The sequence below is a fragment of the Atractosteus spatula genome, chromosome 5 (genome assembly GCF_055471065.1).
Source record: "Atractosteus spatula isolate fAtrSpa1 chromosome 5, fAtrSpa1.hap1, whole genome shotgun sequence".
Taxonomy (NCBI): Eukaryota; Metazoa; Chordata; class Actinopteri; order Semionotiformes; family Lepisosteidae; genus Atractosteus; species Atractosteus spatula.
In genome coordinates, this window is record NC_142710.1 from 4,317,758 (window position 1) to 4,381,656 (window position 63,899).

Sequence of the window (63,899 nt, forward strand, 5' to 3'; positions counted from 1 at the left end):
GCCAATCAGAGGAGAGCTCTATCTCTTTGAGAGACAACATTCACTCAATAATAATAATAATAATTGCTTACACTTATATAGCGCTTTTCTGGACACTCCACTCAAAGCGCTTTACAGGTAATGGGGACTCCCCTCCACCACCACCAATGTGCATCCCCACCTGGATGATGCGACGGCAGCCATAGTGCGCCAGAATGCTCAACACACATCAGCTCTCAGTGGGGAGGAGAGCAGAGTAATGAAGCCAATTCTTGTTGTGATGATCTCAAGAATCACATGAAACCTGGAATGGGGGGGTGGTACAGCTGTCCAAAAATCAATTTTCTAATATGAGATTGTAGTTTTTTTACGCAAACAGAAGGAACACGACTCTGAAGACCGCATGAAACCAGTGACATTAGACAATGTTTTTTTCCTGTAAAACTATTTATTAGAAAAGGATATATTACACTGACATGTACAGAGAATAAAAGTAAAACATGTAATGTAATAGCGTCCAGTCTCTGAGGGTCAGGGTCCTGCAGATTTTGAAGTGTTGTTCATCTGATTATGACCTAAAAAAAACCTCAGGTGATCTGACTTATTCAGGAATGTGCTGTGTTGAGTAATTCAGATCGGGGCTGGAATGAAATTGCCCAGTCCAGCAGCGGATGGTCTGTCACAGTACATTAAAGATGCACACCCCTTCCTTCCTGTCTGCAGTTTCTCCATCTGCATCTCCATCTCCGCTCTTGAAGCTTCTAGAATGTTCTCGGAGGCCTGAAGGCTGAAGGTCCTAGAATGGCCTCAGAGGCCTGAAGCTTCTAGAACCTTCCCAGAGACCTGAAGCTCCCAGAACGTTTCTCAGGGGCTCAATTTAAAACTCCTGGCACCCATTATCCTGGCACATTACCCCTCGAAACTCCAGGTCCATTTTTATATTACTCCTTTTTTAGGACAGAAAACTGTAGCCCAGTGAAACAAAAGTGAACAGTGGGATTCCTTACATGCAGAGCCAGTAACACTGCTGCGGAAAATAACCCGATTCTGCTGTCGGCTACACCCGAAAAACATCTGGATGGGAAAAAAGGAAGTTGTCATAGAATTCCAAGGAAAGAGAGGAGAAGAAGTGAAGGCTGCAGAAGGAACCGTCGAACCAGCGGGACAGTAATTAGGGATGTCAGGCTAATCCTTATGATCCTACAAAATGTGACGAGGCTCCGGGATCAATCCATTGACTTGTTGCAGACCAGCGTAGCAGGAAAGATGAGGAGAGAGTCCTCCTTTCCTCTCTCTCCTGTTTGTTTGCCTCTCGTTTTCGTAGCCAAGAAAATGGCGGATCCAAAGTGGGCAGAAGATGGTGAGGATAGGGGAGCTCAGATGGCCTTCGTTTCCTGCGGTGGACGCACACAGGCCTAGAGGTCCGGAATCGGAAAAGAGGCGAAAGCCCGGCAGTCCAGCGACTATCCCAACAGGAAGAACACAGGACCGAGGAACTCCCGGAAGCTCAGATGGGATCGACGATGGACTGCAGCTCTTCCCGGATGGCGTTGAGTTCGATCAGGCCGGAGTGCAGCTGTCCGGTGGCCTCGCGGACCTTGGCGGCATACTCTGACTTATCTCCATGCTTCAGGTCCCACTTATCTTTGGCCACGAAGTAGACATCCATGCCCACGAAGAGGCTGGCCAAGAGGCTGGTGGCCACAGTGGCAATCTGCACGGCTCGGGTCGCGCTGCCCGCGGCGTCGGCCATCTGGGCGGCCTGCGTGACGTGCGCCGCGTGGCTCGGAAAGATCTCGCTGGCTCTGCCGCTGCCCTCACAGGGGTTGTGCAGCCCGGGGACACGGCGGTTGTAGGAAGAGGATGTGAATTTCATGATGTCGTACTTCTGTAGATTCCCGATGCCTTGGTGGATGAACTTCAGGCTGTGGCTGAGGTCCACCATCTTCTGCTGGTAGTCCTCCACGATCTTCTCCGCCTTCTTGCGGTCCTGGGAGTTGTGGACTGTGTCCGAGATGGTGGCCGTGGTGCTGGCTATTCCTCCCGCTGCGACCACGCCCAGCCCCACTGCGGTGACCACCAGGGAGGTGCCCAGGGTCAGCGGCGCCAGCACCAGCCCGGTGATGGTGGCCACCCCGCCCACCGCGCTGGTGGTGCCCCCCGTGATGGCCGCGATCTTGGCCTTCTTGTGGAACTTGTCGATGTCGTCTGCGAGGGCGTTGAGATCGGAGATGTGCTGCCACAGGCCCTCGGCGCGCTCGATGAACAGCTTGTTGAAGAGGCGGATGCCCTTCTGCACCTTCACTGTGGTGTTGGCCAACGCCCTGGCAAACAGAGGAAGCAGGAGGGGAGAGCGGAGAGCAGGTCATTGAGACTTTAAGGTCTAAAAACAACATTCACAAACTCTAACCAAACAGGCTATCCATTCATCCAGTTTTTAAAGCACTTTATCCAGTACAGGGTCCCGGGGGGTGACGGAGCCTATCCCGGTGGGCAATGGGTGCAAAGCAGGGTACACCCTTGACAGGATCCCAGTCCATCACAGGACACACACAGTCACACACTCTTGCATTGCTAATAAATTGTGAGAGGCTAGTTCTTAACAAGATGGTGACCCCCTTTTAATATGGTTTATGTCTCATATAGCAGGCTCCAAATTTATTTTATTGCACTTACTGTACAAATGTACAGGAAAGGGCATCACTGGACCTATAAACCTAGAGTAACAGACATCACTCTGCATCACAAACATATAGATCTACAGAAATGGATGTCCACCACTGTTTCCATCACTAGACCTACAGACATACGGAAACGGACATCACTGTTTTTGTCACTAGACCTACAGACCTGCGGAAACGGACATCACTGTTTCTGTCACTAGACCTACAGACCTGCGGGAACGGACATCCCTGTTTCCATCACTAGACCTACAGACCTACAGGAACGGACATCGGTGCTCCCATCTTTGCACATATACTTTAGATCTATGGTACAAGGTAACTATAGTCCTTGAGACTAGATTCCTGCTGAACGTAAAATGAAATTAGCAACTGATAAAGAAAAAAAAACAGGTCATCTGACATCTTTTTCAAATCAGATGCTGAAGCAAATAAGAGGAAATGAGGCACAAAACTGTGAGATCAATATGGGTTCTTATCATCCCTGATCCACAGGTTCCTCTGTGAAATGATGTTTTTGGCTTTCCCTAGCCTGAAACTGTGAACCTTACATTGCCTCTCCTTCTTCTGTGAGTGTTTCCTCGTCATCCGGGATCTCGTCCCATTCTGCAAGGGAAGATGATGGAACAGCTATTAAAGACTGAGCTTACTGGACAGCAGGGTGTCTCAGCCTCCAGCACTTCCAACCCACTCTGCTGCAGAACATTACTCCAGCCACCTCCATAACTGCCTTAGTGATAATTAGTAGAATTGACTCAACGTGTCATGTGCTGGTTGGTGGGGAGCAGCTGGTCAGGAATCATAAATGGGCCTGTTTACTGCATTTAACTTGGACATGAAGTGACAGATAGTACAGTCAGGTGTGACAGGTGTGTGTTCTGGTGAGTTTAGGGTGAGCGTGAGAGGAGAGGGACAGCAGTGACACTAGTAGTGTCTACAGTACAGTCAGGTGTTACAGTGTGTGCGTGCCAGTGAGTTCAGGGTGAGTGTGACATGTGATAATCACTTGTAGGGTGCTAATTAAAATAAAATGAAGACCACATTAAAGAAGCTACTTACGTTCCACTGTGCTCCACCACTCCATTAGGCTATCTGTGTCCTGGAGGACAAAGATTTCATACCGTAAGGAAGTAGTCTACCTACTGATAGTTCCCAGCCAGGACCTGGAGTCTGGAAACCTTCTGCTTAATGCAAACATGTCATTGATATACACATGTACACTAATATACAAGGACTCTCCCCCTCAAATGAACAGGCTCTGTAAGAAGCCCTGTTTTGTCAGTGTGGAGGGAGTAGCGGCACGCTCTCACCCCTTCATCCTCCGCCTCTTCCTCCTCCTCCTCATCCAGCTTGCAGGCCCCTTGCAGCTCCTTGTCGAACCCACAGAGTTGGCTGTCGTCCGCCTGGGCGCCGCAACTCTCCACCTGAGACAGAGAGAGACAGACGGAGACCGAGCCCAGTCAATGCGGGGAGTGTTGGGCTGAGTCTCTGTGTGTGAAAGGGTTAAGCTCTCTACATGCTGAGGCAGAACAGAGAGAGATCATGACACTTCCAACCAACTGCAATAAGCTTTGTCAAAAACACTCTTGCATTGTGTAATATGTACAGCGATCTTTATGTCGATCCTAAATATATCCTCAGGAGTCTTTCTCCCTCCTAATCATGATATTTATGGGAACTTAGAAGGATGTTCTGAGGTATAAAATGGCAGATCTGAGTGTCCAGAGAGGACAGATTCAGTGACCACAGCCTGGAAACAGAAACTGGACACAGGCAGACCTGGCTGTCCAGAGAGGACAGGCTCAGCGACCACAGCCTGGACACAGAAACTGGACACTGACAGACCTGGCTGTCCAGAGAGGACAAGCTCAGTGACCACAGCCTGGTCTGGACAAAGAAACTGGACACAGACACAGACCTGGCTGTCCAGAGAGGACAAGCTCAGTGACCACAGCCCGGCCTGGACAAAGAAACTGGACACAGACACAGACCTGGCTGTCCAGAGAGGACAAGCTCAGTGACCACAGCCTGGCCTGGACAAAGAAACTGGACACAGACACAGACCTGGCCGTCCAGAGTGGACAAGCTCAGTGACCACAACCTGGCCTGAACATAGAAACTGGACACAGACACAGATCTACTGTAACTGCCCATCAGCCTGGCCATTAAAACTGTAGTTCAGTTCATTCTGCTCAAATGGTTTCTGTTATTTCTGGGAGAGAGTACCCAAAATTCCAGGACACTCCCAGATGATCTACCAGAACACTACCCTGGCTCTGGGGTGCCATTCTGTGTCTGCTGGTGTTCTCGGCACTTAATGGCATAGTTCAACTGGTTATGGACTCAATTGAGCCAATGTATTGGCTGCCTCCAGCTCCACAAGTGCTGGTGCTCCCGATTTCCAATGAGAAAAGCTTCAGACACCACAGGATTGGAGACCCCTGGATTACAGTGTCCCATCATGCAACACTATAGGAACGAGAACCAGTCCTGACAGACCTTGCATATGTGTTCTAAGACCACAACTACTGTAGATATTTTTTTAAATAAATCTCTGTCCCAACCACGGGATGGCACAGTGGTTGGCACTGCTGGGGCCCTGGGTTCAGTTCCTGGACTGTGCTGTCTGTGTGGAGTTTGTACATTTCAGTTTTCTCCCACAATCCAAAGGCATACTGGTAGGTTAACTGGCTTCTGAAAAAGGTGTCCCTCCTATGGGTGTGTCTGTGTCTGTGCCCTGCAATGGACTGGCATCCCATCCAGTGTGTACCCAGCCTTGTGCCTGCTGCTTGCTGGCATAGGCTACAGCTCCCCTGTAACCCTGCACTGGAAGAAGTGGTTTGGAAATGGATGGATGTACCAACCGGAGCTGCTTCAGAGATGTTGCAGTTACTACGTAGGTCTTCTGCTGACTCGTGCTTGCTCTGAAATACAGAAATAAAAAGCTTTGTTTCTTACCTTAAAAAGACTTTCAGATGTTCTGGCATTGAGCTGGATAAATACACACAACAGGACAGGAGACAGTGTGAGAGAGAGAGGAGATAACAGAGAATCCATCAGTAATAAACACACACAATAGGAAAGGAGACACAGTGAGAGAAAGGAGATAACAGAGAATCCCTCACTAAAAGGTGAGGGATAGGACAGGAGACACAGTGAGAGTGAGGAGATCACAGAGAATCCCTCAGTATTAAACACACAGAACAGGACAGGAGACACAGTGAGAGTGAGGAGATCACAGAGAATCCCTCAGTATTAAACACACGCACCAGGACAGGAAACACAGTGAGAGAGAGGAGATCACAGAACATCCCTCAGTTTTAAACACACACAGGAGACAGGAGACACAGTAAGAGAGAGAGAGGAGAAACATGGAATCCCTCAATAATATACACACACAACAGAACAGGAGACACACTGAGAGAGAGGAGATGACAGAGAATCCCTCAGTAATAAACACACACAACAGGACAGGAGACACAGTGAGAGAGAGGAGATAACAGAGAATCCCTCAGTAATAAACACACACAGCAGGACAGGAGACACAGTGAGAGGGTGACAGTAGACACACAGTGAAGGTGACACAGTGAGAGGGTGACAGGAGGCACAGTGAGAGTAAACAGCTCTACAACTGTACAAGTCTGAGAGGAGGAGAACATTACTTTGGATCCCCGGCGATGAGCGAAAAGCGGTGCTTTCAGCCTCTTGACTCTCTTCTGTTGGAAAGAAGAAAACAGCCAGGGAGGTCAGAGACTGGGGGGAGATGGGGCGACGCGAGCAGGGGCAGACCCAGACCACGCTGGGACAGACACTCGGGGAGCGCTGGCGACAGAGGGACAAGGAGACGCACGCCGGGAGAGCTGGACAGACAAGCAGGGCTCGGAAGCAGACACCGACCTGCTTGGCACCGTTGTCTTCGAAGCTGACCTCCGCCTCTCCTGGCTCAGCCTCTCCCTCCTCCCACTCCGTCTTCTTCTTGTCCTGCTTTAAAAATGAGGCCGAGTGAGAGAGAGGGAGGGCAGTGAGGCAGAATGTCCCCAAGAAAGACTGGAATGACCACGGCCGCCACTAGAGGCCGCCAAAAACACACCCTCAAAGACAAATGTATTAATGATGTTGTCTGACACTAAGATACACCAAGAAGATAGATAGATAGATAGATAGATAGATAGATAGATAGATAGATAGATAGATAGATAGATAGATAGATAGAGGGTTTATTAGCCATCAGTACATGTACAATGGAATTCTTATTCACGCTGTTCTCTCAGGATATGCACAGTATAACAGACAACACAACATATAACACCTCACAATGTAGACAGTACATGGGCAGGAGTATGGACAGACCATAAAAAAACAGAACAATAAATTTGTGGTGTTTAGTGTTACCAGTGTGCTGGCAAACATGCTACCAAAGGCAGGGAGCTGCTACAGTGGGTTACAATAGCGGAGCAATTGATGGAAATCTCCACAAGTTCCTCTTTCTTGCACAAGCGCTCATGACATCTTGAAGTACCAATGGCTAGAACGTCCCAGGGCATGGTGAAAGAAGGGTGCTCTGAAGCCGAGGAGAGACCGGGTTGGTGAATGTATATGAACCCGGGAATTATTTATTTGCACGCACTGATCAATTAAAAGGAAATCTGTCTACGAGCATTTACCTTCTTCCCCGATATGGACAGCCTGGACAAGAAGTTTTTGGGTGTTCCTCCCTTCTTCTTCCCTGAACCCTAGGGGACACAGGAAAAAGAACGATCAGCCAATACAAAGGCAGGGTATTGATGCAGACTGAGTGCAATCTTATAATAATAACAATAATAATTGCTTACACTTACTGTATATAGCACTTTGCTGGACACTCCACTCAAAGTGCTTTACAGGTACTGGGGTCTCACCTCAAACAATGTGCAGCCACACCTGTTTGTGCTGAACTTGGCAGTACAGTTGTGGGTGAACAGGGAGTACAGCAGAGGGCTGAGCACACAGCCTTGAGGGGCACTGGTGTTAAAGGGGAGTGAGTTGAAGGTAAGGTTGCCAGTCTTATCAAGATCAGCCAATAGCAAGGCATAGTGTTGGTGCAGATCAAGTGCAATCTCATCAAGATCTGCCAATATCAACACAGGGTGTTGGTGCAGATCGAGTGCAATCGTATCAAGATCTGCCATTAGCAAGGCAGAGTGCTGGTGCAGACTGAGTACAATCTTATCAAGATCTGCCAATATCAAGGCAGGGTGTTGGCGCAGACCGAGTGCAATTTTATGAACATCAGCCAATAGCAAGGCAGATGGTGGTGCAGACTAAGTGCAATCCAATCATAGGGCGCTCTTATAAAAAGCCTCGTCTCAGAGCTGAAGAGAGTGGCAGACTGACACACCTGCTGACACCCTGACTCCCTGCTGGTCAGCGAGGTCGGGGGAGGACAGACAGAGGCAGAAACACAGACTGACCTGTTTCCCGTCAGCCAGGCCGGCGTCAACCAGACTGTCCGTATTCTGCTCTGGCCAGCTGTCCTCCAGCACAGTCTCCTGGAATTCGGAGACAGACAGCAAAAGAAAGAGCAAAAGAAAACAAGAACACGTTAGAGATGTTAATTAATCAATGTGTCTTTGACTGCTGGAATTAAACTGGTACACTTGAAAGAGACCCCCTTGGGTTTGTCTTCCATATGCACCCCGAGGTCAAACCCCAGCACCCCAGATCAGCGAGGAAGCAGCATTAACGGCCAGGCCTCCCCATGAGAGCAAGCGATCAGTGACCTCATTCCAGATCAGTAATGGATTTAGAACTGGAAGATGATTGTTGCCTGCAAGCATGGAGTTTCCCCATTCTTCTCCAGCACGTGGAATGAAAGGTTAATAGGTACCTGACTGATAATAAATGGACTTACCTTGTTGTATGTCAACAGACTGAACTCGTCCCCAGTGAGAGCACAGGCTCCTTTGTTTTGCTCCATGTACTGTGGACAACAGACAGACGGATGTTTAGGCAGCAGCTCTATCACCCTGCAGCTCAGAGCTGGCAGCCCCACTGGAGCTCAGCAGGTGTGAGTCTGGTCAGTACCTGGATGGGAGACTTCTGGGAAAGCTGAGGTTGCTGCTGGAAGAGGTGTGAGTGGGGCCAGTAGGGGGCACTCACCCTGCAGTCTGTGTGTGTCCTAAGGCCCCAGTATAGAGATGGGGACACTATACTGTAAACAGGCGCTGTCCTTCGGATGAGACTTAAAACCCAGGTCCTGACTCTCTGTGGTCATCCTAGGGTGTTTCTCAAAAAGAGTAGGGGTGTTACCCCAGTGTCCTGGCCAAATTTCCCCCTGGTCTTTACCAATCATGGCCTCCTAATAATCCCCATCTCTGAACTGGCTTCATCACCCTGTTTTCTCTCCCCACTGAGAGCTGGTGTGTGGTGAGAGTACTGGAGCATCATCCAAGTGGGGCTGCACACTGGTGGTGGTAGTGGGATTCCCCATTACTTGTAAAGCGCTTTAAGTGGAGTTTCCAGAAAAGTACTAGATAATAAAAATCTTCTTAAAAGATTCATATTATTTACATCAGCAATCAAAACAATCCCTGAACCCTGCTCCAATTCCCACCCAAACCTAAAGAGGCAAAAAAGAAAAAATAACAATGATAGGAGCAGAAAGAAATAAAATATAAAAAAGCATATAAATTACACTTAAAGTGTAATACATGAAATATCCATCATTAAGACTTCCAAAAAGAAAAAGCAAACAAGAGAGAAAATAAGCAAAGACAAATCAGCTTAAAGACTCACACCAACTCCCTGTTTACATCCCCTCGAAGAAAAATAAATAAACTGCCCCCCACCCCTAAGGCCACATGGCATCAAGTGTTAAAAATCAGCCCTGCTGCGGGCACGTCCCATGGGGCATCACAGAGACAAAACCTTCAAACATTTATTCTCCATCTTGCCCGCCTCTTCAAAACCTCCCTCCCTTCCCTAAGCTGCTATTGTGTTTTTTCCAAAACTCCAGGCAGTTTTGCCGGACCCAGAAGCAGAATGCTCCACAGGTGAATAATCCGTTTTCACTTCCTGTCGTCTTTGAAGTAAGTAGAAAATCGTGATTTTGGGCTCGTAGCCAGAATGAGCTAGCCACAAACGCTAGGAAGCAGAGAAAGTCACATTGTGTTAAGGTTCTGCTTCACCCTAACAGCTCTCTGCCAGTTATTTCGTGTAGTCCAAGCATGGGTGAAGGGGGGGTGTTCCCTGTTTGTCTTCTTCTCTGCTCAGGCTGCCAGGGAGGGAGAATCTGACCAGGAACCTTGAGGAAGACAACTGACCATCGTAAAAGATCAGAGACGTAGAACCACCTGCACACGAACTGCCTCGCAGAGACGAGGAAACAAGTCGCGCACCAGTCAGTAACGTTGATTCCTCTAGCAGCCTCAGCCATCCTGTATTGCAGGGGCCTGAGCCCGGGTGCCTTTCTGGATCTGATCCGTGGTGGAGTGGGTGAGGGGTAACTGGTAAAAAACCCCTACGTCTGCTTGTCGAACTCAAATTCAGAAGTAATCAAGTTGAAAGAATTAAATGATCCAGTACTGTACCCCCCTTCCCCCCCCCCCACAAGTGGGGGAGACTGTGGGAAAAAGGTGATAGAAGAGATGAAAGACTGACCTCTGAGCCGTAGGGGTTCACCACAGCCTGTGGTTGGTCCTTCTCGTTCTGAAACACAGGTAGGTTAAAGCCCCAGTCGGACAGCAGATACTGATACTGATACGCACACCTATAGATACAGTACAAATGTCTTACCCCCCACTCCACCTCAATCCCCTCACCATAATGAAAATCATGACTTAACATTACAGTTAATGTTAACATTACAGTTTCCTTGTTTGCGTTAGTCTACTTCGTTACTATGACGGATTGTGTTTCGCACCTTTGACTTCAGTGACTTCATCGAGGCCTTTCGGCTTTTCTTGCTGAACGTGCGGCTCTGGGTCAAACAAGAGAACAGCAGACGGGGAGTGAGTGTCTCAGGATACCGCCGGTCAGCGTGTTGGTCAGCGCGTGTCAGTGCCTGCACTGCTGTCAGCTGGTGTGCCTCGTGGCCAAGTTCCCATCGGTAGGCGTGTCTCAGCTGCTACATCTGTATCGGTGGGTGTGTCTCAGCGACCAGCGTCCCCATTACTGGGTCAGTGCTTACGTTCCAATCAGTGGACGTGTCTAAGCGCTTGCTGTCCATCAGTCAGTGTCTCTCAGTATTGGTCATCCTGTCTGACCCCAGTGTCTGTGGGGAAGAGCAGACAGGCGAAGAGACAGAAAGACACACCTGTTTCCTGTCAGTCACTGGAGGTTCAGCAAGACTCTCAGGGGGGTCCTCTACTGAGAAGCCATCCGCACTTCTCTCCTGAAACACAAACGCCCAGTTAAGACACTGTCAAATTGTAGACATACATATAAATGCAGTGCATCTACACACACTGACAGGATATACAGTATACAGATACACACACTGACAGTACACACATACCCTTATGGAAGAGTACATATACACACCCTCACCCTTATAAATAGATACACATACCGATACACACACCTATAGATACAGCACATACTGTATGTACAAACCTATAAATACAGTACATATATAAAGACCTATACAGTATATACAGATAAGCACACAACTGTAGATACAGGACATATATACAGACCTATATATATCAACTTACACAGCTATAGATATATAGAACATACACACACACACATCTATGGACAGCATGCTACTGTACAGACAGATAGACACACCTACAGATACAGTACAAATATCTTACCCCCCACTCCATCTCAATCCCCTCATCATAATGAAAATCATGACTTAACATTACAGTTTCCTTGTTTGCATTAGTCTACTTCGTCGCTCCAGCACAGTCCAGTTAGTCAGAGGACAAGCACGAACGTATGGTCGTTTAATTTAATGACGGATTGTGTTTCACACCTTTGACTTCAGTGACTTCATGGACGCCTTTCGGCTTTTCTTGCTGAACTTGCGGCTCTGGGTCAAACAAGAGAACAGCAGACAGGGAGTGAGTGTCTCAGCATACCGTGGGTCAGCGTGTTGGTCAGCATGTGTCAGTGCCTGCACTGCTGTCAGCTGGCGTGTCTCGTGATGCCTAAGTTCCCATCGGTGGGCGTGTCTGAGCTACTGTCTTCCCATTGACAGCCGTGTCTCAATGACCACATTCCAATCAGTGGGCGTGTCTCAATGACCACATTCCCATCGGTGGGCGTGTCCCAGTGACCACATTCCGATAGTTGGGCATGTTTCAGTGACCATTTTCCCATTCGTGGGCATGACTCAGCTGCAAAGTCCCTATCAGTAGGTGTGTCCCAGCTACTGTGTTCCCATTGGTAGGTGTGTCTCAGCTGGTACATCTGTATCAGTGGGTGTGTCTCAGCGACCGTGTCCCCATTACTGGGCCTGGGTCAGTGCTTACGTTCCAATCAGTGGACGTGTCTAAGCGCTTGCTGTCCATCAGTCAGTGTCTCTCAGTATTGGTCATCCTGTCTGACCCCAGTGTCTGTGGGGAAGAGCAGACAGGCAAAGAGACAGAAAGACACACCTGTTTCCTGTCAGTCACTGGAGGTTCAGCAAGACTCTCAGGGGGGTCCTCTACTGGGAAGCCATCCGCACTTCTCTCCTGAAACACAAACGCCCAGTTAAGACACAGTCAAACTGTAGACATACATATAAATGCAGTGCATCTACACACACTGACAGTACACACATACCCTTATGGAAGAGTACATATACACACCCTCACCCTTATAAATAGATACACATGCCAATATATACTGATACACACACCTATAGATACAGCACATACTGTATGTAGAAACCTATAAATACAGTAAATATATAAAGACCTATACAGTATATACAGATATACACACAATTGTAGATATAGGACATATATACAGACCTATATATATCGACTTACACAGCTATAGATATATAGAACATACACACACACACACATCTATGGACAACATGCTACAGAGAGTAGCTGATGTCAAGAGACAAAGAGATCCAGGTGCAGGGATAAACAACGAGAGACAGATAGAGTAAGGGAAAAAAAACGAGCACCGAAAAAATTGAGAAACAGGCAGCGTTCCCGCATCCAGCCTATCAGTCCAGAAACCCCACAAGTAACGGCCGCGTCCATCTCCACCCAACAAGTCAGCCAGCTGGCCAGCCGGCTGAAGCCCTGCTCGGACCTGCCCAATGAGGATGATGCTCTCATACAGCGGGGCCTCCATCTCCGTCCTGGACCACCGGCGCTCCTGCTGGACACACAGCAAGGTCAGCCTCACAGGCAGGCAGCATTACTGCTCACAGCACTAGTGCTGCCAGCAGCCTCACTTCTGTGAGTGAGGCTCCAACAGAAGAGGAGCTGGTCGCAGCATTAAGACTACTTCTGATCACTTTCTTAACATTAGCATTCAGTTACGATTGGCATTAACAGCAAAACCACAGGAAATACTTGTAGAAGTAATGCTGACAAGCTGACAAGCAATTGTAAGAGTAAGGCTTCACCATAATAGAAGTCATGTCAAGAAATAATAGTCATATGATCATTACTACTACCAATAATAACTTACTATCATAAGTTTGTTTGTGCTGGAATAGAAGATATCGAAAGAAATAAAAAGGAACTGTAATCGTTGGTTTTACAGTTAGAATAAATACAGAACATCAGTTGGAGAGTACTGTAAAGATCAGCAGCAGACAGTCACTACTCTGACTGGGACTGGCACTGCATTGATACTGTGCTGACCTGAACTGGCACTGCCCCTGACTGGCGCTGTACTGACCTGGACTGGTGCAGGGAGGACGTGAGGTAGGACCAGAGAGGGCCCTGCTGGTTCCGGAGCGATCAGAGCCGAGTCAGAGAGACTCTTGTGAGCCTGGACATCCCTCCGTGACTCCAGATCAGCCTGCCCCTGGGCCTGATGAAATCCATAGGAAAGCATAAAAAGACCGAGAGATGAAACCTACATGCCAGCTTTTAATCAACACTTCAACCCCACCAAAGACAGTCTCCGGCACTGCCAAACCCCGCCTGCCCCTAAACGTCTGTTTGCCAGAGAGATCGCATGCTGCCCAACAGGGAACTACCATCATGGGCTGAATCTAGAATTTGCATCAGGTGGGACACTGAAATTAAACCAGACCTTAGACAGATAATGACTCTGCTTGCTGACTATTAAAGTGGTGAACTGATCAGGTAATGCTGAAGATATCTGCCATGAAAAGCTACTTATTCTAAGATGACATGAGGGTGTTGTGACTTACCTTGGGGGATGTATAAAACGGGTTAGATGGCACCGCTCTCTGGAACCCACTGAGCCATTCACCGGAGCCCTGTGGACCAGCAAGCACACGGAGTCAGTCTCCTACCAGGGAGCGCTGTTTCTGTCACGCACTCCAGAGAACCGAAAGGGCTCGAGAGCGACGAGCCAAGATAGAGAGGTCATGGGTCACTTCCCGAACCTGAGAGAGACGACAGCAAGAACACTGACCCGTTTCCCCTTGCCGGCCGGCTCCTCAGATCTCAGCGTCTCGCAGGGCTCTGGGGCCACGCTTTCACGGCCTATCTCCTGTCACAGGACGAGAGACAGGCAGGAGTACAGGACAGTGTCAGTGGCGGCTGCTGCCAGCGATACCTGCAGAGCAGCCCTAGTGACCAGATTTTAAAACCCTTTAAAACCCAAATACCTTGAGCGCAGAGAGAAAGGGATTCCTCACCATCTCCCCGACATCGCCGTCCTGACAGAGAGAGAGAAGGCAGTATGAGAGTTAATACAGATAAGCTGAGCTCACTGGTTTAGACAGAGACCGTGAAGCAGAAAGAATGAGGAGACTGATGACATATGGAGCATGCACTGATCCACGCCTGCAAGCGGAGGGCAGTCATGACAGGCAGCGGCACTATGGAGCAGAGGGAGCAAGTGATGTGAGTGATCTATGGCTGTAATGATTGATAATGCAGGTCATTCCAAGAAACCGCAATGAAAACCTAACACTGCCGTAGATGACGGAGACAAATGCATGCAGGAAGGGAGCTTGTGTCACGGTCGACATCCCCTCCTCCAGAGGGCGCTATAATCCTCTCTAGATAGTCCTTTTAATTATTACTTCCTGGTGTGTCTAGTCAAGTCCCTTATTTAAGTCTTCTTCCCCCCCCAGCCTTCGGGGCTCAGCTTTGGAAAACGGTTGTCTCATGGTCCGCCTACCACCAGACTTTACGGGGACTTCTGAATAGTCATCCTAACCTTCTGAGCCCGGGGCCTGGGACAAAGCCCCGTATTCCTGGTTCTTGTTCTTCGCGTGTCTGTTCTTGTTTTGTCTCCGGATGGATTTCCCGATAATAGACATACAGACTGTCTCCTGACTCTCCTGTGGACCTCCCTGGATTTGTTGCAATGGATACCTACCCTTCACTTCTGCATGGACTTCCCTATCATCACTGTGAGCACCAATAGACCTTGTGTGTCTTCCCTCAACTCCGTTCCCTATTCCTTTCCTGGTCTGCCGCCTTGCATAGGGTCTTAAATACTCTCTCCACAGGAGCCTCACCCGGCAACCGTTATAGCTTGTGCAGAACACTAACCTGTTTGGTCTGAGAGAGCTTCTCAGCACTGGACGTTTTCCCAGAGCTCATCTTCTCAAGGGACTCCAATGCGACAACCTCATTGTCCTGAGAAAGACAGTGGACAGCGTTAATGAGGACGACAGCAGTGATTTGGTGGCCAGTAATAAGTAAGAAGGGTGTCAGTAAGTGATTACCTTGGACCAAGAGTAAAATGGATTCCACAGTATCTCACCGTTAACACCAATCTGACAGAGAGAGAACAGACAAGGATGTCATACACCCTGTGTTACTAACACATGCATGTCTGATGCTGAGAGAGACAGACAAAGTGAAACTCGTGATCAGATAGCACTTCGACTCCAAGCTGTGGCTATTGATGGAGAAGAGAGACTTTGAACAACTATGGCAATAATAATAACTTTAACTTAAAATCTGGCAATAGAAAATAGATTACAGTCTGTGAAGGAGAGAAACTGTGAACACCAACCTGTTTGGAGTGAAAGAAACTCTCATCTCTCCCTGTTTTCTCAGAATTTATCTTCTCACAGGACTCTGCGGCCAAGTCCTCACTGTCTTTCTCCTAGTGAGGAGAGACGGAGACATGAGACGGTGTTAATGAGGGCAACAGTGGTGTTTGGAGAGCAATACTTAATGAAAGCAGTATCAGTTAGAAGGGTTGCCTTGGGCCAAGAGTAAAATGGATTCATTGGTATCCCACAGTTAACACCAATCTGTCAGCAAAAGAAGAAGGGACAGGGAGGTCAATGCTTTCACACTGAGGTACAAAGACATGCATGTCTGGTACTGAGAGAGACAAAGTGAAGTGTCTGAAAGAAGAATCCTACGCCGTTGGGCCCCTGAGCAAGGCCCTTAACCCCATCTGCAATATAAATGGCTGACCCTGCGCTCTGACCCCGAGCTTCTCTCCCTGTCTGTGTGTCTCATGAAGAGCAATTTGGGGTATGCGAAAAGACAAATTCCTAATACAAGAAATTGTATATGGCCAATAAAGTGATCTTATCCTATCTGATAAGAACACATGAATGATGAACTCCTATTACTGGAGAAGAGAGACTTTGAACAGCTATTGATAACAATAACTGTAATTGAGAGAAAATGTGAATATCAACATGGTTGTGAGTTTTACAGTTACACTGAGCTAAAATTGAATGTAGCAGACCTGCAAAACAACAACGATACTGAATGCAAGTATACACATATTTAGACAGAATGACTGACAGACTGGAGAGTACATTAGCCTGACCTGTTTGGAATGAAAGACGCTCTCCTCACTGGCTGTTTTCACAGAGCTCTTGTCTAGGTGCCCTGAAGTCACATCCTTATCATCTCTGTCCTGGACCAAACAGACACACGCAGGACAACATTAGATAGGGGCCACCAGCAGCGGTGTCTCAAGATTTGCTCTCACCAGATTCATTACAGGAGTTACCTTGGGCACAGAGTGAAAAGGGTTCCACAACATCCCACTAATACCACCATTCTGAAAGAAAGAGAGAGAGTATGGAGTTTGGGACAGGTTCAACAGAGACACTAGCATGGGACTGGTTTTAACCCAGACATTAAGATAGATATAGAGGGACAAGATGTGAAGAACACCCACTACATTTGGGCCAGAAGTAATTTTCATGCTGTGCTCTGACCCTACAATCTCACTACAGTCTCTGTCCTGGCACAGACAGACAAACATGTGACACATGGTATCGGTGAGGAATACAGCCAGCACTATGTAGAGGTCAGTACTATTCTAGCACTGATGATCTGGGTGAGGAGTTACTGGTAAAAACCTTACCTCCTCTGCCCTAACTCAAATGACAAAATAACGGAATTGTAAGGATGAAATGAACATATATTGTACCCCTCCGAGCAGGCAAGGCAGTGGGAAAGAGAAGACAGAAGAGACAGAAGGCTTACCTCTGAGCCATAGGGGTTCACCAGGGCTTCTGGTTGGTCCTTCTCCTTCTGAAACACAGGCGAAAGCCCCAGTCAGACAGGAGAAGAGAAAAGCACAAATGTCTTCCGAACCCCCGCACTCCACCTCACTCCCCTCATCAAAATGAAAATTGAGTCTCAGTAACCAGATCATCAAATTACAAAGGTTAGCTTGGGAGCAGAGTGGAGTGGATTCCTCAATATCCCACCCCTACCACCATTCTGCCAGAGAGAGGAGGCAAAGGGCTGAAACATGCAGTATTTACAAAAGGCCGCTTAACTACTGCCACACGATAAGATGCATAAGACAGAAATTTGGAGCCAGAAGTCACACTGACCTGACTGACGTGACAGAGATTCGCATTGGAGCTGACGGTGGAGCTCTCACATGTCGTCTTCTGAGATATCCCCGGTGCTGCTCTTTCATTGTCTCTTTCTCCTGTTCCCGCAGAGATAGGGTCTAACCTGGCTCCAGTGCCAAACGGAGAATTCAGCGTCCCATTGAGCCCCCCATTCTGAGAAAGACAGGGGGAGAAAGAGGGGGTTCATACATGGACCCATGGACTGAAAGCTATGGCACTTTGACACTGCACTCAGGGGAGCAGCAGCAGACTTGTTGACTGTATTTTTAACATTTCAGTGGGTAGTGGAAATGCACGAGCCTCACTTGAGCCATTTACTTTTCACCCCCCAAAAAATTAATTCAGTGAGAAGACCCCAGGGGTTTGATTGGGGTGTGGCAGGATGTCCCGACCTGTATCGCGTCTGGGAAACTCTCGTCCTCCTGTGAAGGGGTTGAGGGTGTCTCCGTTTTTCCGAAGTCCTGCAGAGAAAGACAGAGCAAATGACTAAAACGGAGAGGTTTGTACAACATTTGCAGAAAAACAATGCAATACCACACAGCATAACACCACGTACCCAACACTGTGCTGGTAAATGATAGGATTCAACCCATCACAGTCAAATAAAAGACAATCCATCCCGATCCATTCCAATACAATGGATCAACACTTCCTGATTCCATTTGATCCCAGTTAATTACCTGAGCCACGGGCAAACTACACCCGAAGAAGGCTCCACAGCTGAAACGTTGCGTTTTCTTTCTTCTCTTTTTGGCATGGAATAAACCTATTCCTTGTTCCTTTGCAGACTACGCACGCTGACGCAGCTCCCCACCTGAACTACTATAACAATCTACTCAGCCGGATGTAGATTATTAATGTAATTGGCATAGGCTTTTACACTTGTACCTCTTCATACATCTGGGCATTTCACTGGAGCAATCTCAATGAAGTACAGGAGGGGCTCGACATTGGCGAGAGTTTGGTGGGGAGAACAGTGGTGTCATGATTGTAGTCCCTCCCCCTTAAGGGCGCTCCGGCTCTTCCTTGTTTGCCTCATTCCCCGCACCTGTTCCTTGTTCCAGCCTCCTTCCTGTCCCCCTTAAAAGCCAGGCGCTGACGTTAATCCGGGCTCTGCATCTGATCTCCATATCGTGCGAGTCCGGGACCTGGAAGCGCCTGGTCCCGTTAAGGTTTTATTCTCTGTTCCCGTTCCCGTTCTGCCGGTTCCAACCCGATTCCAGTTTTTATCTTGTCTGTTCTTGGATGGACCCCCCGGCTTTGGACTTTGCTCGTGTTTGGATTCCCCCTTTGGATTTCTACTGGATTGTTTGCCCCAGACTCACCCCCTGGACACCTGCGCACTTTGGACACGCCCCCCTGTTTTCATCCCCATAATTTCCATCCTGCATGACTTTTTCCTAGTGGTTCCTCACTACTTCAGATTGTGTCGTCCGCATAGGGTCTGGAAAGAACTGTTCCGTTACAAGTTGCTAATAGTCAAATCTGCTTATAACAAAGTCCAGCCTTATACAGTAACCTAACATACTGCAGTGTGTAGTATGTACATAAGTACATAAGTAATCCTCTCTTACATGATACAGAAAGTACTAATGCATTGGCTTTAAGTTAAGTAGAATAACATTGATCAACTAAAAGAAACGGCAATGAGAAACTCGTAAAAATCAGTTAAAATAAACAACGAGAGTTCCTGCTACGGGTCCAACCTGCCCTGAAATAAAAGAGGGCTATAAAACCTTCAAGTGAGCCTGTGATGTTGCCTCCAGCCTGTCACTCTCCACTCCACGTAACGACCGCTCCAGATTCTGTGTCGGCAGAGTGGGCAGTGACTGGGAGGTGGGTACAAGGAGAGGCTCGCTCGCTCGCTAGATTCATCCCTAAGTCCTAGTTACTAGCCTGTGAAGCGCTTTGAGTGGAGTGTCCAGAAAAGCGCTATATAAGTGTAAGCAATTATTAATTATTATTATTATAGTCTGTGGTGTAGCTCATTTGAAAGCTGCACTTTGTACTTAACAAGCTTTGGCTTGGTTTCATCCTGCTCTGCTCTTTTTTTCCATCCCAGACCCCAGCGGATAAGCGAATCCGCGAACGTTAAATTCTCTGACGCTACTGGACCCTAGTGGGGGGGGGGCGGGGGAGAGAGGTGTGAAGTCAAACCCCGCAGACGAATAGCGAGGATGATAAGGAAACGAGTCTGTCGTTGGGAGAAGGGGGAAGGCGTGATCCTCTTGTCAGGATCATTTTGGTCATAGATGTCTTTCTGCTGTAGGAGCTGAGAAACCCTTCTTTGAGAACGCAATTGCAGGTTTGGCTTTCACCCCTCTCCTCACCCCTCTTGACTTCGCAGCACCCGAGTGCCCACTCTGCCTCCCCCCTGCTCCCGCCTCCTCCTCTCTCCCGGCTTCTGTCCTCCCCTGCTGTATAAGCTCTGCCGACTCCCCCGTCTCTCTCACACCCGAAGAAGGCTCCACAGCCGAAACGCTGTGTTTCCTTTCTTCTCTTTCCAGCAGGGAGTAAACCTGTACTTGTTCCTGAGTGCAATCACGATGGCGATGATTTACGGCAGCACTGAGCGACAGGAATGTCACAATGTCAAAGACTCTCGTTCTTGTCACGGGAGCCGCTCCTGACTCCTGCGTAGTGCGTATTTAGGACCCTGTGCAGACGGTATAATCAGGAGGAGACTGGAGAAGGGCAATAGGGAAAACACGGAAGGGAATGGATGGGAGGACTGACAGGGGAAAGGGTGCCGGAGGCGTTCCAGGTGCGAGGGGGAGCGCAGGCGAACAAGTCCAGAGTCCAAAAGAGAAAAAACAGGGCGCAGTCCAAAGTCCAGGGAGCCGGAAGGTCAATCCAAGACAAACAGTTAAAAACAGGAACCGGGTCGGAACCAGAACAGGAACAGGGAAGTTAAAAACACGACGACGAGGCCAGGTGCTCCGAGCCCCGGACTCAGCTGGTCAGGACGCCGTGAGGAAGCCTATACCGTCGGGTCTCTTCTGGACCCGCTGGTAGGCGGGCTTCCGGGCATCCAGCTCCCAAAGCTGAGCCCAGAGCTTAGGAGGCACATAACTTATATAGTGACGGGTTAAACAGGAGACAGGTGCATGTAATAATGAAACTAATAATAAAAGGTCGGAGCGCCCTCTAGAGGAGGGACGGAGTGGTGGCTCTGTGGCTGAGGATCTGCGCCTGTGGCTGGAAGGTTGCCAGTTCAAATCCCGTGGCCGGCAGAGGAATCCTACTCCGTGGGGCCCCTGAGCAAGGCCCTTAACCCCAGCTGCTCCAGGGGTGCTGTATAAATGGCTGACCCTGCGCTCTGACCCCAAGCTTTTCTCTCCCTGTCTGTGTGTCTCATGGAGAGCAAGCTGGGGTCTGTGAAAAGACAAATTCCTAATACAAGAAATTGTATAGGGCCAATAAAGTGACGACTGTGACAGTCTGAGTCGGTCAGAAACCTGCCAACGTTACCGGTTTTGCCTTGTATCCGGGGTCCCTGTGGGTCTTGCAGGAAACCTTCCAGTTGCCGCGCTGCCTGGTGCCCAGGAGCTGAGAGCACAAAGAACGGGAAACAGCAAGAAGGAGGAGGAGGAGACGGACAGGGGGAATTGGGACAGGAAGTGGAATTGCACAGGGAGAGAGAAGGAGAGGGTTAGCAGTACTGGGGCTCCACAGGGGACTGTCCTTGCTCCATTCCTGTTCACCTTTTACACCTCTGACTTCAGGTACAACTCTGAGACATGTCATCTGCAGAAGTTTTCGGATGACTCTGCAATTGTGGGGTGTATTAGAGAGGGGAGGGAGGAGGAATATAGGAGCTTGATTACCAATTTTGTGGAGTGGTGTCATCTTAACCATCTCCAGCTTAACACCAGCAAGACCAAAGAAATGGTACTGGACTTTCGAAGGAATAAGTCTACGCTGAACCCTGTTTCCATCCAGGGTGAGGACATAGAGGCCGTACATTCCTACAAGTACTTAGGGGTACACCTGGATGATAAGCTGGAGTGGTCTGGTAACACTGACGCCCTGTACAAGAAAGGTCAGAGCCGACTCCACTTTCTTAGGAGACTCAGGTCCTTTGGTGTGTGTGGAACACTGCTACACATTTTTTATGAATCAGTGGTGGCAGCAGCCATCTTCTACGCTGTTGTGTGCTGGGGCAGCAGCATCATGACAAGAGATGCAAATAGGCTCAATAAACTTATCAAGAAGGCTGGCTCTGAGCCTTGAGCCCCTGGAGGTGGTGGCTGAGAGGAGAATGCTGACCAAGCTCACAGCGATCGTGAACAACGCCTCTCATCCGCTTCATGGGACTGTTACTGGGCAGCGGAGCACATTTAGCAATAGACTGCTCCAGCTCCGGTGTTCAAGGGAACGTTTCCGCAGGTCTTTCCTCCCGGCGGCTGTCAGGGTGTATAACGCTGCCCTAGGCTAGGACTGTTAGCCCTTCATTTGCTCCTCTATGGACAGCATGTTTACTCCATTGTACTTTTTGGACAATCAGTCTGTATAAACCTATGCACATCTTGCACATATTTTATTGTTTTTACAGTGACTATGATCAGCACATTTTGCACACACCTATGTATTTATTTATTTTTATTTTGTTGTCTTTTGTTTTATAACTATTCTGATGTCTGTTTTGCTTGTCTTGGGCTGGACTGCTGTAACACATCAATTTCCCTACGGGATTAATAAAGTATTATCTATCTATCTAATGCCGTCTCATGCTGACCTCTGGGGCACGTCTTTTACCTTTCACCTGCTTTTGAAACCAGGTGTAACCAGGTGTATCTGTCGCAATGGCATCTCCTGCCTGCTGTGTCTTCTGGCAGCGCAGAGCTATCTCAGACATGCGGCAGCACACACTGTACTGGTTATGCAAATTCCAAAACAACAATCTTGGTTTCTGTTAAAGAGCTCATCTTGTTTCCTATCATAACTCATAACTCTGGGCCTTGGCACAGTTACACTGCCTTTGGGCACACTTTACTTTGATCACAATGGGCTCCTGTGTTTATCACAGAGGGATTCTCTGTGAACTCCTCTCTCTCTCACTGTGTCTCCTGTCCTGTTGTGTGTTTATTACTGAGGGATACTCAGTTATCTCTTCCCCATCTGAAAAAAAGCAAGAACATTGTATCTTACCTGATGCCTGTCTGTCTGAATATCTCTTTGCAGATCATCTTCACTTTCCTCCACCAGTGCCTGCGTCTCACTGTTCTCCTGTGGAAGAAGAGAAAATAAGGAGGATGGAGTGATCACTCAGGGCCTGCTCTCTGATCACCTGACCGTGATTGTCTCTGCTCATTGCACGCTCCAGCCCCAACACCTGATGGGGCTCCCAGCTTGACTGAGCACATAGATTTGCAAACAGCAAGTGAGCTGACAGGTTTAATTTCTATCCACCATAGTGAGGGTAGTCTCACCAGAAACTAATGAGCTCCAGGTGCTTGATATGCCATCCCCTCGTGCCCTGCACAGCCCCAACAAGCTGTGGTGAGCCCTAGTGAGCAATTTGATCCGCCATCCCCTCATGCTCTACACAGCACAAACAAGCAGTGGTGAGCCCTAGTGAACTATTTGATCCGCCATCCCCTCATGCCCTACACAGCCCAAACAAGCAGTGGTGAGCCCTAGTGAGTGATTTGATCCGCCATCCCCTCATGCCCTGCACAGCCCAAACAAGCAGTGGTGAGCCACAGTATCAACTTTGATAATATGGCCACGCAGCTTGTCCCAGACTTCCACCAACCTTTGTGTAAAAACATGCCTTTTGTCCTGATTGGAGGATCTCACCCAGCTATTTGTGCATGTGCATGAGCTTTCACACTAAAAGCGTAAAAATACCCTTTCTCTGAACGCAGACTATAATGAAATACTTCCTTAGTGAGGTTCAATAGCTTTTGGAAGGCACCATCGCCTTTCTTATTTGAAAGAGACGTACTGGACTGAGCCTGGCTGTCTCCTTCACCGTGATCCAGTCGGTGAGTCAGTGTGCAGAGGACAGTGCAAGCGTGGTCAGTAACTCTTTGCTAACGTAGCTGCCGGGACAGGTTCTTCAGGGCTGCATTCCTGGAGATCTCTGAATGTCTTAACCTGGCTGGCCGAGCTGAGGCTGCTCCTCTGCTCCTTATGGAAGGGAGGGGGGCCCACGAGACCTGCTGGGCCAGAGCCCTTCTGCAAACAGGTCTGGCTGCCCCGGCTGCTTGCAGACAGAGCTGCTTTGTCAATCAGGGCCAGCCCAGCGAGCTGCGCCCAGAGCCCGGCTCGAGAGGTCCAGCCCCACGTCTTCACAAACACGTCTCGCCTGGACGCAACAGCATCAGTGGGAGACACCTGAGAAATTCAGACTGCTTTCTCCCTCCATCCATCCATCCATCAATCTATCAATCACTAGTGGGGGAAAAATGTTAAATTCAGACTGCCTTCCAACCAATCCACAAATCAATGAATTAATCAATCAATCCATAAATCATCAGTGGGAGAAAATGAGAAATTCTCCCAATGATGGTTCATCTAACCACACAACTGACTGGCTGACCACCCAACTAACCACTCAACCAACCAATCAATCAATCAATCAAATAATAGTGGGAGAACAAATATCAAATTCAGACTGCTTTCCACTACCATCAATCATCCAATCAACAAATCAATGAATTAATCAATCCATTAACCATCAGAGGGAGAAAATGAGAAATTCAGACACTTTTCAACACCATTAATCAATTAATCTAACCAAACGACTGACTGACCAACCAACTAACCAACCAACCAGCCACTCAACCAACCAACCTATCAATCAATCATCCAATCAACCAACCTATCAATCAATCCAGCCGTCTGGGGTATAGTCCCACCCTGTGCCTTGTGCTATCAGGATAAGCTCAGATCTCCTGCTTGTCTGCCACCCTTACCGGGCAGCAGTGGAGAAGGAATTGTTCATCTGTTCCATGAGGAACAGCAGTTACATCAAGTGTCGTCACCACATCGAGCATCGGATAGATAAGTTCGACAGGGCGGCTCTCGCAGCGCAGGGATCCAGATGTCGGGTTTTAAGCTGATCTTGTCCGGGCTGTACTGACGGAGAAGGAGGAGTAGTAACCACCACTCAACAGCTGATTTAGCTCAGAGTGTCCTATCCCGCCGAACTGCTCCAAACGATGTCTCTCGGTGTGGTGTTACTGTGCACGGACACGGGTACTGCAAGACGTACAGCAACCGACTCCATACCTGCGGCTAGTTTTATTCCGTTCAATTCCGGAGTATTTCCACACCTACATATTCTAGATTTTATCTTCTATCATATGAGATTTTTCCAGCGTGACTATTGCTGTACTTGCCCTGCTTTTAATATATAGTGCCTTTTCCATAAAAAGCAGCATCTCAAAGCTCTTCAAAAGCCAGGCGACAACAGAGCACCGCACGTGAAGTACAGCTCCAGTTCTACTCGTCGCCGTTTTAACGGCCCTTTTTGCTAAAAAAAAATAGCAGTTTATGTTCCCATTTCACAATCACGACGCTACACGCGTCTGAATTTCTGGGCACGGAGACACAGATTTTGTTTCGAGATTAGGGTTCAACTGTCTCAGAAACACCGCGCCTCTTTATTTTACTGGGCGGGGGCAGGAGAAACGCGGGGATCTCTCTTCTCCTCGCCGACAGCTGCCGTCCCGACTGCGGGTTTTGCACCAGAGCGAGCGCTGAGAAGGAAGCGGGCGCTTCAAGCGTCAACACGCCGACATGTTGCAGATTTAGAAGCTAAGAAACACAAACACTAAGCCTATTAACGAGGGACAAGCAAAAGTTTGTTCCATGCTGAAAAGAGAAGAAAATACATTTTTTTCTTCTCTTTTCAGCAGGGGAAGAAACCTTGACTTGTTCCTTTGCAGCCTACGCGTGCTGACGCAGCTCCCTGCTTGAACTGTTCATTAGGGTTCGATTATGTCATTGAGCGCCGAGATGGAAACAGGACCGGGACTGTGCTGCTGTATCACCCTGCAGCTCCAGACTGCCGGTCCACTGAAGCTCAGCCGACGGGCAGCTTGTTTGACAGAATTTCTGAGTTTGCTTAACGAAATTAGTTTCGTAGACAACAAACAAACAACGTCAGCAGCTCTATCCCCCTTTAGATCACAGCTGGCAGCCCCACTGGAGCTCAGCAGCTGTGAGCCTGGTCAGTACCTGGATGGGAGACTCCTGGGAAAGCTGAGGTTGCTGCTGGAAGAGGTGTTAGTGGGACCAGTAGGGGGCGCTCACCCTGCGGTCTGAGGGGGTCCTAATAGCCCAGTATAGTGTCGGGGACACTACTGTATACTGTAAAAAAGGCGCCGTCCTTCAGATGAGACGTAAAACCAAGGTCTTGACTCTCTGTGGTGATTAAAAATCCCAGGCGTTTCTCGAGAAGAGTAGGGGTGTTACCCCAGTGTCCTGGCCAAATTTCCCCCTGGACTTTACCAGTCATGGCCTCCTAATAACCCCCCTCTCTGAACTGGCTTCATCACTCTGCTCTCCTCCCCACTGAGAGCTGGTGTGTGGGGAGAGGACTGGAGCATCATCCAGGTGGGGGGACACACTGGTGGTGGAGGGGAGTGCTTTTACCTGTAAAGCGCTGGTGTGTGTTTAAGGACTTACTAGTGATTATTGTGCTTTAATTCTAACTGCCAGAAACCGGCAACCTCAGAGCGCAAAACAGTGTATCTCCGCGTTCAAGCACAGCACAGAACATCGCCTGCACCGAACTGCTCCCAATGTTGCTTCGGCGTCCCCGCCCGCCCGTGACATTTCAGAATTCCTCTGGAATGATAGGCACGCACAGCCCGGAAACACAGAGCAGCAACAACAACAGCAACAGGAACCCGGGATTTCAAGAAATTCGCAATGTTTTATATGCAAAAGCTAACATAGCTTAAGTCACGAATACCAGCTTTGAAACGTGTTGTGTTTCTTTCGAAAAGGGGCTTTTTGTCATCTTCGTCCACATGCACTCCCTCTAATAATAATAATAATAATGTAGTAATTCAGGTGGGTAGCTGCGTCAGCATGCATAGGCTGCAAAGGAACAAGTAAAGGTTTATCCCATGCTGAAAAGAGAAGAAAGAAAACACAACGTTTCGGCCGTGGAGCCTTCTTCAGGTGTGAGTATACTAGTATAATAATAATAATAATAATAATAATCGAATTACTGAACAATTGCACATTAAAACCAATAGCAATCAAGTATCTTCACTTGTACAGCGATGGGGACATTAAGACACACATCCCAGCTCTTACCATAGAAGCTGCTGCGCGCTTCTATCAGTTGCCTGATGTGCTGAAGCCGACTAAGTCCCGTGTCAGTCTCTAGACTCGGCGTTCTCAAACCCGGGTTTGTCCGTCTCCTTGACTCTCCTCCGCTGCTCCTTCCCCCTTGAAGCGGTCCTCCGACCTGCTGCCGCGATCGATGCTCCAAGCTCGTCTTTCGGCGCAGACTGTCAGTCACCGCCCCTCCCTCCCTCCCTCCCTCCTCCTCTGGGTGCAAACCTGTCGGGCGAGAAGCCGCGAGCCTGACCGGCCGGGTCGGCACTCACTCACTCACTCACTCAATCACTCGCTCGCTCTCCTGCAGGGCTCCGGGCGGCTGGAACTGAGACACACCGGTTTAACCCGCGCTCGGCTCTTGCTACAGTACATCGGGGTCCTGGCCTCCCGCGGTAAATACACGCACAACAGCGTGAGGAGCCCGCAGCCATATCACCCTGTTACCCACTGGAGCTCAGCAGGTGTGAGTCTGGCCAGTACCTGGATGGGAGACTCCTGAGGAAGCTAAGGCTGCTGCTGGAAGAGGTGTTAGTGGGTCCAGTAGGGGGCGCTCACCCTGTGGTCTGTGGGGGTCCTAATGCCCCAGGATAGTAATGGGGACGCTACTGTAAAAAGGCACCGTCCTTCAGATGAGAGTCAAATGGAGGTCCTGACTCTCTGTGGTCATTATAAATCCCAGGGTGTTTTTCAAAAAGAGTAGGGGTGTTACCCCGGTGTCCTGGCCAAGTCTCACCAGGTCTTTACCAGTCATGGCCTCCTAATAATCCCCCTCTCTGAACTGGCTTCATCACTCTGCTCTCCTCCCCACTGAGAGCCACTGTGTAAGGAATTATTATTATTATATTACACACATGAAGAAGGCTCCACAGCCAAAACTTGTTTCTTTTCTTCTCTTTTCAGCATGGAATAAACATTATTATTATTTATTATGTCCAGGTGAAGAGATACTGGCTGGCACCTGGTGAGGAAAATGGATGGGCAGCTTGGAATATTTTCCAGTTAACCACATACGGTTACGTTGGGGCTGTCTCACGGGGGGAAGTAATAACCTCTATACTGTAGAAGTATACGGGTAGTATTATATACAGTATATAGTATTGTGTATATATATATTGTATATATATAGTATAGTATATATTATATGGTATTGCATTGTGTATATATATATAGTATTGTGTAAATATATAAGTATATATAGTATAGTATTGTGTAAATATATAAGTATATATAGTATAGTATTGGCCCTGCTTGTCTGTAAAGCAACGAAGGGACTGCAGCCTGGGTCTCTGCACCACCAGATGCCCCCTGGACCCTCCTGAAAAGCTGCCCTGGGTCTGGGCAGGACTAACGGGGATGGGTCAGGTGAGCACTTCCTCCCCCCCCCCCAGCGGACGGTTCTCCACCGTCTGCGGATTCCAGACGACCTCGGGACCATTTGCCAAAACCCCAGGTCTGTAGACAGACAGCCCACTCGCTGCTCTGCCATCTCTTCGCCCGGTTCGCCACAGAGCAGGAGAGCGGACTGGCCTACAGTACCAGCGGGGGATGGATGAGTGTGGTCAAGTGAGGGTCAGTTCACGGCCACCCGTGGCTCTGTGGCTAAGGATCTGTGCCTGTGGCTAGAAGATTGCTGGTTCAAATCCCGTGGCTGGCAGAGGAGTCCTACTCTGTTGGGCCCCTGAGCAAGGCCCTTAACCCCAACTGCTCCAGGGATGCTATACAATGGCTGATCCTATGCTCTGACCCCCAGCTTCCCTCCCTGCCTGCCTCTCTCATGGAGAGCAAGCTGGGGTCTGCAAAAAGACAAATTCCGAATGCAAGAAATTGTATATGGCCAATAAAGTGATCTTATTTCACTTTATTAGCCATATACAATTTCTTGCATGAGTTATGTACAGTTCCCCCATCACAGATATGTGACCCTCCATCACCAACACAGCCCCACACTGCCGCTGCCCAGTATGGGTGATTAGAGAGCCTTGCGCCCGACGGGGGTCACGAACCCACTACCCTGAGTTCACGAGTCTCATGCTCTACCAACAGAGCGAGTCGGGGGGCTACAGCATCAAGACATCCAGGGAATTACGGCTCAGTTTAAAACTTCAATTCTCCATCTCGTCTCGGCTGAAGACTCCCCCCCCCCCCCCCACACACACATACATCCCACATCAATCCAAATATGACAAAAACAGCACGTTCCTTCTTTCCAAGCTCTTTTATGAATACACAGGAGGTTAAAAAGCCGCATTTTCAGGGCTACTTTAACACGGAAAAGAAGAATTTCAGAGAAAACAGATATGTGCACAGTTCTTCATATCGACAGTTTCTACATTTCAGCAGAGTGACAGAGGCTTGTAGCAGAAGAGCCCTGCAGTACGTATGGTTCTGTTGTCTTACTGAGGGAAAAGCTTCCACAATCACCAGAGTTCCAGTTAGGGAAACAGGGAGAATAAGCTATAGGGAAGAGGCTCCCTTGATCTCTGTATGTGCTGGTCTTTGAGCTCTCGATTATTTAACCGAGCCCAAAACATTGGCTAAACCAGCCTCCACACTCACTGTGTCTAGTTCTGGAGCTGTCGCACGTCGAAATGAACCTTTGAATGTCTGGAAATGGCCGAAAAGGTAAGGCTCAGCAGATGTGGTGAACTACTGAAGTGGACTTCAAAGCAGTGCTCAGCGCAAGGGCTGGTTCAGCAAGTAGGGGAGACGTGTGGATTTGAACCTGGACTCTCGCCCTCGGCGGGACCAGTGCCTTACAGGAAGAGGTGCAGTGCTGCCGTTCGGCGAGTAGGGCAGCTGTGCTGGATGGAAGACAGCGGGCACTGGGGTCACCTGGGGTTCGGCCGGGACAGGACTGGGGGACCCCAGATCGCGGGTCAGGGTAGGGTAAGGACCAGAGGAATGGCCGGGGTTGAGACTCTGGGGTTGGGGTATCATCAGGGTTGAGTATTTAGTCACTAGCTTAGCCTCAGGAGTGCCATACAGGGCTCGGATGAAATCACAGCAATCTCCTTCATTTTCCCCAAAACGCCTCCCGGTGATGGATTAATCAAAACAGGCACGATCCCTCTTTTGCAGAGTCTCCGTCCCAAACTTGAGAAATCCCGGGCTCGTTTCTCCAAGCCCTCCTAGCTGAGGCCGGGAGCAGGCTCGGGATCAGGTTTGGGAACGGCCCCCTTCCCGGTGCTCTGGCGCAACTCCCCCAGGATCTCGTGCAGCTCCACCAGCCCCGCCTGCAGCTCCCCGGCCACCTCCCGGATCTTCGCCGCCAGCTCCGTGCGGGCGCCGCGGTGGAGCTCCATGGAATCCCGGGCGATGAAGAAGACGTCCAGCCCCAGGAAGAGCGCCGAGAGGACGCCGGTGGCCACGCTGGCCACCCGCACGGCCCGGGCGGCCCCCGAGGCCACCTCGGCCAGCTGCACCACCCTCACGATCTCCGAGACGTTGGCCAGGCCTTTCCCGGCCCTGGCCCCCGCCTGGAAGACCCCCTCCGCGCTGGGCAGGGCCTTCCGGGCGATGTCTTCGTTAAAGCCGGAGTAATCCAGCCTCTGCAGGTTCTCCATCCCGTGCTTCACGAACTCCAGGCACTCCTGGATCGGCTTCATCTTCTCCTGGTAGTCCTGGATGACCTTCTCCACCTTCTGGCGGTCCCAGGACCTGCTGACCGTGTCGGAGACGGTGGCCGAGGCGCTGGTCACGCCGCCGGCCGTGGCCACCCCCAGCCCCACCGCCGTCACGATCACGGACGCCCCGAAGGTGAAGGGGGCGAGGATGAGGCCGGTGATGGTGGCGATCCCGCCGGCCGCGCTCACCACGCCCCCCGTCACGCTGGCGATGGTCGCGCCGCGGTGGAAGCGGTCCACGCTGTCGGCGATCTGCCACAGCTCGTCCACCAGCGCCTGGAGCTCCTGGGCCCGGTCCTCGAACAGTTGGCTGAACAGCTGGATGCCTTTGTAGACCCGGCTGGCCGTGTCAGCCAGTCGCCTGCGCAGAGACGGAGAACGAGTGCTCGGTTTAGGGATTACATTTTCACATGGGCAAGGAGCTTGGGGGAACTGTTTTAAAAACGGTGATCACAGCGATCTACAGTATGTCACTGTAGAGTGGATCACTAACTGCAATGGATTACTCCTCTGTTACAGTGATCTACGGTATGTGACTGTAGAGTGGATCACTAACTGCAATTGATTACTCCTCTGTTACAGTGATCTACGGTATGTGACTGTAGAGTGGATCACTAACTGCAATGGATTACTCCTCTGTTACAGTGATCTACGGTATGTGACTGCAGAGTGGATAACTAAGTGTAATGGATTACTACTCGGTTACAGTGACCAACAGCATGTGACTGTAGAGTAGATCAGTAACTGTAATGGATTACTCCTCTGTTACAGTGATCTACGGTATGTGACTGTAGAGTGGATCACTAACTGCAATTGATTACTCCTCTGTTACAGTGATCTACGGTATGTGACTGTAGAGTGGATCACTAACTGCAATGGATTACTCCTCTGTTACAGTGATCTACGGTATGTGACTGCAGAGTGGATAACTAAGTGTAATGGATTACTACTCGGTAACAGTGACCAACAGCATGTGACTGTAGAGTAGATCAGTAACTGTAATGGATTACTCCTCAGTTACAGTGATCTAAAGTACATAACTGTAGAGTGATCCCCAACATTTAAATGACTCTACACATAGTAGTTACAATCCATCACAGTTACTTGTGTAAGCAATCCCTTACACAATTAACTGTAATGGATTACTTTATAATAGCACCTTTCATTGCTGCTCAACTGATCATAAAGGGTGGCAAGACTTCAGACATTAGAAACCTGCAAAACCTGTTGGAAGGCGGCTCTCCAGGAAAAGGAGTACAGGCCCTACGTGGCTCTCACTGGATGACCTCATGACCTGTGGCCACAACGAGAAAGCAACCAGCTAGGTGCCAGTCATTTATAAAGCCACTGGACTTCACCATCACCTTAAATGCCTTCAATCCAGGACAGAGAACACATTTCAGCCAGTACTGAAGACATGTGAACTTCAACTGCTGTGGTAAAATGACATCACCCCTTTTTACAGTCTATGCGTTTCTATTTGCTCTCTGAGAAACGATGAACATTTAGCAGTTATTGAATAGGAGCAAACTGAACTGTTGTCTTAATGCCTTCGTTAAGCGGGTAAGCAGCCAAGATGTGATTAGCAGCATTCCGACTCCTGATAACATTGTTTCCAGGAGGGGTGGGCCCCTGTATGAGCAGCTTCTACTGGAACGAGATGAGGGCCTCTGATCCCTGCCACCTTCCCGCATGCAAGGGCTCGTGGGAGAAAAGCACCGAAGCGATGAAGCACGCGTCACCTGTTCTCCTGCTCCTCGGTGAATCCTTCATCCGAGCTCCAGTTGTCCCAGCCTGAGAGGAGACAAACAGGGATTCAGTGATCCCAACGCCGGCTGGACACGCCCACAGCCGGAAAACACACAGCCAGCGGGATGTGCCCATAAGCTCTGCTGAATCCCAGGAACACAAGCATTCACACCCTGTCAGATCTTTGTAAATCCACCCCAGACAGGGGGCAGTAAAGCTCACCTTCCTCCGTGTACCACCAGTCCAGCAGGCTGTCCGCTTCCTGAGGCGGCGAGAGACGGAGAGAGAGGAAAGGAGGGGGAAAAATTCAAATGAACACGTATGCACAGTCCGTATATCTTACTGTAATCAGCAGCTATTGGCCTTCCTGCCAAAAAGTCTGTGAGCAGCTGCTTTCATGAGATGAGGTGAACTGCTTTTCCCTGCTTATGCAGTTGCTGCTCTAAAAACCACAACACCAAATCCTGTCTGAGCTGCCAGGGCAGTGGCAGGAAACCAAACACATAGCAGACTGCACTGATCACCTCACCCACATTCACAGACTCGGGTAAAATCACCCACATCTTTAATGCCACACTATATCTCTAGCTTCAGTAAAAACGGGCAGTTTGTTTCGGGAATGTTCTGAGGCCGTGATTCAGATCCACGGGTTACCTACTGTATGAGGAAAAAAGTAGAGTATCTCACCTGGGGCGAAAACAGAGCTGCAGCGTTTGGTTAACTCACCCCTGTCTCGTCTTTCCTACAGAATAGGTCCTCAAACTCTTCATCTTCGGAGTCCAGCAGTGTCTTTTCCTGCCAGCGGCCAAGAAGGCAAGACAGGTGTCAATAAGAGACGCCGTGTTCCCATCTTGCTCCACAGCTGACTGGTCTGAAGCGGGGGATCCCAGCTGTGGTCTGAGGGAGCCCCAGTCCAGTTAGTCTGATAGCCTAGAGTGGTTCCCCACCCAGGACCTGGATTGGGGACCCCTGAGCCACAAGACAAGACCGGACTGGGGTCCCCTGAGCCACAAGACTCACCGGACTGGGGTCCCCTGAGCCACAAGACTCACCGGACTGGGGTCCCCTGAGCCACAAGACTGGGAACCCCCTAGTCTGAAGATCTCGTTCAGCTATTTCTTGGCCAGGGTCCTCACCTAAAGGAGGCTGCGGGTTCGATTCCCCAGTGGCTCTCCGTCAACTGTGCTCCCACCTCCCACGCCCGAGGCCCCTGCCGCTCACAGCCGCGCCCCCTGTGTGTTTCCTTCAGCACAGCTCCCAGAGAGAGAGGGCGTTTCTCCAGCCCGGCACCATTTCAATCCTCAGCGCTCCTGGTGTGTCAGGGTGCGAGCTGATGTCCGTAACCACCCCCCCGGCCCCCACCACGCCGTGATCAGCACAGGGACGACATGACTATAGCAGCTAAACCCCCCCCCCCAAAAAAAATCTACAAAGACGGCCTGGCACCTAACCCCCTAACCCAGAGGGGCTTGGAGGGAGGGAGGGCTGGAGACAAGGAGTCGCCACTCACCTCCGTGTCCTGTGGCCCGCTCCTGGCGGGCCCGGCGCCCACATCCCGGTCCTTCTCCATCCGGACCCGCCCCGGCACAGCCAAGAGAGGAGAGGAAAAGAGGAGGTGTCTCGGACACTACAGCCGGAACCGGTCCCTGGGGCGACGCCGACCCGGGATCGTAGCTCTTCAGCCCAGGCGGAGCTCGCTGCAGTTGTAAGAGAGCCGTTTCCTGGTCCCAAAAACAAACAAAGAAATAAAGGCAGTTGAAAAACACTGCTCTGTCCCTCCCTCGACAAACACCACCTGCTGTCTGAGCCTACGACTCGACCTTTGACCCCAGCCCATTTTCCCCAAGCTAAATACCAGAGGTGAACGGGCAGAATATTCACCGTTCAAAATGGGGTGGCCAGCTCATGACGAGAGAGCTTTCTGGCAACACTTCACGCTGCACTTGCGTCTAAAATACTTCAATGAAATTGAGTGTTGTTACGTAAAATATTATGAGTTTTAAAAATTGTACAATTCCACAGGCAGCTTCGTTTAACGTTGAGTAGGCATGACAGGTAAACGTCTAGCGCTTTGAGAGGTCGGAACAGGCAACGTCGGCGCTCGGCGCAGAACTGGGGGGGCGAACTCGGCCCTGACGGCGCGTTATGAAGGGGGGCAGGAGCGCCAGTGTGTGCGGACCGGGACACGGCCAGAGAGCGGCTCGACCCTGAGCCGTGGAACCGGCGGACTCTCGAAGTCCACACCGGGGCTGGGTCTCGGCAGTGCGGTATCTGGGACACGGCCTCAGTACCTGGAGTCTTTCCGGAAGTGCGTACCCTGCAAAATCCGCAGCACCCTGCTAGTTTCCAAGACGTATTTGGACTTTTTTCAGCGGTGAATCAAACCTTTACCTGTGGCTATATACATCCATAAACTCCTCACGGATGTACCTCTGTAATTTCCGCCTCGAAACCAGGAAACCCGTGTATGTTGGTTTATATACACATAAAAAAACAAGACGTAGCCAAGCACGAAATAAGAAGTTACACACTGAACCCCGAACTTTACCGACCCAATACAAGACATGACACCTTAACTCAATGCGCGGCTTAAACCTAACGATTGTAAACTTCACTACAAGAATTGAACTTATTTTTTTAAAGTAGTATTAGATTCGCAAGAGGATTTATGCGAAAGCGAAAGCAAACGTGTTTTAACGATGCACAAGGTTAAACTTCACGCCAGAGCTGGGAGTTTCCTGTAAAAAGTGTCACTTCATGAAAAGCTTTCACGATAGAGATGAAAATATTCGGCAGTTTTCACACGTCATCTATAGTCCAAACTGGTGGAGGGGGGAGACAACATTTGTCTTCTTCCTCATTAACCCGCGAGTAAAGGAGAGAAGAAAGTTCACCACACAAAGTTAGTCGACAGCCCAGGCGTTGCTAAGTTTCATCTTGAGCTGTTTGAAACCGAAGAAACTCTTTAACTCTCATTGATTTATTCCCGACAAATCCCCGTCCCTCCTCCCCCACGTCGTGCCCCAAAACAAAGGCGTTTTTACCTCGATGGCTGGTCGCCGCTGTCCCGGTCTGTGTCGACAGGAAAGCGCGTTGAATCACAAGACCGGGCTGTCGCTGACCCGGGTCATTAGCAGCGCCCTCGCTCACAGCGAAAGCGAAATCGAAATCGCTCCCGGGCCGAAAGAACAACAACAATAACGCGCTCTGTTTTAATCCCCACGGAAACCCCAGTGTGGGAAAGCCAGCTTTGAAAGGCCAGCCTTTACAGTTGCTCTGTGAGGGCTTACATTTTAAAATGAACATCCACCACAGAACAAAAACCGGGGACAATGGCTCTCTACGAGGTACAACGCCAGATCACTTGCATTTGATAACCAACGATTTTTCTCCCAGGCTCTTGGTATTTGGTTTGCTCGAAAGTAGATTTATCCAACACCGCTCTCTAGTAAAATGCCAGGACTTTCCTTTCCTTGTCCATTTATCTAGAACAGGGGGTTTGTCCAGTCCTGATCTGGCTCTTTACCCTGTTTGGACCAACTTGTCAACCTCCTCCATGTTTTTAAGCGCTGCTTTCTGAAAGAGCCCTAAAACATCCAACACCACAGGACTAGGATCAGACAGCCAGAAGCTACAGCTGCTGCTACTACCACTACTAATTGCTTACACTTATGTAGTGCTTTTCAGTACTACAGCACAGCTGTACAGCTGACAACACCTCCCCTAGTGTGAACACCTGGTTTCCTGCTGTGGTTCACTTTTCTGTTAAATATGTCCATTTATATCATACATAAGATAATTGGAAAGTGGATGAAGCTAATTTGCTTAAACATGCCAATGAGGAAACGGAGCTGAATGGTCTCTTCTTCTTTGTACACTTTTACCCTGCCCTTCCTTTAAGTAAAGTCCGGCTGCCCCACGACCGTGAATGGGATAAACCCGTTAGTTAATAATAATTAATAATAATAATTGCTTACACTTACATTGCACTTTTCTGCTTTAATGGGGAATCCCACTACCACCACCAGTGTGCAGCCCCACCTGGATGATGCTCCAGTACTCTCCCCACACACCAGCTCTCAGTGAGGAGGAGAGCAGAGTGATGAAGCCAGCTCAGAGAGGGGGATTATTAGGAGGCTGTTAGGAAGGGCTGCTAGGGCAATAGGATCCTATGCTGGACTCTAGACTACAGGAAAACACTGAGCAGAATCGCAAGGCAAAAACGAAAACCAGGAGGCAGGCGAGTAAGTCGGCACACAGGGAAATGAGCAGGGAGCAACAATCCAAATCACAAGGCAAAAATCTAATCCAGGAAGCAGGCGAGACGATCGAAACACGGAGGCGCAAACGGGAAAGCAGCAATCCAAATCACTAGACGAAAGAGAAAACGAAAGACAGACTGGGAGTTCGAAAACCTGAGACAAGTAAGAGAAAAACCGCGCACTAGGGAGCTCGAAGAGAATCCGCAATAGTGAGCGGGGAAGTGAGAAAAAAGGAGAACTAAAATAGAGACGGGAGAAAAGGTGATTGGCGTTACTTGCGGCGTGAGCTTGTCTCACAGTGTGTGCGCGTGGGAATGCAAGAAGGGAGAGCGGCACGTGTAGAATGCGTAACAGTACCCCCCCCCACAGGGTCGGCTCCTGACGACCGGATAACCGGTGCGGGATGGGTGCGAAGGAAATCTCGAATAAGGTTTCGGTCCAGGATATCCACTTCAGAAACCCAGGAACGTTCCTCTGGGCCATAACCCTCCCAGTCAATCAAAAACTGGCGGATACCTCTACGCCATCGGGTGTCCAAAATCTTATTCACCGTATAGGTGGGAACTCCATCCATCAGTCGGGGAGGAGGTGGGCGAGGTTGCCGAGCAGAGAGTGGGGATCTGTGGTAAGGCTTCAAGAGGGAAACATGAAAGGTGGGGTGAATCCTGAGGGTGGGGGGGAGGGCGAGGCGGTAAGAAACAGGGGTAACACGGGATAGAATTCTGAAGGGGCCAATGAAGCGAGGACCCAGCTTGCGGGAAGGTTGCTGGAGTGGAATATTCTTGGATGACAACCAGACAAATTGGCCTCGACGTAAACGGCGAAAGGGACGTCGCCGTCTATCAGCAGAAAGTTTCTGTCTCCTAAAGGTCTAAAGCAGAGCAGTCCTGGCCTTCTTCCAGAGTTCCGGGAGGGAAGAAAAATATGCCCGAACAGCAGGGATGTCAGAGTCGGGAACAGTGTCGGGGAAGAGCGATGGTTGGTAGCCCAGTGAACAGAGGAACGGAGACATATTAGTGGAGGAGGTATAGAGAGAATTGTGGGCATATTCCGCCCAGGGGAGAAGGGCAGCCCAGTTATCATGGGCAGCAGAGACATAGGACCTGAGGTAAGTTAGCAGGTCCTGGTTAATCCTCTCCGCCTGACCATTGGCTTCGGGGTGGTAACCAGAAGTGAGGGAGGAGGATGCCCCTAAGGTCTGGCAGAAAGCCTTCCAAAATTTAGATGTGAACTGCGGGCCCCTGTCAGAAACAATATCCTTGGGAATGCCATGGAGGCGGAAAACATGTTGGACAAAAAGGTCTGCCATTTCCCGCGCTGATGGGAGGGCTGGAAGAGGAACAAAATGCGCAGCTTTAGAGAAACGGTCGATGACCACCATGATAGTTGTTTTACCGTGGCTTTTCGGGAGATCCGTCAGGAAGTCGACCGAGAGATGAGACCAAGGCCTTGAAGGAATGGGAAGAGGCTGTAATAGACCAGCCTTCTTCTGTCGAGGGGTCTTGCACCTAGCACAGGTGGGGCAGGCTCGTACGTATTCTGTTACGTCAGACTTTAGGGAAGGCCACCAGAAGTCCCTGGAAATGAATTCGATGGTGCGACGAGTGCCAGAGTGAGCAGCGAAGCGGGAGTCATGGCCCCATTGAAGAACTGCAGAGCGCACAGCATCAGGAACAAAGAGTCGGTCCGGGGGGCACTGGGGAGGGACTGTGAGGTTCCGGAGAGCCCTTCTCACCTTGTCTTCAATGTCCCAACGTACAGCTGCGAGAAACCTGTCAGGCGGCACAATGGGCGCTGGAGGGTCTTCGGAGTCCATGGCGTCATGAATGCGGGATAGGGCATCAGCTTTGATATTCTTGGAGCCAGGAGTATAGGTAATGAAAAAACGGAACCTGGAGAAGAACAGGGACCACCTAGCCTGGCGGGGGTTGAGGCGTTTAGCAGACTGCAAGTAGGCCAAGTTCTTGTGGTCAGTGAGGATAGTAAAGGGATGGATGGCCCCTTCCAGCCAGTGTCTCCACTCCTCCAAGGCAAGCTTGATGGCCAAAAGTTCCCTGTTCCCAACATCGTAATTCATCTCGGCAGGGGATAGGCGTCTCGAAAAAAAGGCGCACGGATGGAGCGTGCCCTTAGGACCATGGCGTTGAGATAAAATGGCGCCGACCCCAAGAGCGGAGGCATCGACCTCGAGCACAAAAGGAAGAGAGGGATCGGGGTGACGGAGAACTGGGGCTGAGGAAAAGTTCTGCTTGAGGCGACGAAAGGCCCTATCAGCATCTGGGGTCCACCTTCCCTGTCCAGGACCTTTCCGAGTAAGGGACGTGATGGGTGCTACAACAGAACTAAAGTTTCGGATGAAACGGCGATAAAAGTTGGCAAAGCCTAGGAAACGCTGCACTTGTTTCAGGTTCTTGGGTGTGGGCCAGTCCAAGACAGCAGAGACCTTAGCAGGGTCCATCTCGACACCCAGAGAGGAAATTATGTACCCTAGAAAGTGGATCCTGGACGCATGGAAAGTACACTTCTCCAACTTGGCATAAAGATGGTTCTTGATGAGTCGGGTGAGCACTTCGCGGACATGAAGGACATGATCATCCATGTTGGGAGAAAAAATTAAAATATCATCGAGGTAAACCAAAACATACTTCTGAATGATGTCCCTAAAAATGTCGTTCATAAAACCCTGGAATACAGCAGGAGCATTAGCCAGGCCGAAGGGCATGACCTGATATTCATAATGACCCAGAGTAGTGATGAAGGCTGTCTTCCACTCGTCACCTTCACGGATGCGAATGAGGTTGTAGGCACCCCGTAGGTCAAGTTTGGTGAAGACAGAGGCTCCCTGAAGAGATTCCAATGCAGAGTTAATGAGTGGAAGGGGATACCGGTTCTTGATGGTGATCTCATTAAGACCTCTATAATCGATGCAGGGCCGCAGGGATCCGTCCTTCCTCTCCACGAAAAAGAAACCTGCACAGGCCGGAGAAGTAGACGGGCGAATGAAACCAGATTCCAAGGAATCACGGATGTAGGACTCCAGGGCGTCAGATTCATTAATAGACAAAGGGTAGATACGTCCTCTCGGAGGGAGGGTTCCAGGCAGTAGGTCAATGGCGCAATCGGAGGAACGGTGTGGCGGCAAGGAGAGTGCTCTTTGCTTGTTGAAGGCGAGGCGCAGGTCCGAATAAACAGAAGGGAGTCCGCTGGTGTCCTCCAGGGAGAGGTGCACAGAGGAGAGTCTGAGAGGCAACTGCAGACAGCGATGATGACAATTGGGTCCCCAGGCGAGCAGTTCACTGTTGGACCAGTGAAAATGGGGGTTGTGCATCTTCAGCCAAGGGTATCCAAGAACCAGAGGGTGGGAGGGAGAGTGGAGGAGTAGGAACTGGATGCTCTCAGTGTGGAGGGCACCAATGCGGAGAGTAAGGGGAATTGTTTGCCATTCAACAAGAGAGAGAGGGGATCCGTCCAGGGTGAGTAGGCGAATAGGGGGAGAAACAGGGACGCGAGGAACATTCCAAGTGGTGGCGAGTCCGGAGTCTAGGAAGTTTTCTTCTGCGCCTGAATCAACAAAAGCCAGAATAGATTCTTTGAAACCATCCCCAGAAACCAGAGCGGGCAAAAAGAGGCCAGAAGGGGCAGAAGGGGAAAGAATACCGACCTTGACAGAGGGCAGGGAAGTACGGGGGGGGCAGAGAGGGCATGAAGCTCGGAGGTGGCCAGCAGCCCCGCAATAAAGGCAACAACCCTGGGAGAGTCGGCGGCGTCGCTCCTCAGAAGACAGCCTGGAGAAGGCGGTCGGGCGGGGGGTGGCAGGAGGGGGTGGAAGCCGGGAACGTTGTTCTTGGAGCCTGATGTCAATTTCCGCCAGACGGGAGATGAGGTGCTGTAAGGAGGGAAAGTCCAATGGAAGATATGTGAGGTGGTCCTGTAAGGCAGAAGACAAGCCCTGGCAGAACTGGTGGATAAGAGCCTCTTCATTCCAGGGAACTTGGGAGGCCAGGAGGCGGAATTCCGTGGCATATTCTTGAAAAGAACGGGAACCCTGGGTGAGAGAGGTGAGACGGGAGATGGCAATGTGGTGGGAGTGGAGCTGACCAAAAATGGACTGCATGGCAGCAGCGAACTGGTTGACATCGGCAGTCACGGGGAGATTCCGAGCAAGGAGGGAGGTAGCCCAGTCCAGGGCTCGACCGGAGAGGTGGGAGACCAAGAAGGCAATCTTCTCTCTGTCAGTGGGAAAACAGTCTGGTCGAAGGTGGAAGGCCATCCAGCACTGGGTTAAAAAATTCTGGAGCTTTGCAGGGTCACCCTCAAATTTCTCCGGGGTGGGAGGGGGCAAGGGGCAAGCAGCAGCAGCCAGGGGTGGGACAGGCACGGGTGCCACTGGAGGGGGTGGCGGCCGGGTGGTGTTGTCCACTAGGCGTTGAACTGCAGAGGTCAGTTGTAGAAGAGCCTGGGACTGCTGTTGCAAAAAGGTGGCAGTGGAGTTCTGGTCCGCTGGATCCATGTGTGGCTCACTATTCTGTTAGGAAGGGCTGCTAGGGCAATAGGATCCTATGCTGGACTCTAGACTACAGGAAAACACTGAGCAGAATCGCAAGGCAAAAACGAAAACCAGGAGGCAGGCGAGTAAGTCGGCACACAGGGAAATGAGCAGGGAGCAACAATCCAAATCACAAGGCAAAAATCTAATCCAGGAAGCAGGCGAGACGATCGAAACACGGAGGCGCAAACGGGAAAGCAGCAATCCAAATCACTAGACGAAAGAGAAAACGAAAGACAGACTGGGAGTTCGAAAACCTGAGACAAGTAAGAGAAAAACCGCGCACTAGGGAGCTCGAAGAGAATCCGCAATAGTGAGCGGGGAAGTGAGAAAAAAGGAGAACTAAAATAGAGACGGGAGAAAAGGTGATTGGCGTTACTTGCGGCGTGAGCTTGTCTCACAGTGTGTGCGCGTGGGAATGCAAGAAGGGAGAGCGGCACGTGTAGAATGCGTAACAGGAGGCCATGACTGGTAAAGACCAGGGGGGAAATTTGGCCAGGACACCTACTTGTCTGGATGAAGAGTCCTCTTGTTCCGTGCGTGGAGTGAGATTGTGGTATCTGCCACCCCCACCCCAACAGCTTCCTCCCGATTGCAGGGACTAAATAAGAACAGAACACAGCTCACAGGTAAGAGGAGGCCATCAGTCCCATTTTAGTAGTTAGTAACGAACTGATCCAGGGTTCTCATCCAGCCATTTCTTGGGTTAAGTCAGAGTTACTGCTTCTACATCGTGGCTGGACAGCGCATTCCAGACTCCCACTACCCTCTGTGTAAAGTTTACTGAGGGTTTTTGGGCGGAGTGGTAGCACTGTGGCTAAGGATCTGTGCCTATGGCTGGAAGGTTGCCGGTTCAAATCCTGTGGCTGGTAGAGGAATCCTACTCCGTTAGGCCCCTGAGCAAGGCCCTTCACCCCAGCTGCTCCATGGGTGCTGTACAATGGCTGACCCTGCGCTCTGACCCCCAGCTTCTCTCCCTGTCTGTGTCTCATGGAGAGCAAGCTGGGGTCTGTGAAAAAAGACAGATTCCTAATGCAAGAAATTGTATATGGCCAATAAGGTGATCTTATCTTATCAATTGACCTTATGTGTGGAATCACCTATAAATCACCTATAAAGTGGATTAATAGATTAGTGGCCTGGTGGTTTAAATTGTGATGCAAGATTGATCTTCCTGCAAAACGCGTGTATGCCTTGCACCAGCGTGATGCGTCGCCAGGTTTCCTGCCCAGTTGTGAGCCGTGCATATGCGCGGGGGTGAATGCTTCGCTCTTCAGTACACAGGACATTTACTTATATTTTCCTGTTTGAACCGGAGGAACTGCACTGTAATATCCGCAGTTCGCCACTAGATGGCCACCGAGGACAGCTTCTGCATGTGGCGAGACAGCAGGCTCGCTCATGCTGAACCCCAGTCAGGCAGGGGTGACTCAAGTACGAATGAAGACGAGCTGGTATCGAAAAAAGATGTAGTGTCGATCGTTTGGTCATATTTTGGCTTTGGCAGACCGGATACTGACCAAAGAAGTCAGATGTAAACTCTGTCGGAAAACCGTTTGTGCGCCCGAACGTAAACACAATCAACTAGTTTCATCATTTAAAACACAACCATGTCGTGAAATACGAAGAGTGCATGGCCAAAAGAGAGAGAGATTGACAAGCGCACTCATGGCCGAAGAGATTCCCCCAAACAGCTGTCTCTAACACAAGCATTTACTAGTGCCACTTAATATGCAAAACATTTACGCAGCTGTAACAAGATGACTAACGCCATTACACACTACACAGCGAAGGACGTGGTCCCCATCGCTACAGTGGATTCAAAAGACTCGTTCAAACCCCCGACAGGAGATGCGTTGTGCCCTCGAGAAAATATTTTTCTGCCTGACATTTACTAAGTTTAACAGTTTCGCATATTTGAAACGTGATCTTTTATGTAATCATATAATTTCAAGGGTTTAAAAAAAATGATCGTTAATGTATCGTTATGGAGGTAAATGTGGGAGATTATCGGGATATTGACTTGAGGTCATGTCGGCCAACCTCTGCATTCCGATCCGTTCCGTCCATCTTCGGATGGGGGTTTCCTCCAGCTCCTCCAGCTTTTTTTCTCTTCATCCTATCCTGGACCCAGTCAAGAGGGATTTCTCCGACTGGTTCTAAGTTGTCTGTTTTGGGATGGGATCCCCAGCTCCTCGGATCTCGGAGATGGCCGACAGCTGCTGGGTCCACCGTCCGGCCCCAGCCGGATATCGAAAGGGCTCTTTCTCTTTGGGAGAGGGAATCCAGCAGTCTGATTAAAAGGCCTTCGTGCACGCTCCTGGTGCCCTGACCAGTCTGCTGTTGTGATGGGCCGGGGGCCACTCTTAGGTGCAGTGTGAACGAGCCGTGTGGCCCCCTGGGGCCCCTGGAGTCAGGAGATCACTGGAGTGGTGTATCTGAGATCAGCTGGGACAGCTCCCAGCAGGGAGAGTTAATTGGGGGGTATGTTAATTGGGGGGTATGTTAATTGGGGTGAGTTAATTGGGCGTTAGTTAATTGGAGTGAGTTAATTGACTTGAATTAATGGAGGTGAGTTAAATTAGATAATTTAATTGAGGTGAGTTAATTGGAGTGTGTTAATTGTGATGCGTTAATTGGGGTGAGTTAATTGAGGTGAGGTAAGTGGAGTGAATTAATTGACATAAGTTAATTAGGGTGAGTTTATTGGGGTATATAAATTTGGGTTAAGTTAATTGGGGTGAGATAATTGAGGTGAATTGTGATCTGGGAACATCGTAAACTCGATCTTAAGATCGATTGTTAATTTACGAGTGTTTCCCAAAACCCATCGTAACTAAAGTAGCGCGTTAAATCCTTCGTAATCTACGTGCTCCCCGACCCACTCGTTAATCACTAAGTGCTTCTTAAACTGGCCACCTCCTGCGCCAACCTTAGCGACAGAGATCGCCAGACAGAGCACATTCAGTTCACGTCATGGGAATTCTCTGGAAATATAGAATACTAAGATGTTATATTAAGGATTTTGATATTTTGTTGTACTATGTAAGAGGAAATTTGAAAAAATAACATTTATTTATACAGTAATGAAATCATTAGTCATCTTGGGTAAATTTCATATTCATAAGTCAAATGTTTTAATAATACTCCCTCTTTTAGTACTTTTGGGGTGGGGTTTAAATTGTATTTAAATTCCATAAAGAACGTGAAACATGTAACATGTATTACAGTGTAGCGCCACGCAGGGCGGGCTGAGAACAGCACCTGGGGACTACCGGACTGTATATAGTGGGACGGAGTCTGGGATACAGTCTCTTCCTCTGTGTGTGTGTGTTAGTGTAGGTGCAGCGCTGTAACCCCTGTCCCTGTCTGTGTAACTTTCCCGGTTCGAGTTAATAAATGTGTTGTTCAACCCCATTCCCTGAGTCCCACGCCTGCTCCATTCCGTACCGAAACCCGCGGTCGATACAATATTTAAAGTTCGAATGTCGTTTTATGTTCTGTCGTGATTGTTGACGGTAAAGCTTAGACCTACTTGTTTTTAAATTTGATTATAGGTCCTGTATTTGTTGAGTTACACGTGCCAAGCTTAGTAGTTAATTTTTCCATTGAGTTCCAATACACCCAATAACTATAAATAACAAGTTTTTTTTCTCATGAAACACTGTGATTCTTAACGATGGCAGCGCGCCAAAAAATATTGCTTTAAATCAAAGACGTCGTGCAGGACGCATACACTGTCCACACGGTTAAACTTGGTTTTCTTTTACGGCATGTCAGTCATTTTATTTTCTTTTCTCTTAGAAACAATAAGTGTCCCGTTTTGTGCCTGCCTATACGCCTTCGCTTAAATGGTTGTTAAATGATGATGTCATGTTTGCTTCATATTCCTTTTCACAACTTTATTTCATCCCACTGAAGGACCAAAACCGACACCATATAATGAAAGTATTGTCAATCGATTGTTTTTCAATCGACGTGTGATGCTTCTTGCTAAGCGACTTCAGGGGCGGGGTTAACAAAGAAGTACTTTATACTCGCTCGTTAAATGACCGATTAAGAGGGGTTTTGGGGAAACGCACGAAAAAGCAGCACGTACGTTACGTACGTACATCGTAAAGTTGCTCGTTAGTCTCTAAGATTAACCGTTTTCGGGAAACTCACCCCAGATCATTAGGGTGAGTTCAGTGGGATAAGTTGATTGGGGTGAGTTAATTGGAGTGAATCAATTGAGCTACATTAATTAGGGTGAGTTGGCTGAGGTGAGATAATTGAGATGAGTTAATCGGGGTGCGTTAAGTGGGGGTACGGTGTGGGACCTCTCTGGCTGAGCTCTTTGTTTGCCTCTTTAGCTCAAGAACTAAGAATTTGCTTCATTTGGAAATTTGGCAAGTTTTTTTTTGTTTTCTGCACAAAAGTTAGAGATGGTAGAAAAACGTAGACATTACTGTTGGCATCACCTGCTGTCCCTTCCAACATGATCAGGAATTGAAAACAATAGAAAGAGTGCCATTAATAGTTTGACTTTAATTCAGAAAAGACTGCTTTCTGCTGGATTCACAGCAGTGCAAACCAAAACAATTCTCCAGCTCTGGATAAGAGCTATATTGGATACTCACATTTCAATATTAATAAGGCAAATCCTAAAACACTCCAATCTTTGGAAGAGATTTCCACAGCTAATAGAAATAATGCTTGTAAGAATATAGTAAGAATATATATAGTGTATTCTATAAAATAGTGTACTATGTTTAAAATCGTAAGTACATATGTATGTGTATTACACTAGATTTAAATGAGAATCAGATAAAATTGTATGACAGTACTGGTGCTGTATTGTTGACGTTTGTTCTCATTTGGTTTTCGTTTATTATTCTGGGTTTGAAAACGATCCTAGAGACCGCAGTTACAGGTGTGGGAACCCCACCTAATTCATCTGGATTGTCCTGGATCTCTCCAGGTCCTGGGGTGTTAAGGCGGGTTTTGGGGGGATCTGGAAGCCGATGTATTGGGAGGGCCGTTGCCGTTGGCGCCAGGCTGGAAACATGGAATCCTGGGAAGAGGGACTCTGGGGTCTTCTGTTGGTGTGGGGGAGGGCGCTCGCTCTGCCCTGACACTTTCCTGTTGGAGTCTACTGCTGGCAGTTCTGTCGTTTTTCCTTCGCGCTGTCAGGCTTCGGCTGGGTTTCTCTGCTGCTTTCCTGTCTGCCCGTATCATGGCTGATCTCTCCTCGGCTCACTCAGTCCTGCTTCTCTCTTTTCGCTTGGGGGAATCAACTAACGAGCAAAGCCTAACAATTAATCACTGTGTGCGTGAGTGTGGGCGAGGGTGTGAGTGTGTGTGTGAGAGATTGTGTGATTGTGTGTGAGACTGCGAGTGTGTGTGCGAGTATGTGTGAGAGTGTGTGTGCTTGATTGTGTGAGAGTGTGTGTGTGAGTATGTGTGAGAGTGTGCACTTGATTGTGAATGTGTGTGTATACGCACGTGGGTGTGTGAGAGTGAGGGAGTGTTTGTGTGAGTGGGTGTGTGCGTTTGTGACAGTGTCAATGTGTGTGAGAGTGAGTAAGTGTGTGAGGTCGTGAGAGTGTATGTGAGAGTGAGTGTGTGTGAGTTTGTGTGTTTCAGTGTGTGAGAGTGAGTAAGTGTGTGTGAGTAAGTGTGCGTGTGAGAGTGAGTGAGTTTGTGTGCGAGAGTGTCAGTGTGCGAGAGGTTAAGTGTGTGTGTGAGAGTGTGTGTATGAGAGTGTCAGTGTGTGAGAGGTTGAGTGTGTGTGAGAGTGTGTGTATGAGAGTGTCAGTGTGTGAGAGTGTGTGTGAGAGTGTGTGTATGAGAGTGTCAGTGTGTGAGAGGTTAAGTGTGTGTGTGAGAGTGTGTGAGTGTGTGTATGAGAGTGTCAGTGTGTGAGAGTGTGTGTATGAGAGTGTTAGTGTGTGAGAGGTTAAATGTGTGTGTGAGAGTGTGTGAGTGTGTGTATGAGAGTGTCAGTGTGTGAAAGTGTGTGTGAGAGTGAATTAGTGTGTGTATGAGAGTGTCAGTGTGTGAGAGTGAGAGTGAATTAGTGTGTGTATGAGAGTGTCAGTGTGTGAGAGTGTGTGTGAGAGTGAATTAGTGTGTGTATGAGAGTGTCAGTGTGTGTATGAGAGTGTCAGTGTGTGTGTATGAGAGTGTCAGTGTGTGAGAATGTGTGTGAGAGTGAATAAGTGTGTGTATGAGAGTGTCAGTGTGTGAGAGTGAGTGAATTCTTCAGGAAGCGGAGCCCAGCTTTTCCGCGAGCTTGTCCAGCTCGTCCAGCTCGTCCAGTCCCGAATCCAGCTCGGAGGCCACGCTGTGGATCTGGGTGGGCAGGTTCACTTTGGAGCCCTTCTTCATCTTGTTGGGGTTCTTGCTGGAGAAGCAGCTCTCCATGCTCCTGGAGAAGCTGCTCAGTTTGCCTTCAGCCACGCCGGCGATCTGCACCCCCCGGGCCACGCGGCTGGCTGCCATCGTGTACTGCTGCGCCCGCATCACGTCCTTCGGCCGCACCGCGCCCCCCAGCCGGGCCAGGTCCACCTTCTCCAGCTTCTTCATCGCCCCCTGGAGGAACTGCAGGGCGCTGCTGACCTCCGCCATGTCCTGGCGGAACTGTGCCACCACCTCCTCCACCTTGCGCCGGTCCTCGGCCGACAGGACCGCCTTGGAGATGGCCGCCGAGGCGCCTGTCACCCCGCCGGCCGCCGCCACCCCCACCCCCACCGCCGAGATGGCCAGGGAGGCGCCCAGGGTGACGGGGGCCAGCAGCACCCCGGCGATGGCGGCCGCCCCCCCCACGGCGCCCGTGGTGCCGCCGGTGATGGCCGCGATCCGGCTGTTCTTGCAGGCTTTCTTGCTGCCGGCCGCCAGGCAGTTCAGGCTGGCCACGTGGGCCCTCAGCTTGGGCGCCTGCTCGCCGAACTCGCGGTGGAAGCGCTTCATCCCCTGGCGCACCTTTTGGACCATGTAGGCCAGGTCCCTGGGGGAGACGGAGAGTCAGCCGCGGGGAAGACAGGCGAGGAGACGGCTCCTCCTCGAAACGACTGGAATCTGAGCCGATAAGACAAGCCAGCGCGTCTCCCTGCCTCCTGTCTGGGGCCCAAGCCAGCAGCTCTATCCCCCTGCAGCTCACAGCTGGCAGCCCCACTGGAGCTCAGCAGGTGTGAGGCTGGTCAGTACCTGGATAGGAGACCTCCTGGGAGAACTGAGGTTGCTGCTGGAAGAGGTGGGAGTGGGGCCAGTAGGGGGCGCTCACCCCTGCGGTCTGTGTGGGCCCTAATGCCCCAATATAGTGAGGGGGACACTATACTGTAAAAAAGGCCACCTTCCTGCGTATGACATAAAACCCAGGTCCTGATACTCTGTGGTCACTGGGGAGAACATGCAAACTCCACACAGACAGCACCCTAGGAACTGTGTCCCCCCAGCCAATGTACAGTATAAAACAAGCAAATGTTAGTCCATAGGACAGTTAGGATAATTAGATAATTTGCATATTATGAAAATAGCTGTCATTATAGAACATAATTATAATTCTATATTAATTACATGTCTATAACTATATATATATTTATATAGTCTATTTTCATAAGCATAAGATTTTTTAATATCTTACTCATCTTCTTCTTCATCAGAGGAAGTATAGTACATTTCTGCAGGGAAAGACAATACAGTGCATTAATATATAGGAGAACTGAATTGTGCGTGCTGATGAGTTCCTGGTGAGTGTGAGAGGAGAGGGACCGCAGTGACACTAGTAGTGTCTACAGTACAGTCAGGTGTGACAGTGTGTGTGCTGGTGAGTTCAGGGTGAGTGTGAGAAGAGAGGGACAGCAGTGACACTAGTAGTGTCAACAGTACAGTCAGGTGTGACAGTGTGTGTGTGCTAGGGAGTTCAGGGTGAGTGTGAGAGGAGAGGGACAGCAGTGACACAAGACGTGTCTACAGTACATACAGTTGTGACAGTGTGTGTGTGCTGATGAGTTCAGGGTGAGTGTGAGAGGAGAGGGACAGCAGTGACACAAGTGTCTACAGTACAGTCAGCTGTGACAGTGAGTGTGCTGGTTAATCACTCAAGATGAAATTTCAACCTGATGCCTTAAAACGTCTCCCAGCCCTTTTTACAATGCAATGATGGTGAGCTCAGGGTGAGTGTGAGGGGAGAGGGACAGCAGTGACACTAGCAGTGTCTACAGTACAGTCAAGTGTCACAGTGAGTGTTTGCTGGTGAGTTCAAGGTGATGGCAAAAGTACTGATGAACTGCACTATTACTTTGTAACACAACTACCAACTGAATGTTTACTAGAATAGACCCCATTCTAGAGCTGGTATATTCTAAAGCATGTTTAAGAGGTTCATTAAAATGTACTTACGGGTTCTGTTTTTCCTTGGACCTGAAAACAATCCAAAAATAAGAGATGAAAGCATTTTGATATGAAACAGAAAAGCAATAGTAATTTATAGAACTCCTGAAATTAGCTTAATCTTTTTTCCAGTTACCCCATGTCTTATAAAGTACATGTGCACTTAGAATGTGTGCATATTTGCGCAGAAAAAGTTGTCCATGTTAAAAAGCCACGTGCTTACATTAGACTGTGGCGCCAGTCCAATTATTCCAAATCGATGCCCCAGTATGGTGATCAGGGACACTGTGCTGTAGTAAGTACTGGCTGACAAATGAGATCATAATCTGAGTTCCTGACTGTTTGGCCATTGAAGTTCCCCAATTGACATTTTTTTTTTTATAAGAACAGGGTTAATGAGCTTGCTGTCCTGTGTCCTGCGTCACCCATTCTTGAAAATCTGGTCTTCAAAAAGTTCACCCTCACAGGTGGATCTGCACAGTGCCGCAGGGCTGGGTGTCACCCAGGTAGGGGCTGTGCTGCAGTGGTGGGTGAACTGAGTCTCCTCCTGTATGTAATCAGCAATATAGAAACCAAGAGATTCGAGCCTGAGGTGTCCGTTCATCAAGGCAAGCTTTATTAATAATGTTGCTTTTTTAGCCCTATACAATTTCTTGCATTAGGAATTCTTCTTTTCACAGACCCCAGCTTGCTCTCCATGAGACACAGACACACAGACAGGGAGAGAAGCTGGGGGTCAGAGCGCAGGGTCAGGGCCATTGTACAGCACCCCTGGAGCAGTTGGGGTTAAGGGCCTTGCTCAGGGGCCCAACCGAGTAGGATTCCTCTGCCGGCTGCAGGATTTGAACCAGCAACCTCCCAGTCACAGGTACAGATCCTGAGCCACTGCTCAGCCCTATTGTATGCATACAAGGAACAATACAATGCGGATTATTGTTTAGTTGTTCAAAGAGGATATGGCTCTACACAGCTTATATACCCTTCTCTCTACACCACCCCCCCTCCTGTCTTTGAGGTACTTAATCAAGAAACTCAAGGACTCGGAGAGCAATTATAACATTCTTTCCTTATCAGGGTGTTTGGTACAGAGGATGGGAGTTTAGAACAGAGAGGGAGACGCATCTGTGCTAAAGCAAGCGTGAAAGTTTGAGTTCAGCATGTGAATTCAGCAGGAGTTCACAGCTCCTACCACTATGTAAGTACAGAGTAACAGACAGGTTCTGCTAGCAGACTCCATCAGCACCAACTGCTGTGCTAGCTACAGTAACGGGGGCTCGTCTGAAGCAGCTGAAGGTGGAGGCTCAAGGAGGTTCAGTAACCTGCTCGGGGGTTGTAGATCTAAATGCTGTCCCTCCATGTCAGAAGTGTGAATGAATGTTTCAGGTGTAGCGAATTTTGAAGACTCTGTCTCGGTATGCTTCTTGTTTCTCTTGCTCTGTCTATATACTGTGGGGTGTTAACCATGGAGAGTCTGTCCATGTACAGTACTCTGGAGGCTGTTGTGGACAGCCCTTCAGAATATGCAGGTTGGGAATATTCAGGACACAGCGTGACTAAGAAATGAGCAGGTACTGTACAGTATGTGTGTGGAAAGCCTCATGGCAGATGAGAAGAGCCACTGGTTTTCTCTAACCCCACAGACAGGCAGATCTGCGGATTTCAGTCTGCGGTATGTGCGTGCGTGCGTGCGTGCGTGCGTGTTCTGTCTCTGTACCTGGACTTGTGTCAGTGTGTGTTTGTGTGTGTTCTGTCTCTGTACCTGGGCTTGTGTCAGTGCGTGCATGCGTGTGTGTTCTGTCTCTGTACCTGGGCTTGTGTTAATGTGTGTGTGTGTTCTGTCTCTGTACCTGGGCTTGTGTTAATGTGTGTGTGTGTGTTCTGTCTCTGTACCTGGGCTTGTGTTAATGTGTGTGTGTGTGTTCTGTCTCTGTACCTGGGCTTGTGTTAGTGTGTGTGTGTGTGTGTGTGTGTGTGTGTGTGTGTGTGTGTGTGTGTGTGTGCGTGCGTGCGTGTGTGTGTGTTCTGTCTCTGTACCTGGGATTTTGTCAGTGTGAGTGTGTGTGTGTGTCAGTTGACTCACGTTCCTCTGTGCTCCAGCTTCTTTGCAGACTCTGGGAGTACTGCAGGAAAAAACCAAACAAAACAGGATTAAAAAGACGACTAGGACACACCACCAGTCATCTGACTGTCAGGGATTAGAGGCATCAGAACCAGGAAAAGGGACAAATCTGCAAATGATAGCCAATCATCTCACTCCCTCTTGTCACTGGGCGGTATAAGATGGAAAAGGAGTGGCGCTGATCTCCGAACTGAGTCTTACAAATGACTTTGTGTGTTCAGGGAGGAACAGAGCTATGGTTCAGAGATGGGGCTTCTCTGAACAGCCTTCCTGAATTGCAGGAAACGGAAAGATAGGCTTGCCAGGCCCCAGTGAGAGATACTGGTTTCAGCACCTCGGACAGTAGCATTTCCCGATTCTTGATAAGGTGTAATGAAATATTCAGAGTTACAGCATCCTGGACAGTGCAGTTTAAGTATAAGTTGTAAAGAAGCAGAAGACAGTACAGATCTCTTATATTTCAACACCTCAGAAGAATAAGAAGAGAGTGCAGAGACAGGGTAGTAAAGGAAACAGTTATAGATCAGAAGACAGCCATGCTAATAAACCATAAAAGCTGACACCTGTTCATCCTCACGATGGTTGTGCTGTCCTGACTCTTCCGAGTGCCAAGCCTGGTTATAAAAGAATCAAAGACACAGGTGAACACTCCAAGAGGAACATACACAGACAGATGGGTGCAAATACACACAGAAGCTGCACATGATGACAAGGCAGATGAACGAACAGATGAGCAGCCCCATACACAGGTATTATGATGTGTGTTTCTTCAGTACAATCTGCATATCAGCCTCTATCGGATACTATCAGAACACTATCGCATTGTGCTGTGCAATAGTTGACTATAGTGTAAGCACGGTAGGATATCCACTTACTTGTTAAAAACAGGACCAGTATAAAAGTAGAGCAAGTACTGCTGTAAACTACGGCCTAAAAGCAATTTGTGTTGCAAGAAAATGCCATTATAAAAGCACCATTTACAGTAAGGGACTGCCTACACCAAATTGGGTGTTTAAACGGAGCTGAGGTTACAACAGATGTCAAGTGTAAATGTTGCTGAGGCTACAACAAATGCCGTGTTGTAAGGCACTTGAGTTTTCTTTTCTACCCTCTTGGTGTAAGCGAAGGGTACACTTGGGCGTGCAATGGATGGGTCAGCGAACTCCAGGCCTTGGCCCTGAAAAAAGCACAGGAACCCACCCGAAGGGTCCCACTGAGTACCATTCACAGATAATTATAATTGATCACTGCTTACACTTATATAGCGCTTTTCTGGACACGCCACTCAAAGCACTTTACAGGTAATGGGGAATCCCACTACCGCCACCAGTGTGCAGCCCCACCTGGATGATGCTCCAGTACTCTCACCACACACCAGCTCTCAGTGGGGAGGAGAGCAGAGTGATGAAGCCAGTTCAGAGAGGGGGATTATTAGGAGGCCATGATTGGTGAAGGTCAGGGGGAAATTTGGCCAGGACGCTGGGGTAACACCCCTACTCTTTTCAAGAAATGCCCTGAGATGTTTAATGACCACAGAGAGTCAGGACCTCAGTTTTATGTCTCATCTGAAGGACGGCGCCTGTTTACAGTACAGTGTCCCCGTCACTATACTGGGGCATTAGGACCCACACAGACCGCAGGGTGAGCGCCCCCTGCTGGCCCCACTAACACCTCTTCCAGCAGCAGCCTTAGCTTTCCCAGGAGTCTCCCATCCAGGTATTGACCAGGCTCACACCTGCTGAGCTTCAGTGGGGCTGCCAGCTGTGAGCTGCAGGGTGATATACTGTAGCTGCTGGAATATAGGGAGTATAGGGCAGGCAGGTTTCAGCACTATGGACAGCGCTGTCAAAGTGTAAGTTGGCATGAAGAATAACAGCAGAGGTGGACAACCCTGGTCCTGGAGGGTCAACTTGTCTGGACATTTTCAGGATCTCTTGAAAGCTGCCACACCTGAAGAGCTGGGAGGAATTAGAATTTGTCCGGTTCAGCCCAGTCACCAGCTGGTTTTAGCATATTAAGACTACATCAAGAGCGGAGTTCGAATGAAGGCCTGAAGATACATGGGCCCTCCAGGACTGCGGTTGCAGGCCCCTGAAGAAGAGGACATGGGGTAGGCAGGTTTCGCCATGTACAGACAGCACAGTACAGAAGAGGGTGCAGAGATAGAGAGAAAGACCAGGACTGGTACAGATATGCAAGCAGCCAGAGTAAAAAGAAGAAACGTTTAAGCCAACACCTGTCAAGGTTTGATGCATTGGACAACACAGTGTCAGCATCAGGCAAAATGAGGAAGATGGGCGGGCAGACAGCCACCCTGATAAACTGAAAAGACTGGCACCTTGGCGTTTAACGGGCTGCCTTCATGGGAGCCACCTGCCTCGTCTAGCTGCCACACCTGTTTATAACAGAGTCCAAGGCACTGGCTAACATCCCACACTACAGAGAAGGACTTTTCAAAAGAGACAGAAACCGTCAGCGGCACAGGTGAGCTAGGGACCGAGCAGCCCCTCAGACAGGCCTTGAGCAGATACATTAATGCGTGTAGCTGCATTCCTGTTTCATCTGTAAGATTTGCTCACTTGAAAAAAAAAAAATTGTTAGTAGGCTGCTATAGTTCATTAATGGTTGACTGTATAGTTCCATAGGTTTCCTACTTACAGAAGCCTAATATAAATCACGGTAGTGATAGTGACAGTAGTTATTGTAAGCTAGAGTTATCTGTGTTACAGTAAAGCAGCATGATGAACGTTTCTTTACAGTAAAGGGCTGGACCTAAGCCGTGCCGTGTTGAAACGTATTTTAAAGTCTCCGTTCTTTTTTGTTTTTTTTTTACCTTCTTGAGGGAAGAGAATGAATGACACGGATTTGGCCTGGAGGGTTCGCAGCTCGGATCCTGAAAAACACACAGGAAAACTGAAGGAGTTTCGGGAGTGTCTGAGCACCAGTCACAGAGCCGAGCGACAGTCTTCAGCACCCTGGGCAGCTCACAGTCAGGGCCGGGTGCAGACCAGAGAGATGGCCCCGCGTGTTATATAGCTGGCCAGAAATGGTAATTGCTCGAGATCTGTACAGTGTTTTCCTAATGGTTGCACAGTTGTGAGCACTGCTGCCTCGCAGCACTGGGGATCTGAGTTCAACCCCTGGGGTGCTGTCTGGGTGGAGTTTGCATGTTCTCCCTGTGGTCATGTGGGTTTCCTCCCAGAGTCCAAAGACATCCTAGTAGGTTAATTGGCTTCTGGGAAAATTGGCCCTGGTGTGAGTGTGTGAGTGTGTGTCCTGAAATGGACCAGGCGTCCCATCCAGGGTGTACCCCGCCTTGTGCCCGTTGCTTGCCAGGATGGAATGGAAGTCTGTTCTCCTAATGAAGCTATTAACTGGTTGATCCAATTCATCCATTAAGGGCTGCACTGTGGAATTAAAACCAGGAGCCAGTTATAGCTCTGTAGGGGAGAGAGGGAATGACAGACACACGTGGGCTCAGCTGGACAAAGGTGCACAATCTGACCGTGTCTCTGAGGGAGACGATAATGCTGTCAAGTCCAGAGGATGACAGATCGCTGTGTTACTCCCAAGTTGTACAAGTTGTTTATCGCCATTATTGTGCCATTTTCTCTATTTTCTGCAGACTTTCCTGCTGTTCACTTCGTGTTGATTGTAGCCCCGGGGAAAAGTAAAGGTTTGGGTGGAGCCACTTAAGTCTGTCAGTCAGTGGAGACAGAGTGCAGCACTAGCAGATGAAAACCACTGTTTCTGGACAGGACAGGCTTAATTCCAGGAGAAATATCGAAGGGAGTAACAGCGATTTGGCTGGGTGTGAGAAAGAGGGAGTAAGGGGGCGAAATGATAGAGCACAGGAGAACTGAGGACAGAGCAAGTGTGAACGGGCTACATTAGCTATTTCTTTGCACTATTGAAGTGTATCGAAGGGGGAGACTATGGTTTACCATGGGAGCAGAGGGAGTCCGGGGTAAAGCTGACTTCTGCCCGCTGTCGATCTCGTAGGCAAAGCTCTGGGGAAGAGAACACAGTGCCACTCATCGCTCTCACATTAACAGGCATTAAACTGCAGGTCAAACCAAGCATCATGGCTCAGCCACATTGTGCTACAGCCACCACTGCACTTGAGAACAGAGGGTGCAATCAGGGGCACTGAAACAGCCAGGTGCTATATCACCCTGCAACTCACAACTGGCAGCCCACTGAGGTTGCCTGGCTGGTACCTGGATGGGAGACCTCTTGGGAAAGCTAAGGTTGCTGCTAGAAGAGGTGTTAGTGGGGCCAGTTAGTCCCAATTAGTGGGACCAGACCCCTGCGGTCTGTGGGGGTCCTAATGCCCCAGTATAGTGATGGGGACACTATACTGTTAACAAGGCCACCTTCCTGTGTATGAGACATAACACTGACGTCCCGAGTCTCTGAGTCTCTCTCAGTGCAGGCAGGTGGGTGTTAGTGGACTGCGGGCGGCTCTCTATGCGATGTGACAGCAGACGCACCAGGTCGTCTTTGCTCTCCATGTTCATGTACATTTGCTCGCACGCATTCACCTGGAGGAGGAAGAGAAGAAGGGGCGAAGGTCAGTGTCAGGCGGGCATCTTACCCAGAGGAACGCCAACAGGGTCTCCGGCGGGACGAATGCCAGGAAAGGGGGGTCTGGTGACCTCTAACAAAAGCGGTGGCGATCCTGACAAAACTGGAAAGGAAGCGCTGGCCCCTGACACGCGAACCAGGGCGAATTTCAGAATGCCAGGGGCCTCAGACCCCCATGAACCCTCCACCAGCTCATCCATCGAGACACACTCCGCAAGGAGGCACTCTGACCTTTATGTGACCAGCTGGGAGCAGGAAAGGTTCATTTTGATCAGTGAAGACATTTCGAGATCATTTGGAAAGGAAATACCAACACCCTCTAGCCCTCATTCCTGACTCAACTTGACCCATCAACTTACTCAACAGAACTCAGAGAGACTCTTCAGAGTCTGCAAATTGAGGATTTAAGGGCAACCTCTAAGTCTTGTTGGATTACGGCTCTCCAGAAACAGACCAGGACCTCCCTATCTTAACGAGGTTAAATTAATAATAATAATAATAATAAAGAACTTTATTTTATATAGCACTTAAAGGTGGCTTCTCAAGGTGCTTTACAGAATGAGATATGGGACAGGGAACAAACAGAAGAAAACAGAGAGAGAGGGACCACCCCTATAACAGGCAGAGCTGGTTCGGCCACAGACAACAGGTGACACTGAAACGTCGGTGATTTGGGTGATGAAAAGATTCTGAAATGCCATTGGACAGCATTCCAGACGGTGCAAAGACTCCACTGCTGATCTTACAGGGCATCAACAACCACATCGACTGTAACACCGATGACAATGACGATGGACATGGTAATGATGATAACGGCGATTGTATTATCGGCTCAGCAGAGGCGCTAGTGGCATAAAATGTAGATTAGGTGAAAATGCAAGAAACAGCCGTGCAGGGACAGTCAGGGGAAGATCAAACCAAGTCAACAAAGCGACAACAGGACGACCACAGGCTGGAAGACCAAAATAAGGGCCATGCAGATAAAATGCAATAGTAACACCTACAACAGTGTACAGATGTACACATCCACTGGCATGTACTGTATTTCACGATTAGAGTGAGCACATAAGCCAATCAGAACAGTTTCTGAAGATCTGACTGAATCTAACAATGGAAGGACCTTCTGACATTGGCAATCTGTCAAACTGGGCTAGTGCATGTTCTCGAATGTCATTTCAGGAAGGAGCTACACAGCTCCCCTTGCTGAAGTATGAGAGGAATGAGCTTTGTCAGCTGCACGTCTGTCATCGAAGACCTTTGAGAAGCTCTCAAGTCTTCAAGAGAATGGTAAACGGAGGGCTTTGGGGGGTATTTCTCCCTGAACCGGTTTGTGTTTTCGCCGCGCTGCTTCCAGGAAAGAAGCAAAGCGCTAACGAGGCCCCGCTTGTGAGCTATGAAGAAAATGCGGCAGGAGCGCTGAATTCTGGGAATGCGGGTTCCGCCCACTTTCCTGAAAGTGAAAGTAGTAGAGAATATGGCCTCGACCAAGAGTTAGAAAGCTAGACGACATGCGAGGGTGAGAATCTGTGGCAGGCGGTATTCACCTGGGGTCTGGGCTCTCCTTCCAAAGCGCTGCGCCTCTGTGACCTCTGTTCTTTCGATGCAACAGAGCTCTGAACAGGAGGAACCGTAGAGTACTGGTTAGGTTTCTATACCTCTCCCTAAAGAGAAGGCTGTGGTCCTCTCCCCACGTTGCAGCGGGCACTGTCCCAAGACCCCGATACAGCCTGGGTGGGAGTCCCACAGGACCCCCCTGCACAGCTCCACTGTATTCCATGCTTTAATGTAAATGAATTGGGGATTCCAGCAGAAATCCAGCATGCTGAGCACAATAACATTTGTTCTATTGAAATGTTACATTTGCTTAAAATAAAACGAGCATAACAGGCAGCGACTGACTCGACACCTCTAATCTGCACATTGGTGGTGGTAGTGGGATCCCCATTAACTGTAAAGCGCTTTGAGTGGAGTGTCCAGAAAAGCACTATATAAGTGTAAGCAATTATTATTATTATTATTAATATGGTTAGTAACTCAGTGCAACTGATATTTCTTCAGGGCTTGTGATATAATTCAGTCAATAAGCGACTGAGCAGAAGTAAAACAGAAGTACGAATCAGAGGGTCCTTACCGTTGCTGTCTCGGCTCAGGTGTCAGGGCTGTGGGGAACAGCTCTCTGTCTGTCTCTGAGGGCTCACTGGCTCACGAGACTGTTCCCCAGGAGAAATCAGGAGGCTGAGGAGCAAAGTGTCTCTTCCCTGTTTTCCTCTCGGGCCAAGCTGTCTTTCGGTTTTCCCTTCCTTTGTGCTCTGGTCTTTTCCCCCTTTCTGACCTGTTTCCTTCTTTCCCCTGTTCTTCGAAGTGCTCTGCAGCATCAGCGCTCACTGGCCGGAGGAGTCTGTGCGCTGACACAGCAGGGACATAGGAAAGCTGTCTGACGATCCCAGTGAGGCTGGATTCACACGTCTGTGGGCACCTCCTGTCATTCTGGAGAATGATAATCCCTTAAGGCTGTTTTTGTAAGTCATTCACCTATTTCCTCATGTTTGTGATATCTGATATCTGAATATCTGGCTGCGATCTCAAGCCTGTAGGGGCACTTCCTGGACTGGGACCCTGGATTGCGTGTTGCTAAAGAAGTTACTGTTTGTTTTCAAAGTTGGAATAGGGGAGATTCCTCACCTCCCAAGGCTAATTTAATAATAATTGCTTACACTTATATAGCACTTTTCTGGACACTCCACTCAAAGCACTTTACAGGTAATGGGGAATCCCACTACCACCACCAGTGTGCGGCCCCACCTGGATGATGCTCCAGTACTCTCACCACACACCAGCTCTCAGTGGCAGAGTGATGAAGCCAGTTCAGAGATGGGGATTATTAGGAGGCCATGATTGGTAAAGACCAGGGGGAAATTTGGCCAGGACACCGGGGTAACACCCCTATTCTGTTACAGAAACACTCTGGGATTTTTAATGATCACAGAGAGTCAGGACATCGGTTTTACGTCTCATCCGAAGGACGGCACCTATTTTACAGTATAGTGTCCCAGTCACTATACTATGGCATTAGGACCCACACAAACTGCAGGGTGAGCGCCCCCTGCTGGCCGCACTAACACCTCTTCCAGCAGGAGCCTTAGCTTTCCCAGGAGTCTCCTACCCAGGTACTGGCCAGGCTCACACCTGCTGAGCTTCAGTGGGCTGAATTTGGTGCTGTGTTACAAAGTCTTTGAACTGTGCTGTGCAGACAGAGCTACGTGTATGTTTAACAGGTGAATTCTCGTGCCATTCTAATAACAGGGAGATAAGACGGAGACCTCTCTGTAACTAATAGTTCAGAATACTGCCGTATATTAATGGCAATCGAAACATGATCATCGGGAATGCTTTCGTTATGCTGGGGGATGAAATATTTATGTTCGTGTTTTCACTGCGCATAAATGCACGTTCCCATTTTGTTCAGCCGCGGCGACACCGGATTTGAGTGGTGACTCAGACGCTCTGAAAGGCTGGGACGATGCCGACCTGCCAGGCCGAGCCGGGCATCCTGTCGGGATCAACACGTCGTTCCCAGGCCTGGCGCGAAGGCGGAGCCCGAGGTCGGATCCAGCACTTCCTGTCTGTCACGTGTCTCCGGCGCGGCCCAGGGCCCGAGCAGCATCGCGGACGCACCTGCCATCGAGGCACGGATCCAGCTGGGACGCCTGGCGCTTGACAGTGTGACACCTCGAGTGCACCGCTAGAATGCAGCCGGAGCCCGGGAGGCCACTGCGAGCAAACTGGTCCAACCACCTGGAGTGAGCTCTAGCAACTTCCTGTTTCCTCGGCCCTTCGGAGGAGCTGAGGGCAATATCTGAGCTGAGGGAGGCTGACCCAGATTCTCTGTAAGATCAGATCACTTTATTGGCCATATACAATTTCTTGTATTAGGAATTTGTCTTTTCGTATGTCTCTCCGTGAGACACACAGACAGGGAGGGGAGAGAGAAGCTTGGGGTCAGAGCGCAGGGTCAGCCATTGTACAGCGCCCCTGGAGCAGCTGGGGTTAAGGGCCTTGCTCAGGGGCCCAACAGAGTAAGATTCCTCTGCCGGCCGCGGGATACAAACCGGCAACCTTCCAGCCTCAGGTGCAGAGCCTGAGCCACGGAGCCGCCCCACCACCATAATTAGTCAGGAGTACAGGAAGCATGACTGGGAGCATATGATCGTTCTCCACCACTCAGCTGAACCTGACCTTTTCAACATGGTCTTTTGGGGGAGGAAACCTCGAGAACCACAATGGCCCTCCCTTTTCTTATTGTGATCTCTCTAGAAGACTTGAAGAATCATGACCTTCCTTGAGTTCAATCCTACAGGTCTCTCTATACAAGAACCATCCTGTGGCCAACAGTTTTCTGGCTCTGAACTGTCTGTGTGAGGGAAAATGATGTGCTCCACTTAAGTTATACCTGCGGGGAGTAGCACAGGGATCTCCTAGAGGCGGCTCCGGATGATGGTCCTGAATCACACAGAGGACGCTGAACATCTGGGCGACGGAATGTCAGACAGCTTGCAAAGTGATGCAGAAAAGAGAGAGACAGAAGGAAAGGACACCCGTCAGCAGGTAGGAAGACAGAGAACTAGGCTGCTGGGTGACAGATTTCAACCTCACAGGCAGAGCTGTCAGTCCAGTCCATTTGGGTAGAAAGAAATAAAAGGAAGTAAAGTAAGTAAGTAAAACTGCTCCATTAATTTTATGTTCTGTAGCAAGTCTTCTGAGCTATGTTGGGAATGCCTGTGTATTGAAAATATGTGAGAAAAATGTGTGAGGAAGTGAAAAGCTGCGAGGGTTCTGGACCACATCCAAATATGTAGCAAAGAAATGTCACCAGCTTTTCTCGATGTGCAGCCCTTTTTCCAGTAAGTAGTCAAACAAACTGTTGTGGTTACCTGTAGGTGTTTGAAGCAGTCTAGATTGTGGGGAAATCTAAGCCAACATTTTGCACATAGTCCCCGAAGCAGAGCAGCCCCCCCACCCCAGACGTCTGGCCCTTAATGACCCTGTCTAATTAAAACCCTTGCTTACGGTGATATCTCACTCAGAGTCTGGATTCATCAACACCTCAGACTCACCCTGCTGGGATGCTATGGTAAAGGTTTTCTATATGAAGTGGAAGTTAAACATCTGCAGGACTCCTTGTCTAAGGTCTGTTTCCAGTGGTTGGTGGGCTGGGTCATGATACAGATTGATCCAGGCCTAGAGAACCTCTCCTTTTTTTACAATTGGTCCCTGTACTATGTTATTGGTCTCCAGGGCACTGTACGTGTAGACACTATAGGGCACTGTAGAAAGGCTTTTATTAAGAAGTGAAGATTATCAACTATAGCTTTTTAATTACCGAGCCATGCAGTACAGATTTATACAGCCCTCTCTGACTGTCTACATTGAGAATGCAATAAATCCTAGCTTAAAGGAACATGTTTTGAGCTCTGACTTCAGAACAGACGCTGATACAGCTGCTGTGATATGAAAGTTAGAGTTAGTGGATAGGTTAGATCTAGATTAACAGACTTCCTTGAAGCATGAATAAACTCAAGCACTACTGCTGAATTTGTACTCTCACCACAAGACAGCACGAGGCTTATTAACGTGCCATTTCGGTATCTCAGCAGTCTCTTAAAATAATATCTATAGGAGAAAAAATTATGGAAATACATAAACTTCTAGTTTAATCTCTACAGCCTGAAACACAATGGCTGTTGTTTTTTTGTACAGTCGTGGTTTTGCAAGAAAAGCAGACGGAATTCCTAAATGAAGGACCCTCACTCCAAAAGGTACTGTATATCAAAGAGAATGTGTATACAATTGCTGTCCTGCTCAGTTGGTGATGCCGCGTAGAGGATCTCAGTCTCTGTCTCGCTGGGATGGCTCTGGAGCTCTCTTTCGCTGTGATGATTCAGTCTTGCAGTCTCAAGGGTTTCTGTGGGTGGTGGTGTTCTCTGGTTTTTCTCTGACAAGGTTTTGCTAACCCGTTCTCTTTCGCTGCTGATACCTGTTTGTGGAAAATGCAGTGAGACCACTGAGGAAAACAACATCTGGGCGAGTCTCGGTTCACTTTCTGTAGTGCAGAGGGGCGGAGCTTCGCTCCAAGAACGGCGTGCTTCTACGTGACCACACCTCTAGGAAGGATGTGATTCAGTGAGCTACAGCTGTGGGGGCGATCTTACAAATAGAGACTGCCTGCTTCCCCAGTTAGAGAGAGACAGGGAGCCTGTTTGAACTAGGTTGGGGACTGAGAAGGAAGCAAGAGCTGTTTCCCCAGTCATATGTTTTCTAGGAGTTCTGTGTTGGTTAAGCCAGCACATCTGTGGCAAGACTGGCTGGGCTTGAACGAGTGACGTGCTAGCATGCAAGACTGTGTTACTGTGTCATCCTGCCTCATGTGGAGACTGGCCAAGCCGAAGCTGAGAGAGCGCAGGCCTGTTTTTGTCTGAGTGTTTGACTGAGCTGAGCTCCAGTGTAAGGGAACATAAAGTATAGGCAAAACATTCCCCAGTGAGCTGTAACAGGCATGTCTGTCATCGTGGGCCTGCCTGGATCTATGCCTCTTAGTGGCTAACGCCCTGTGTGGCATCACAATTCGTTTCCTAGAATGTGTCAGACCTGCTATTGCTTTTGATAGAGCTAAATGTTTACTGTTGTTTGTAAATGCATTTTCACGTTTCCAATGTTTATTGTCCTCTGGGCAGATGTAATGGGCTTTATCCCAGTTATGTCTGAGATTCCAGGTACAGAAACCCTGTTCTGATGTAGAAGAAAAGAGATTTTCATCTTTATTTCCAAAACCTTATAAGTAATAATAATTATAATAATTGCTTACACTTATATAGCGCTTTTCTGGACACTCCACTCAAAGCTTTACAGGTAATGGGGACTCCCCTCCATCACCACCAATGTGAAGCATCCAGCTGGATGATGTGACAGCAGCCATAGTGCGCCAGAACACTCACCACACATCAGCTATCAGTGGGGAGGAGAGCAGAGTAATGAAGCCAATTCATAGATGGGAATTATTAGGAGGCCATGATTGGTAAGGGCCAATGGGAAATTTGGCCAGGACGCCAGTGTTACACCCCTACTCTTTTCGAAAAATGCCCTGGGATTTTTAATGACCACAGAGAGTCTAGACCTCGGTTTTACATCTCATCCAAAGTTTATAGCCTGTTTACAGTATAGTGTCCCCATCACTATAGTGGGGCATTAGGACCCACATGTACCACAGGGTGAACACCCCTTGCTGGCCCCACTAACACCTCTTCCAGCAGCAACCTTAGTTTTTCCCAGGAGATCTCCCATCCAGGTACTGGCCAGGCTCACACCTGCTGAGCTCCAGTGGGGCTGCCAGCTGTGAGCTGCAGAGTGATATGGCTGCTGGCTGCTTATGCAATGGATCCTGAATATATGCAACTTATGTAATCTGCCCCTTTCTCCTACACCTCTGCTCCCTCTCTTGTTTCTGCTTACAGCTGAAGGGGGCTGCACATTGCATGCTTTAGCCCAGGAATTAATCTCTTCTTGTTTGTGTGTTTAAGCATTATAGAGGCTGTGAAGCAGACTGCCCCCTGCTGATATACAAATATTACCGAGATACTGACCAATTGCAAACCTTTGTGTGGCTGTATTGCCTGTTGTCTAGAAGTTGACAATAGTGTGTCCACATAATCACTCACTTCTGCATAGTTTGCTTCATCAAATTCAGTGTT

General features: G+C 49.2%; 3 protein-coding genes across 4 annotated transcripts; all 3 read right to left on the reverse strand.

The window, feature by feature from the left end:
* Positions 1 to 418: 418 nt before the first annotated feature.
* LOC148833608 (uncharacterized) lies at positions 419 to 27,032 on the reverse strand. The gene is made up of 31 exons (XM_088916139.1): positions 26,869 to 27,032; positions 22,741 to 22,818; positions 21,061 to 21,138; positions 17,982 to 18,050; positions 17,566 to 17,742; positions 17,210 to 17,257; positions 16,728 to 16,778; positions 16,542 to 16,631; positions 15,765 to 15,857; positions 15,472 to 15,522; positions 15,296 to 15,382; positions 14,401 to 14,451; positions 14,205 to 14,282; positions 13,978 to 14,046; positions 13,497 to 13,631; positions 12,900 to 12,965; positions 12,245 to 12,322; positions 11,620 to 11,676; positions 10,954 to 11,031; positions 10,561 to 10,617; positions 10,299 to 10,346; positions 8,551 to 8,619; positions 8,111 to 8,188; positions 7,325 to 7,393; positions 6,558 to 6,644; positions 6,323 to 6,376; positions 5,525 to 5,584; positions 3,971 to 4,084; positions 3,720 to 3,759; positions 3,212 to 3,266; positions 419 to 2,303 (listed from the first exon to the last, which is right to left on the reverse strand). The coding sequence occupies exons 1-31, from the start codon at positions 26,869 to 26,871 to the stop codon at positions 1,487 to 1,489; spliced, it is 2,985 nt and encodes a 994-aa protein (XP_088772265.1). The 5' UTR covers positions 26,872 to 27,032; the 3' UTR covers positions 419 to 1,486.
* Positions 27,033 to 29,095: 2,063 nt separating this feature from the next.
* LOC148833609 (apolipoprotein L6-like) lies at positions 29,096 to 35,435 on the reverse strand. Its single transcript, XM_088916136.1, has 6 exons — positions 35,312 to 35,435; positions 33,778 to 33,988; positions 32,994 to 33,062; positions 32,490 to 32,529; positions 32,261 to 32,312; positions 29,096 to 30,879 (listed from the first exon to the last, which is right to left on the reverse strand). The coding sequence occupies exons 2-6, from the start codon at positions 33,835 to 33,837 to the stop codon at positions 30,024 to 30,026; spliced, it is 1,077 nt and encodes a 358-aa protein (XP_088772262.1). The 5' UTR covers positions 33,838 to 33,988; positions 35,312 to 35,435; the 3' UTR covers positions 29,096 to 30,023.
* A 10,147-nt stretch (positions 35,436 to 45,582) lies between these two features.
* LOC148833610 (uncharacterized) lies at positions 45,583 to 58,654 on the reverse strand. 2 transcript variants are annotated; one of them, XM_088915565.1, is made up of 10 exons: positions 58,286 to 58,654; positions 57,699 to 57,767; positions 56,061 to 56,111; positions 55,512 to 55,577; positions 54,401 to 54,460; positions 52,131 to 52,181; positions 51,529 to 51,568; positions 49,458 to 49,478; positions 48,700 to 48,736; positions 45,583 to 48,063 (listed from the first exon to the last, which is right to left on the reverse strand). In XM_088915565.1, exons 3-10 carry the CDS (start codon positions 56,091 to 56,093, stop codon positions 47,319 to 47,321), a joined length of 1,053 nt encoding a protein of 350 aa, XP_088771691.1. In that variant the 5' UTR covers positions 56,094 to 56,111; positions 57,699 to 57,767; positions 58,286 to 58,654; the 3' UTR covers positions 45,583 to 47,318. The 2 variants fall into 2 exon arrangements, with proteins under 2 accessions (XP_088771691.1, XP_088771692.1); XM_088915566.1 differs by lacking the exon at positions 57,699 to 57,767 and having other exon boundaries at positions 58,286 to 58,650.
* Positions 58,655 to 63,899: the final 5,245 nt, after the last annotated feature.

Excerpts from the sequence above, each read along its gene's own strand:
- LOC148833608 (XM_088916139.1), bottom strand. Across the intron at positions 12,323-12,899 it reads GCATCATCCTCATTGGGCAG|GAGAGAAGTGCGGATGGCTT; the intron begins GTCCGAGCAGGG and ends TTTGTGTTTCAG. Across the intron at positions 10,618-10,953 it reads CAGTGACTGACAGGAAACAG|AGCCGCACGTTCAGCAAGAA; the intron begins GTGTGTCTTTCT and ends TGTTTGACCCAG.
- LOC148833609 (XM_088916136.1), bottom strand. The coding sequence starts at position 33,837 with ATGGAGAAGGACCGGGATGTGGGCGCCGGGCCCGCCAGGAGCGGGCCA. Across the intron at positions 32,313-32,489 it reads CTGGTGGTACACGGAGGAAG|GCTGGGACAACTGGAGCTCG; the intron begins GTGAGCTTTACT and ends GTCTCCTCTCAG. Across the intron at positions 30,880-32,260 it reads ACCGAGGAGCAGGAGAACAG|GCGACTGGCTGACACGGCCA; the intron begins GTGACGCGTGCT and ends GTCTCTGCGCAG.
- LOC148833610 (XM_088915565.1), bottom strand. The coding sequence starts at position 56,093 with ATGTACATGAACATGGAGAGCAAAGACGACCTG. Across the intron at positions 51,569-52,130 it reads ACCATCGTGAGGATGAACAG|TACTCCCAGAGTCTGCAAAG; the intron begins GTGTCAGCTTTT and ends TTTTTCCTGCAG. Across the intron at positions 49,479-51,528 it reads AAGCTGGAGCACAGAGGAAC|GTCCAAGGAAAAACAGAACC; the intron begins GTGAGTCAACTG and ends GATTGTTTTCAG.